Source organism: Parasteatoda tepidariorum, chromosome 6, assembly GCF_982258835.1.
Source record: "Parasteatoda tepidariorum strain Cologne lab strain chromosome 6, Ptep-v5.0, whole genome shotgun sequence".
NCBI lineage: Eukaryota > Metazoa > Arthropoda > Arachnida > Araneae > Theridiidae > Parasteatoda > Parasteatoda tepidariorum.
The window spans coordinates 40,137,666-40,200,121 of NC_141760.1; the positions used below are offsets into that span (position 1 = coordinate 40,137,666).

A 62,456-nucleotide genomic window follows, 5' to 3' on the forward strand; every position below is an offset into this window, starting at 1 on the left:
AACTTTGCAATGATTGTGTTAAAATTAACGTAATTTTTTTTACTCTTATTGTACACATTTTAACCTTCATTTCATCATGTTACAAGCACAAAACATTTTTTTTTAAATTAGCACTCACATAATCATATGTTTGCAAATTATTTTCAAAATTATCCATAACTTGCTGCACTCAAAAGTTGAAAAAAAATCATCAAAATTTGATGATCCAAATATAGTTTTCGTTGCATGTAGGATTTTTAAGAAATATTTGTTTCACATATTTTTTGACGCTTTGAAAAAAAAATCCAAAATAAAATTCAAAATATGAATATTTCATCAAATTCAATATGTGAGGAAACAAAATTCAATACATAATGAAATAAAATTTTATTTATTTCATCTATTTCATCAAAATATGACCTGAAATAAATTAAATTTTAGTACATTACTCAAAACCAGTCAACTCAATTGAAAAGTTTCTACGAGCAACTAGAACTACATTTACTGTAAACATTGTGTCAAAATTTGAAGTAAATCGGTTAAACTAGTTAGAGATACAGCAAGCAAAAGAAACATAGTTTTCGAGTAAACTGCGTTTAAAGTTTTGTGATAAATTATCCATATAAATATATAAAATATGCAACTAACTATAAAGCATTAATATCGTGTTTATAAAATGCTTTTTCTCCATTTTCCGCAATCTCAAGTGCTAGTCTAGCGTTTTTTCCTGTGGATCTACCCTCATATGACGCCTCATATATTCTTAGATAAAAAGCCGAAATTCTGCGTTCATCTTCATTTCGAGCATATTCTTTGGTTTACATTTATTTCAATTTTGACAAAAACTGTCAATAACCTTTTTCAATCTGCTTTAAATTTATTACAACTAAATAAGCTTCAATTTCGCTTATTTATACTGAAAATACCATCAATTATTTTTCTTTCATTATTTAAATAAATAAATTCAATACAATAATTAAAATGATAATATTTTGCTACAATGTTTTAATAATCCGTTAATCAACTGAGTACACAACTTCACTTGTGCAAACATATCACATCGGGCTAGATTTATAATGTAACTCTCACATTTTTGCAAAAATAGATTCCATATTTTAGTACAATAATCTTAAAAGGATGAACTATCGAAAAAATGAAGATAAAAGGAATTTTTTTTTTGAAAATTTTACGGTGTTGTTCACCCTTAATTTCTAAAAAAACAAATTATCTCATGATGCTTTTACACGTAATGAGGATTCTTGAATAAATCGAAATTCTAAACAAATTCAAATCTAAATATCTTAGAAAATAATAATTGTTAGAATACTTTATGAGAATAGGAAATTGCACTATATATGAAAATTTTATTCAAGCGGTCGCAAGTGAGTGCAGATTTTTCAAACATTTGAAATTATGATTTACAAGTTTCTGTTGAAGTTGAGTAGATTACTTAACAATTGGAAGCTGGCCCAGAGAACCTGTCACAGTGCTTCCTATATAATCAATGGAGAATGAAATCAGCGCTCGTTGGGCCACTCACTGAGGGAGCGAGAGGAAAAGAAAATGCATTCGGGAGGCGAATACTGATGCAAACGTGAGGGAATTTGCCTCACGTTTGCCACTCGCTCTCTCAAAATACAACCCATTAAATTCTATAAAAGAGCATTAGAAAATAGTAGCTCGAGAAAAGCACTTAAAGAAAAAACAAAAATAAAAATACTTGAAATATGAATAGAAAAAAATTTTTGGTGACGCATTCATTTCACCTCAAGCGCAATATTTACAGTAGGCTCGCAATATCAATAGCAAACTATGTAGATCAATTTTACATTCAGTGGGGTTTTACCATGTCACTTTATAGCCTTTATTCTTCGCAGTTCTAAACATTAAAAATCGATTTATCGTAAGTTTCTAATCAATGCTTCTGCAATTTTGAGTTAAGTGCTTAAATAAACATTCTTTAAAAGGTAGCTCATAATCATTAAATATTAAATTTATATTCAAAAAACGCATTTCAATTGAAAGTTAATGTCCAGCTTAGGTATCGTGCAATTTTGCAATTCTATGACAATGATAAGGTTAATGAAAATAAATTTCGATTTCTAATGTATTTTAAGGGATTTTACAATTTTAAAAAAAATTATAAACAAACAATTTATTACAAATAATACATTTAGATACAATGTTCTTTATTTAAGTCGAAATCAATGAAAACGGACGGTTTTTCGGAAAATAAAATAAATTTATAAGCATTCATTTGCAAATAAAGCACAGTTTCAAAAGTTATAGAAACTAAATTTCACCGAATACATTAAACACTGAAAAGAACTAGTAGAATTTATTAGCAACTTCAAATAAAAAACACTATTTTGTGACGCATATATCATGCAGCCGATTGGAAACTCTTGAAAATATGGGATATCTAAAGGCATTTAAACTGAAACAACGTTAGAAAAAAGTATTTTTAACATACTTTATGAAAATGGCAAATTTTTTGCAATTATTGCAAGAAACTTTGAAATTATATTCAAAGCGATCACAGGTGAGTGTCATTGCTGTATCTAAAATGTTACAATCAAATAAGAAAACGCTAAAAATTTTATGGACGTCCATTTTATTAGTTGGAGTTATAGTTTCCTCATATCAAATTTGTCTTTTTACTAAATCATTTTTCAATTTTCCAGTTCTTATAGTTTTAAGACACGAAAACAAAAAAATAGATAAATTCCCAGCAATTACTATTTGCAACTTGAATCCAATGAAAAATATTTACGACATGTGTATAAGAAATGGAATTGTTACAGGTCGTTGCAGTCATATTTCACTAGTGGGTGCCAGGATAAATGCTGGCATGTTTGAGTTCTTAATGCCTTTAAGTAGAACTTTAACTTCGTGCTCATCTGCTTTAAATAATACATTCAATCAAATACAGCAGGATGCAAGGGAATTTCTGAACATTTATGCCAAAACAGATGCAGAAATACGAAAAGCCTACGGTAGTCAAGTAGAGGATTTCATAAAGTTTTGTTCTTATAAAGGGAGTCCTTGCCCTTTATTCGACTTTACATTAAATCAAAACTTGCAATTTGGAAACTGCTATACATTTCAAACCCATACGCATAGACATAATGCAATAAAAAATGCTTCATTATTTAGAGATACTGACAGTTTAGAAATCATCATGAATTTAGAAACTAACTTTTACATTCCATTCATTTCTATGAGTGTTGGAGCTTTGATTAGGGTTCAAGATATTCATGGAAATGACATGGAAGAAAAAGGTTATTTAGTTAGCCCTGGGTTTGAGACAATTATAAAGATCAAGCCAACTGAAACCAAACGCCTACCAGCTCCATATCGAGATAAATGCTTGGATTATCGGTCGCAGCTATTAAACCCCAGTGACTGTATATTAATTTGCCTACAAAAAATCAACCTGGAAAAATGTGGTTGCACTGATCCAACAGTTCCTGTTCATGAATCAGATGCTTTAATGTGTAATATGACAGACATTAAAGACATTTGTTGCTTGAGTGATGTTATCGACAATCTTCTCATCCATCACTCAAGCTGCAATTGCGGTGTACCCTGCTTTTCAACAAATTACAATGAACAAGTGTCGCAATCTTCTTGGCCTTCCAGAATACATTTTGAGAATTATATCAAGTTTAAACTCAAACTAACGGGAGAAGAAATCAGTTTAAAAACTTTTAAAAGTAATTATGCGTACCTGAAAATTCAGTTGGAAAATTCAAAAGAAATAATCGAACAAAAGCCACTGTATAATATTTCGGAATTTTTCAGCAATTTAGGGGGAAGCCTTGGACTATACTTGGGAATATCGTGTATAACGGTATTTGAATTCATAGAAATTTTAATTTTTATAATGAATAGAAAATATTTCTCGTAAAAAGAATTATTCTATGCAATATTTAACAATCGGAAAGACACGAACAAATGTCTAATAGATTAGCAAACTATAATAAAATATCTCTTTTTTTTAATTTTTGGATATTTATTTCATTTCTAAAGAACAAAAGTAAAGATAAATGATCTAAAAGAAAGACTAACTTTTTTAACTGTTTCTTATTTCAATAAGACGATCAACTGATGAATATAATAGTTGCAAAGTTTATTAACAGTGACGAAAAAAAAAGAAATGTTTAAAATAACGTAGTACTTTTTTCATTAAAATTTTTCAGGCAACATAGAGTATATTTTGGTCAATTTAGCTAATGAATATCAATGAAACTTGATATATATCATAAAATGACCAAGGTAAAAAGAAATCTGCAATAATAAATTAGTTCATCATCATTTTCAAAGTCTATTTCGATATAACCCTTTTCCAAAATTCATTCAAACACCAGTATTCTTGCAGCGCAACTGACAAATTAGTGTTGTTTTGATAAAACTGCTTTGTCAGAAATGCTTATTCTTCCTACTTGACATGAAACAAAATGATTTCATGTTTTATAAAGATCACTGCTTACTTTTTAAACCACTTAACATTCCATAAGGTTCTTTTTTCAGGCATGAAAAGCTATATTTATTGGTCAAAATAAGAAGTATTATTAATTCAGTTTTCCTTTCCCATGTTCCATAAACCGTATATACCAAGTTTTATTGACATTCACCAACTACAAAAACTTTGCTTCATATAAGCAGGGCAAAGACAGAACAGGGTCTAACGGGGCAAATTTAATTATAATCACCTTGTATGTTTGAAATTCCTATGTAATAAAGCGTGTTAAAAATAATCAGAAGTTGTTCTTGTAATTGAAGATTTGTGAAGAACATCTTGTAATTGAACATCATTGTAATTGAACTATATTTGACAATTGAAATAAAAGAATAATTTCCTCAACTGTTGTGTTTTTATTTCAAAACATATTCGTAGTTAGACAAGATCTATAAACATTGTCCTCAATTCTTCGATACATGTTTTAAATTATAACTAATAATTACTATATACTATCTAATGAAAATTATAATCAACATTGTCTCATTTGTTTATCTATTTGAAACATAAATCAATCTTCTATTAAAAAAATTGTGAAGTCAAGAAATATTAAAATTTAAAAAGAATTAAAAAATAAAGTATTAAATATCACAAAAGTGATAATCATGAGAATACTGCTCAATCATTGATTAACCTTTTTTTAATATATTTATGCATGTCAAAGCAGCTTCGACAGTTATGAGTTTTAAGGATGCAATAAAAGAATTTCAAGTAAAACATTATATTGGGGGTACACAAAAACCCCTTTACCCTTTGTACTTACTTGTTTTTATTCGTCGACAAGGCAATATTAGTTAGGCAATAATCGTTTCTTTCAGTTAATTTATAATTTAAATAATATTTCTTCCACGCCATGAAACTGAGTAAATTGCTAATAAATATTCATGAATACATTTTATCAAGAAAGGAATGATATTATTTTCTTGCAACTATATTAAAAATAATTTATCTCTATGAATACAATTATATTTCATATATTTTAGTTAAAGTAATTAAATATTAATAAATGTCTACTTTCTGCAATCGATTGTTGAGCGTAGAAAGACAATATTTTAATTTTAATAAAATATATAAAAATAGCATTTTAGCAATTCACTTAAATAAAAATACAGCTTATGCAATTACTAACTACTACTTAAACAACTGTCATAAATCATTATACAAGATGTATCTCAAGTAATAAAATATGTAAATTGGTAATTTTGCGAAACATTAAAGGGATAATTGTGATGTAGTTAATTTAGTTTTCCAGTAATCTACGAATACTATTAAAATATTACTTAGTCCTTTAACCCAAGCTCAGTAACATTGAAGTACTAATTCAATTTTTTCAATTCAAAAAATGGTATCTTGGTATAGTTTGTCTGGAGCAATGAGAGAATTTTATTCTAAAAATTTGAAATGTAGCAGATTTGTTATTTCTCGAAAATTCGAGACAAAAGAGAAACGCTTGAAATCCTTGTGGATTCTTTTAACACTTATTGGAGTAATAGCTTCTTTTTATCAATTTACCTGTTTTGCTAAATCCTTTTTTCGGTATCCAACTGTTATCATTTTAAAGCAGGAATACAAAGAAATAAAAGGATTACCTTCAGCTACTCTATGTAATTTAAACAGAATGAAAAGTACTTATGATTTTTGTTTAATGTTCAATAAGCCTTTAGAGGAATGTCTTAAAGACGTAGCTGAAATTTTAAAAGGAACAAAGAAACATCCAACAACCTTGTTTTTGCCTGAAAGAAGAGGCATGCTTTCTTGCAAATCGAAAATTAAAAGTTCTTTTGATAAAAATAACGAAGAATCTATTGGTTTCCTAATAAAGTATACGAAACTGGAAAAACGAGCTAGGAAAATATACGGTACACAGGCAAAAGATTTCATCGTATCCTGCGCATTTAATGGAAAGATTTGTTCTATTGATGATTTCAAATTATTTCAAGACCTAAAATACGGCAACTGCTTTACGTTTAATCCTTCTTTATATGAAATCGCACTTCCCCGGAATGTATCGATGATTAAGAATAAAAATTATTTAGAAATTATTTTAAACTTGGAAACAGGCTTTTACACCAAAAAATTGTCTAACACTGTTGGAGCTATGGTCACAATTCATGACTCTTCCGAAGCTCCAAATATGGAAGAAAAGGGAGCTTATTTAACTCCAGGATATGAAACAATTATAAATGTTAATGTCAAGCAAATGAAACGTTTGCCATCACCTTATAAAGATGATTGCATGAATTACAGAACGCAATCATTAAGTCACAATGACTGCATATTTTCTTGCATTCAGAGATTTAATCAAGAAAATTGTGGCTGTGTTGATCCAACAGTACCGAAAATAAATCTAACTGATTTCGTTGCATGTGACTTAACAAATAGTTCCCAAATATGTTGCTTGGATAATGTTCTTGACAATCTCTCCAGCAAAAAACTTAACTGCAACTGTCGCCTACCTTGTCTGTCAAATACATACAGCGAACAAATATCGAAATCTATTTGGCCTTCTAAGAAATATTTCAGCAAATATCTGAAATTTGATCTCAATTTAACAGAAGAAAAAAAGGACTTTAGTTTTGTCATAAAAAATTTCGTTTTCTTGAAAATTCATTTTGAAACTTTTGAAAGTATTTTTGAGAAGAAACCACTATATCACTCAACTGAACTTTTTAGCAGTTTAGGGGGTATTCTTGGACTTTATTTGGGAATATCTTTTATGAATGTTTTTGAGTTCATGGAATTTTTAGTCGGAATTTTGAAAAACATTCTTCTTCGTAAATCAAAATAATTAAATGTAGCCTTGTTTGATGCTTGGAAAAAGGTCTCTTATCTTTTTTTAACTGTAAATCAATGATTTATTCAAAGCATTGAAAGATACGAACAACTGTTAGAGTTTAATTTTGACCGCAATATGGTGAAAATGTATTTTTCTGCAAATGTAAAGAGTTAAATACTTTAGTTGTGTATTTCATTAAATCCTATTTTTAAAACTTGCCTAAAAACTCTTCCTTTTATTGGTATTTTGGTTTTTAATTAATTATTTAAAAGGTGCAAGAATTTTAATAACCTTTCAATCAGACGCTGTTTTTTATCTATATGGGACTAAAATGAGCAATAAAATCTTATGGAAAACAAGATGAATGATTCATGGTTAGTGTGCGCAGAAAGTGACAAAACTGTGTGCTATACGCTGAGATTATTTTAAAGTATGAATTTCTGGAAATCAACTTATTAAAAACTTACTTCCATGAAAGAGAAATTGTCCTGAAATTTTTCCAAGGAGTTGTACTCTAAGTTCGGTTCGAAATTGCAGAATTACTGGTTTTAGCATTAAAAGCAAAAAATCACCTGCATGAATTAATATCAGTATAAAAAAAGAGCAGATATCTTAAGTCTTGGAAAGAAAATTATCTTATTCAATTTTTTAATATTATTTATTTACTTTTTCTGGCAAACTGTAAATTTTATTTATTTTGCAAGAATTTTGTAGGAAATGAAAAAAAAATATTCATTTAAAATATATAATCACTTAAAACTTATTTTTGTTTTGTAAATGTGCATTGCAACGCTTATTCCCCTTCCTTTTCTCTTTTTATTAGTATATTTACGATTAGTGCATATTCATTTTAATATGTTTTAAAACTTAAAAAATCGCATTAAAATAAAAATACTCAATTAAAAGTAAAAAGAAAAAAAGAAAAATTAAAGATTGCATTTTTTTTCTTGGAAATTTTTGCTACATGCATAATTAGTCTAGTATAATTTTAATACACTTTCCATAAGGGCAAGTATTTATTCTTCAAATCAAAATTTCATTTCATATTTTTGCAAATTTTAAATACAGTAAAAACTACATATATCGAGAGGCATAGTGCGAGAAGTCCGATTTTGTGATACCTTCCAGTGGCGTACGCAAGGGAGGGGTTTAGAGGTTTAAACTCCCCCCCTTGAGCTCAGACAAAATGGTAAAATTGAAAATTTTAGTAGAAATTATGCAGGCTATTATTTTTTAAGACTATATACTTTTATTTGCCTTATGCCTACTTTTTTTTCTCACGGTATTTCTCAGAACACTGAAAAAACATTTACTATAATAGGGTTGTACTTTTGAAACCAAATTCCCCTGATACTGTTACGCACTGGTTTCTTTCCGTCCTGCCAGTCGCGATAGTTTTCGAGACTGGCTTTCATTCGTGAAGTCTTTACGCGATGATTCTGGAATTTTACACGTTCTGTCGTGTTTGAGACAATTCGAGAATTTTGGAGTTGCGGTGAAAATTTATATAAAAGAGGGAACGGAGAACAGTGGAGTTAGTCAGACTAAGAGTTATCTCTGCAGTTTGTCTTTCGGACCTCGTTGCTAAATCTGATTTGTTTTGTCTAAACAAAAAGTTCATTCAATCGCCGAACCCGTCGTCGTTGTTATTTCGACTAGTGAAGAAATCAGTAACAATGCTATTGAAGATACTGAGCTCGTTGAAGTTATTCATTCCAGATCGAAGCCTTAAGATCGTAGCATAGCGGATATTTCTGTGCCAATATATATATTTGCTGTTCTTGGATCTTTAGGATGTCAAAACGGAAGAATTTAACGATTTTTAATTTTTTTGAGAAAAAATGACGACCTGAAATTAGTGAGGTGACAGCATCTAGTACCAACATAAGTTTTTCTGTTGAACAGAAATGTGACACTTCCGTTGAAGAAAGCGTTTCTAGCACATCAAAATCTGATGAATGTGAAAGTGGCCCTCAAAGTGTTACTTCCCACCCATATAACATTGGACTTTTTTCAGAAGATATTACATGCGAGAAGATATTACATTATGTTCTTAAACTTAAAAAATCAATTTAAAATTTAACTAAACAATGTTGTCTAAATAAAAAGTCAAATTATCTAGCTGTCTAAATTAGGGACATAATAGTGCTTTATTACATACTCGAATTTCTTTTAGTAGTTTCAGAAAATCATGAACACCCCCCTTGAAAAAATTCTGCGTACGCCACTGATACCTTCAAAACACTAATATTTGAGATACAAAAATTCTTCGTTTATGACAAGTTAAAAAATAAATAAATATTAGCTTTCCGCTATTTGCGAACTCAACGTCCTATAGGGGGCATTGTTATTTGAGACGAATGACTGCTAGCAGACCAACACGATCATGAGTTGCACTACAGATTTTTTCAGTACAGCGTGGTAACGTTCCTTCTTTATTGTGACTTATTAATTTTAAAAAATAAAAATATTTGATATTCTTTTTATTTGCTGCTAAAAAAAATGGCGTCCTACACTGCCATTGGTTCTGATAGAACTAAATGAAAAGGTAATAAATTAAAGCCTGAAAATACACTACCAACTAGTAGGAATATTCAAACGTTGCGACTAGCGGCAAAAATTCATTTGAGGAAAATGCTTTTTTCTGTAATTAAAATTAACAAAGTTATACGAAGTAGAACAAAATGGAAGACGTGTTTATTTATGTCTGATATTAATATTGAACATCACTTCACCTTTATTAGTTTTTAAAGGAAGCCGAAATAGTTTTAATGTTTTTACTCTCACCTAAGTCGCGAAATTTTTGTTCTTTCATCAGTGGCGTACGCAGAATTTTTTCAAGGGATTTTTCAGAATTTTTTTTTTTTTAATTTTCAGAAATTACTAAAAGAAATTCGAGTATGTAATAAAGCACTATTATTTCCCTAATTTAGACGGCTAGACAATTTTGACTTTTTAATTCGACAACATTGTTTAGTTAAATTTCGTTTTTATTTTTTAAGGTGAAGAATATAATTTTTTTTATAATAAGAGGTAAAATATTTTATTTTTTAAAAAAAGTAGGAACAAATCAAGCCAGAAAAAACTACTCATACTGTAACAGCTACCTAAATAATAACCGTATAAATGTGAATATTCCATAGAAAACCAATGAATTTAACCAAAAAATAACTTACCAACAAATAGGGAATTAAACCAGTATACAAACACGCTAAACATTTATTGATTTATACAGAAATATTTGTAAACGACGGGGTTTTTTTGCAAGTTCGTTTAAAATGTCTTCTACAGCTGGGGTAAATTTTCTATGAATGCTTAAAAGCGCCAATCCATTCATTCTATTATTTCCCGTTGAGTTGCGTAAATAAGTCTTCAAACGGCGTAAAGTCGAAAAGGATCTTCGTTTGCACTCGTTGAAACAGGTAGAACGACCAATATTTCTAAGAGTTTGAAAATGTTTGGTGTTATATCTTTATTGCACATTCCAAGAGCATCCGCCGCAGTTTTTGGAACACTACCTCAGTCTTCACTAATCCTTTTTAATCTTTTATACCAGAGTTTTAGTTCAGACTTAAGGCTTTCTTTACAGGTATCCAAATCTCCAGCGTAAAATTCCACTAATGCTTCAAAAGCCTTTATGTTTGAAGGTTGGAAAATGAAAGGATCGGCAGGTAGAAGACACTGAAATCCTTTCAAAATATCACGATGCGATACAAATCTTAAGTTTAATTGTGTTATAAAATTTTCTATAAATGGAATAAAAACACTAACTCTGAAATATGTTTCCGGTGTCGATGAGGGAAAATTATCGCGATTTTTCTGTCTTCCTGTTATTCTAGGGATTTGCATGGAAGTGGAAGATCCAATGCTTGTTAGCATAAGAGAAGAAGAGCTGAATATTTCAGAGAATGTTTCAGTGGCATTTTCACGCATTAATTTTAGATCTTTAATGACATCTTCTGCAAGACTCACTGTCTCTATCAAATCTATGCTTGTTTTTTGTAGGTATCTACAGAGATGGATTGTTATGGTGAAAACTTTGTAAGTGCACAAAATAGATATTACGAACTGGCAATTAGATACTGTGCACAGTAAAGAATTAGCCTGGGTAGCTGATTCCTTATCCTTCCATTCTGATATTTTTTGTAGTGTTTCGGCGATAGGCTCGAAAAGTTCCACCACAGCGGTTACTGAGTCGTATCTTTCCATCCAACGGGTTGCACATAGCTGTTTAATTTTCTCCCTCTTAGAGCTGGTTTCCATCTCCTCTATTGCTGAAGATAGGACATACTGTCTTTTTGGCGTATTTAAAAAGTCGTATAATGTTTTAATTGTCCCTAAGCGATTTCTAATGCCAGTTATTTCGCATGCATTTGATACAGCCAAATTGAGGCTATGAGCAGAGCAATGTACGAAGAGTGCTGATGGGACAATACTTCCTACGTGCGCTTGTGCACCATTAATTTTTCCACTCATTGATGCATCACCATCGTACCCCTGTCCACGTAACTTTCTTATATCAATTTTCATAGACTGTAATTGGTCTAATATTGTTGTTGCTATTGCTTTTCCGGTTAAGTCATGCACCGGAATGAATTGCAAAAACTGTTCGGTGATGTTAAAATTTTCTTTATCGACATATCGAACGCATAACGATAAATGCTCTATACCTGCAATATCAGTTGTTTCATCTGCAAGAATGGAAAAGCAAGTTGCATCATTAATCTTGCTGACTAGTTTTTGCAGGATTAAAATATTGCAAACCTCAATAACTTCGTTCTGAAATCGAGGGCTGGTATACTGAGCATTTTTTCTGCTTGACTCTAAAATGTTCTTAAGAGTCGAAACGTTCTTACTCCGGAAACGAAGCAATATCCGAAAATTTCCGTCGTTCTCTTCGCCTGGTTGTTCAGCAATTATTCCCGAATCCTTATGTCCTCTTAGAGCGAGACCTTGATTTCCACAAAATAGGATGGTTTCAATGATTGGAGTAATGTTTTTTCTATTTTCTAATTTTCTTCTGCTTGCTGCACTGTCAACATGTTCATCCACAGGTTTAATCTTTCCAAGTAAAATATCGTTTAATGTCCTAGCAGTTTCGATCAATTTTTTGTGATAAAAACATTTCTCGTGTTCAGAAAATCTCTCTACAGCATTTTTCCAGTTGTCAAATTTGACATTGCACAGTTGGCCTAAAGGTTGCTTTCCAGAACAGGCACCACTTGGGGCGAAAAGTACACAAAATTTGCAAAAAGCACCACCCTTAAGCTCTGAATATGCAAGCCATTTCCAGCGATAAAGCCATTTGTACTGAAATTTCAATTTTCTTTTTCCTTTTTTAGGAAAAACAAATGCTGAATTGGGTTCCCAAGCATTTTTAAGTATATCCAGTTTTTATCCTCGCATGTATTATCTTCTGAAAAAAGTCCAATGTCATATGGGTGGGAAGTAACACTTTGAGGGCCGCTTTCACATTCATCAGATTCTGTTACGCTAGAAACGTTTTCTTCAACGGAAGTATCACATTTCTGTTCAACAGAAAAACTTACATTGGTACTAGATGCTGTCACCTCACTAATTTCAGGTCGTCATTTTTTCTCAAAGTAATTAAAAATTGTTAAATTCTTGCGTTTAGACATCCTAAAGATCCAAGAACAGCAAAAATATATACATATATATTGGCACAGAAATATCCGCTAAGCTACGATCTCAAAGTTTCGAGCTGGAATGAATAACTTCAACGAGCACAGTGTCTCCAAAACAAAACAGATTTAGAAACAAGCTCCGAAGGACAAGCGGCAGAGATAACTCCTAGTCTGACTAACTAACTCCACTGTACTCCGTTCCCCCTTTCATATAATTTTTTTAACCGCATCTACAAAATTCTCGAATTGTCTCAAAGACGACAGAACGTCTAGGATTCCAGACCTCGCGAATGCCAGCCAGTCTCGAAAACTATCGCGACTGGCAGGACAGAAAGGAACCAGCGATCGGGACTCGCCCGTAACAGTATCACGTGAATTTGGTTTCAAAAGTACAACCCTAATATAGTAAATGTTTTTTCAGTATTCTGAGAAATACCGAGAGAAAAAAAAGTAGACATAAGGCAATAATAATAAAAAATAATAGCCAGCATAATTTCTACTGAAATTTTTATTTCTGTCTGTATTATTTCGTAAATTCACTTTGTCTGAGATCAAGGGGGGTGTTTAAACCCCTAAACCCCCCCCCCCTTGCGTACGCCCCTGTCTTTCATATATGCACTTCTTTGACTTGACCCTCTATTTAGCAAGAATTTAATAGCATACATTTAGGCTGATGATTGCAGGTGAATATCCAGCATATTTCATATGATTTAAAATCAAATCTTACATCCTACTCATCACCAACCATGAGAAGTCATTGGTCATACACCTTTAAAAACAAAATCTGCAAGTAAAATTAAAAATCTAATTTGAGCAAGAAATATAGTATTGAAATGTTTAAAATCAATTTTGCCTATTTTTTGAAAGTTTAAAGTGTGTAAAATAACATAATGAAACAGCGGCTCACCACCTGATAGCTAAGCTCACCTATGCCCGGAACTGCTTTTGTAGTTTTTTCTAGATTGTTTTAGGTTGCATCTGGATTGTTTGGTACCATCTAGAATACATTTTGAGAATTATCTCAAGTTTAAACTCAAACTAACGAGAGCAGAAAACAATTTAAAGACTTTTAAAAGTAATTATGCATATTTAAAAATTCCGTTGAAAAATTCAAAAAAAAATAATAGAAAAAAAGCCACTGTATGATATTTCTGAATTTTTCAGCAGTTTATGATGAAGTCTTGGACTATACTAAGGAATATTGTTTAGAACGGTAATTGAATTCATATAAATTTTAATTTTTATAATAAAGAGGAAATATTTCTGATAAAAAATTATACTATACAATATTTAACTTTCGGCAAGACACGAATAAATATTTAATTGATTAGCAAATTAAAATAAAATGTCTCCTTTTTTTAATTTTTGGATATTTATTTTCATTTCTCAAGAACAAAAATAGAGATAGTTGATCCAAATGAATGACTAACTTTATCAATTGTTGTTTATTTGAATAATACGATTGCAGCTTATTGATAAATATAATAATTTTAAAGGGTATTAACAGTTACGAAAAAAAATGAAACTTTTAAAGTAACGCACAGTGTTTCAATAATTAAGAGTTTTCCGAGCAACATAGAGTATGTTTTGGTCAATTCAGTTAATGAATGTCGATAAAACTTGATATATAAGTTAAAAGAAACAAGGAAAAATGAATCTGCTAGAAAAATTAGTTCAAATTTTAACCACCAGGTTAAAAATGGTGCATATAAAGATATTCTCGCAAAGAAAATGTTTAAATTGTGCTATAGCCTGTTCCACCGAAAATAAACAAAAGTTGACATGGCTTGTAACCGTAAAATATTCAGGATAAAATTGCGGTAAAAAGTACTGGTACACTGGGTTCTTCATTAGTAAATTTCATTTTAAGATAAAATCCGTTTGTCCGTAAATTTAATTTCTGACAAATTAGTGCTGTTTTGATAAAACTGCTTTGTCAGAAATGCTTATTCCTCCTTCTTGATATGAAGTAGAATGATTTTACGTCTTATGAAGATGACTGCTTACTTTCTAAACCCCTCAACATCCCATAAGGTTCTTTTCTCAGGCATGAAAAGCTCTATTTATTGGTCAAAATGCGAACTATTATTAATTCAGTTTTCCTTCCCCATGTTCCATATACCATATATACCAAGTTCTATTTACATCCATCAACCGAAAGAACTTCATTTCATATAAGCAGGGCAAAGACAAAACAGGGTCTAACAGGGCAAATTTAATTATAATCACCTTGTATGTTTGAAATTTCAATGTAATAAAACGTGTTAAAAGTAATCAGAAGTAGCATTTGTAAGCAAAGATTTGCAAAGAACATCTTTGTAATTAAACTATATTTCATAAATGAAATAAAAGAATAATTTCCGCAATTGTTGTGTTTTTATTTCGAAATATATTCGTAGTTAGTCAAGATCCAAAAACATTGTCTTCAATTCTTCGACACATGTTTTAAATTATTACTAATAATTACAGTAAACTATCTGAATGAAAATTATAATCAACATTATCTCATTTAATTATCTATTTAAAACATAAATAGATCTTCTATAAGAAAAAGATTTCAATTTTATTAATTAATTCAAAAAATATAAAAATTTAAAAAGAATTCAAAAATAAAGTATTAAATATTACAAAAGTGATAATCATGAGAATACTGCTCAATCATTGATTGACCACTTTTTAATATACTTATACATGTCAAAGCAGCTTCGACAGTTATGAGTTTTACGGATGCAATAAAAGATTTTCAAGTAAAACATTGTATAGGGGGTACACAAAAACCCCTTTACCCTTTGTACTTACTTGTTTTTATTCGTCGACAAGGCAATATTAGTTAGGCAATAATCGTTTCTTTCAGTTAATTTATAATTTTAATAATATTTCTTCCATGCCATGAAACTGGGTAAATTGCTAATAAATATTCATGAATACATTTTATCAAGGAAGAAATGATATTATTTTACTTGCAACCATATTAAAAACAATTTATCTCTATGAATTCAATTATATTCCATACATTATAGAGAAAATAATTAAATATTAATAAGTGTCTACTTTCTGCAATCAAGTGCTGAGCGTAGAAACGCAATATTTTAATCTTAATAAAATATATAAAAACAGCCATTTTGGATATTCAAGTAAACAAAAATTACAAATTACAGCTTATGCACTTACTAACAGCTGCTTTAAACAGCTGTCATAAATCATTATACACGATATATATTTCAAGTAATTAATATGCAATATTCAAGTAGTAATATTCAAGTAGTAATATGCAAATTGGTAATTTTACGAAACATTAAAAAGAGAGTTGTGATGTAGTTATTTTAGTTTTAAGTAATCGACGAATACTATTAAAATATTGCTAAGTCCTTTAAACCAAGCTTAGTAATATTCAAGTACTAATTCAAATTTTTAAATTCAAAAATTGGTATTTTGGTATCGTTTGTCCCGAGAAATGAGAGAATTTTATACCAAACATTCGAAATTTAACAATTTTCTTATTTCTCGAATATTGAAGACAAAAGAGAAACGCTTGAAATCTTTGTGGATTCTTTTAACACTAATTGGAGTAATAGCTTCTTTTTATCAATTCGCGTGTTTTGCTAAATGCTTTTTTCGGTATCCAACTGTTGTCATTTTGAAGCAGGAATACAAAGAAATAAAAAGATTACCTTCAGCTACTTTATGTAATTTAAACAGAATGAAAAGTACTTACGATTTTTGTTTAATGTTCTATATGCCTTTAGAGAAATGTCTTCAATACGTAGCCGAAATTTTAAAAGGAACATACGAATTTCCATTAACCATGTTTTTGCTTTTGCCTCAAAGAAGAGACATGCTTTCTTGTAAATCTGAAATTAAAAGTTCTTTTGATAAAAACAAAGAAGAATCTATTGGTTTTCTAATAAAGTATACGAAACTGGAAAAGCGAGCTAGGAGAATGTATGGTACACAAGCAAAAGATTTCATCGTATCTTGTACATTTAATGGAAAGATTTGCTCTATTGATGATTTCAAATTATTTCAAGACCTAAAATACGGCAACTGCTTTACATTTAATCCTTCTTTATACGAAACCGCACTTCCCTGAAATGTATCAATAATTCAGAATAAAAATTATTTAGAAATTATTTTAAACTTGGAAACAGACTTTTACATCAAAAAATTGTCTAACACTGTTGGAGCTATGGTCACAGTTCATGACTCTTCTGAAGCTCCAAATATGGAAGAAAAAGGAGCTTATTTAACTCCAGGATATGAAACAATTATAAATGTTAATGTCAAGCAAATGAAACGTTTGCCATCACCTTATAAAGATGATTGCATGGATTACAGAACGCAATCATTAAGTCACAATGACTGCATATTTTCTTGCATTCAGAGGTTTAATCAAGAAAATTGCGGTTGTGTTGATCCAACAGAACGGAAAGTAAATCAAACTGATTTCGCTGCATGTGACTTAACAAATAGTTCCCAAATATGTTGCTTGGATAATGTTCTTGACAATCTCTCCAGCAAAAAACTTAACTGCAACTGTCGCATACCTTGTCTGTCAAATACATACAGCGAACAAATATCGAAATCTATTTGGCCTTCTAAGGAATATTTCAGCAAATATCTGAAATTTAATCTCAATTCAACAGAAAAAGAAAAAGACTTTAGTTTTGTCAGAAAGAATTTCGTTTTCTTGAAAATTCATTTTGAAACTTTTGAAAGTATTTTTGAGAAGAAACCACTATATCACTCAACTGAACTTTTTAGTAGTTTGGGGGGTATCCTTGGACTCTATTTGGGAATATCTTTTATGAATGTGTTCAAATTCATGGAATTTTTAGTCGGAATTTTGAAAAACATTCTTCTCCGTAAATCAAACTAATAAACTTCCATGAAAGTGAAATTGTCCTGAAATGTTTCCAAGGAGTCCACTTGTTCTCTAAGTTAGGTTCAAAATTGCAGAACTACTGGTTTTAGCAATAAAAGCAAAAAAATCACCTGTATGAATTAATATCAGTATTAAAAAAGAGCAACTATCTTAAGTCTTGGGAAAAAAATTATCTTATTAAATTTTTCATAATTATTTATTTACTTTTTTTGGCAAATTGTAAATTTATCGATCTTCTTAAATTTATCTTCACTAATCCATATATATATATATATATATATATATATATATATATATATATATATATATATATATATATATATATATATATATATATATATATATATATATATATATATATATATATATATATATATATATATATATATATATATATATATATATATATATATATATATATATAGGTACACTTACGTACCTATACAGGTACGTCATTAGAGGTACACTTACTGCACAGCGGTACGTCGACGACATCCTAAGACCTGTTTTGCTACCGTTCCTTTTACAGCGCCCTGGGCTGGTTTTTCAGCAGGACAATGGCAGACCACATACGGCACGTGTTGCTATGAACTGTCTGCAAGCTTGTCAAACTCTTCCTTGGCCTGCCAGATCACCAGATCTCTCTCCCGTCTAGCATGTCTGGAATATGATGGGAAGGCGATTGCATCTAGCACGGAATGTTGATGACCTCGTTCGACAATTGGATCGAATTTGGCAGGAAATATCGCAAGAGACCATCCGAGAGCTTCATCGGTCTATGCCACGCCGTGTGGCAGCTTGTATCCAGGCTAGAGGCGGGTCAACACCTTATTGAACTTGTTACTGTAACTCTGCAATAAATTATTCAATTGTTCTGAAATTTTAATCATTTACTATTCTGTACATTTTCCTCCTATCCACCAATTTTTGTTTCAGTCGGACAACTCCTTCTTTATGCGTTGATTTTTTTGTTATAGAGTGTATTTAATAAGAAGTACAATTTTTAAAACCAGAATTTCCGATAAACTGTTATCATATGCAAAACGTTAGAAGAAAAAGAAATTTATGAAATATGAAATCACCACCTCAAACTGGAAAACTATGAGTTCCCTCCGCCATACGAAATAAAACAATTTTCTTCCGTCACTTCCTCTAAGAATGCATGAATGGAGATATCATCAAAAGAAGAGCAAGATTACGAAACAAAAAATCTTAAGAAATAAAAAAAATTTACACTTCTCTTTGCAACAAAGGATATACATGGACACTGTTTATGCTGATTCGTGGTGAATATAAACAATATACATTATACATTTTTTTGTCTACTTAGTTTAAAGCTATTTTTGTTCTTCTTTTTTAACAAAGTACTGATGATGTTTTTACTTTCTCTATTTTTGTTCCACAAAGCATAAATTGATGAAAATAGTTAGCACAGACAACTTCAATTGGTGAAATGTTGAAAGCAGAAGTTCTTTATGAAATAGCCGTAGATTAGCTCCACCGAGCGTTTGTCTTTCTCGGGGATCAGACATATGGAATCTAACGTAGGTGAATTGTACTTCACATGAGATAGCGCATTTTAAGCTCCAACGAGCGGATTTTTTTGCCGGTGCGAGTTCTAACATTATTTATTTCGTATGGAAAGATTGCAGACATATAACGTCATTGTAAATAATGAAGAAATTATTAAATGTATTAAATGGCTAGCTCTTTATCGAGTTATTGGTAAAAAATGTTAACCCCAAGATAGCTACTTAAAAACGCAAAGTCGATTCAGAGTGCCATGTGTTCAATGATGAATGGACTTCGAAACATTTTTTACAGTTGTGAAAGATAAACTAATGTCTTATCTGCAATGAAGCTGTAGAAGTTTTTGAGGAATATAACATGAGCCGACATTTTACAGCCAAGCGCAAGAATGCCATCTACAAAGCAATGTCTAAATGTGAAAGAAGACAATATGCAGAAAGTTTTCATAAAGAATTATCAGGCCGATAAAAAATTTTCAAGAAGATATAGATAGTCCAAGAAGCAGCTGCGCATGAAAGTTACAGCATACAATACTGCTAAAAAAATTTCTCGGTAATGGGGAGTTTTTTAAGCAATGTATGCTCCAAGTTTGTGACGTCTTATGTCCAAACATGAAAAATAATTTTGTGGCTGTAAGCTTATCGACATCACAATTAGAGTCAAAAATTGCGCAATTTAAATTTCGCTCAATAGCTATGGATGAAAGCACTGATAAAATAGATACTGCTCAATTCACAAGATGTGTTGATGAAAATTTTGAAATTATCAAGGAACTGGCACGCATGAATTCTTTAAAGGGAACTGCCACGGGATACATGCATTGCGTACTTTTAAAAAACTGATTGTCAAAGCTTATCTCAATTTTTTCCTATTAATTGGATTCATATTATTATACTTTATATTATTGATTCTTGTCGACAATACATTATTTAAAGTTATCGAAACACGTTTTAAAAGGGTAAAGTATTAGTAAAATAGGTCCTTTCAAATTCCTAATTCAGTGTTGTCATACAGAATTATCTATGCTTGTCTTGCTTATATACTATTATTTTTTATTACTAAAAATATATTAGGTTTATTTGAAAAATAAAATAAGAAAGCATTAAAAAGAAATGAACTAAACATTTGCGCTAGGGCACTTAATTTATGGAACTTTCGGCCTTACACTATTTCCAAAATCAATTTTAATAAATCAATTTCGTTCTAACAAATTGAATTAGTATAGAAAATAAAAAAAAGCTGAATAGAAATCGAATAGAAGCTGAATAAAAACTTGGAACGAAATATAATAAAAATAAATTACGAATTCAGAGCAAGACAGTATCGATATAAATACGATTTCTTTCAAAAGTAATATGCAAAATGATAATAAAATAGAACATATAATAAAATTTATGAAATAAAAAAGAAACAATTTCATCCTTGAATTTGAAGTTTTAATACATATGCATATTTCTGAGAGCGTAAAATATTGGGTACTTCGCTGAAAAACTTTGTTATTTTAAAGTACGGTATAACGTTACATTAAAAATTGCAAAATCTATTTCTTTCTGGGTCATTTTCAGAAGGAAATGTTCGAGAAATTCTTCAGGCTCATTTATAACGATTGGATATAAAAAGAATTTCCCAACGGAAGTTAAGTCGAACAAAACGAAATTGGTTTTTTAATCCTTGAAACAATGGTATTTATTCGTTAGGTGGGTATCGACTCTACGACAAAATGATCTCCAGTTCTTTTAAATTTCATTTCTAAAGTTAATATTAACTTTGTTAACTATCTTTATCCTGATAATAACAACTATAATGACCCTCAAGCAGCATATATAAATATATATATATATAAGGTAGGAACTAACTATGATAAACTATTTCTGAAGCCACTGGACGGAATAGTTTGGATATATGACCTTGTATACTGGATTAGTTGAATATATTTTTTAAGTTATTTCATAATAATTTGTAGCCTCTTAAAATTAATTTTGTTATTTTAATTGTCCAATATAATAAACAGTTTAATGTTTAATTTATTTTTTCATTTATTTTTATTATTATTATTTTTGTATTATTATTATTTTGGTATAAATGGAATGGGCTCTGGTTCATGAAGAGCCACCCCAAATGAATGCAAGTGATACGTGTAGTTTTTGAAATTATGTAAGGATGTATGAATGAAGGATAAAGTCTATAAACGGCTTTCTATCCATATGTGCAGGCTCTGACTTTTAAATAAGTCACCGTATGAAAGATGGAAAATTATGTAATACTGTAAAATTATGTAATGATGTATGAATGAAGGATAAAGTCTATAAGCGACTTTCTATCCATTTGTACAGGCTCTGACTTTTAAATAAGTCACCCTATGAATGATGGAATGAAAATGAATGATTTTTTTCCTTTTTAGTCAGCTAATTAAATTAATCCATTAAACAATTTTTTTTAATATATATATATATATATATATATATATATATATATATATATATATATATATATATATATATATATATATATATATATATATATATATATATATATATATATATATATATATATATATATATATATATATATACCCTCCGAACGAAATTAAAAAAATCAGTTAAGTATTAGAAGGTTAAATTAATGGAAAAGTGGTACTAGTTTGATTGAAAAGTCACCGAACTATTTATATTATCATCATGCCAAGTGATGCGAAATACAGTTCTATTCTGATGGGATGAACTAAAAAAACGTGTTTTGCTTATTATAATAACGTACAGTCATTGGTTGGAGCAAATAATAAATAAAAAATTAAACTTTAATAATTGAAAAGCTTAGTAGAAAAACTACGTACGTGACATTTTCAGAGAGGATGTAATCAGGGTAAGAAGAAGAAAAATGGTCTCTGAACTATTTTAAAATCGATATATTAAAAAGCGCGACTAATAATCAATTGCCTCATTTTATTTAGCACTGCCTAATTTGAAAATAAAAATCATGCAAGCATGCTAAAATTTAATGTGGGTTAGTTATGTTAAGATTAAAGTGAAAGCAAAAACAATTCTGTTGCATTATACGTATCCATATTGTTATGTTATTTAAACTGATTTTTAAATACCCCATAAATAGTCATTTACCTGATTCTTCCACTAAACTCTTCAATTATGTCGGTATTTGTCTTTCAGTTTTGTGCACGACTTTGAAGTGTGGTTCAGTTTAATTGATTCCCGTACGAAGAACGAGTGTTCAGCTAGTTTTTTTTCAAGAAAATGATAGATTATTTTATTATGACTCATTTCATTCAGTTTGTATTAGAAAAAATAGGTGATAAAGATAAAAATGGTCGAATAAATTACAGAAAATTGATGTCGGGTTTTTGAGGTACTGAAGTTTGACAAACTTATTCTGAGACACTATTAACGGATAAGTAAGAAAACACGAAACATCTATAAAAAAAATTGTAGCGCAGATTAATTAGTGAATTTTGGAAAAAATCAAGCACCCTTTGTTTTTAGTTTTCAGTTTGACAAAAATAAAGCTTTCTGGTTTTCGATTCATTCAAAATTTTCGGGGATTTTCAAAAGCTTTATATTATATTAGTTGTTAACTGATCACAACTTCAGGCTATAAAACAAAAATACCTAAAGATAAAAATGAACAATGTTCCTGGAGACAATTTTGCAACCTGATATTGAAAGAAATTTTTATTGATGAAGCTTTAATTAAAGATATTACAATGAAAGCCTTTTATGATTTAGAGATTTAATTTATAATTTTCAAATAATATATATTGTGAAACCTAAAATTAAAAATAAAATTTCTCTTGTTTGTATTGATTTACATAACTGCATAATTTACAAAAATGAACTTCATTGAAAAATGTGTTGAGGAAATAATTTTTTTTTCATAAATGTTCTTAAAAGACAGAGTAAGTTTATGCATAATACTGAATTTTGAATATAATAGTTGTATAAGCCTACTAATCAAAATGTAATCATATTTAAATTGCACATACTACATATTTAAATTGTAATCATTTAAAAAAACAGATAATAACCTATTATTTTTGGAACAGTGGTCTAAATTATATGAAAAAAATTCTACTTGCTAATGCCTTCATAAAAAAGCGTTTAATAATTATTATGCAATTGCAACTAAAATATAAAGCAACAGTTCATTGGAATTTAAGCTCACTTAGTTTCCTTTATAAAGTAGAATAGAGAAGGATATTATCTTCCTAGCATAGAAATAATGAACGATTCCTGTTAACTTAAAATGCAACACGATGCACTTCTTAAATTAGAAAAAGGGTTTGCTTGTTAAAATAAATAGAACGAATTTTCACGATTTAAGCAAAGTTTAACTTACAAATTAGGATTCATGCTTGCAAGTAAAAGCTTTTAACAATAAATACGCGCAAAGGACTTTATTTGTATAAAAGGTTTGTACACGGTATCAATCAAGAGTAACTAGCTACAACTTGTCCTATTCGTGGAGAAAACCTTTACTCGAATCCATCTAGATGCATTTTATGTGCATATATGTAAAAATAGAAATTTGTCTTCGTGTCCCATATGCTCCTCTATACCATTTATCCGATAGGGATGAAATTCGGCAAGCTGATAATTTGAAGCACGAAGAACCATCACATGAGAATCACATCACATATAACTACTCCAAACATGAAGAATTTATATGTGTAAAACTAATTATCTCATAGGATTAGCATTACACATTGCTGCTATTTAAACTTCTGACTATTCTTCTCTTTTTATATTATTTTAAAGGAAACATTGGTGACTATTGCTAACTTTTTACTCTATTTAATCAAACACGAGTTATTCTGAAAGATTGTAGCAAGATTTTAAAAATTTTAAAAGCAAATTTAAGCTGTTTTGGATCATGTTAATGAATTAATAACCTAATAAAGCTCGGAAAATGAATTATCTTATTTTTTGAAGTAATATACTAATATTCTAAACAAAATGAAAAATATATTAGCTTAAATAAGTGCTGATACAAATATTTATGTTATATGTGTCATACAAAAACAATTTGTGATGAGCAGTATTTATTTCATACCAATCTTTCCGTTTGGAAACGATTCCTGGAATATTTGCATTGCATAAAGATAAGAGTGTCTTCTATTTATAAGAAATCAATAGGGAATTCAATCTGGAAATATCTAAAAATCGAAAGTGTTCGCAAAGTAATCCAATTTTTGCCAGACTCACCTTCCATGTGACATTTCTTTTAGATATATTTAAATCTAATTTGAATAAAAAAACAGGCCTGTTCAGTCAAATTCCTCTTTCGATGCAAAACAATATGTTATAAATCTTTAGCATCTGTTCTTCTTATTGAATGGATGCTGTTTACTATAGTATCGTATTTCCTGCCTTTTGAAATTCAAAGTATTTGATTTGCATGCAATGCATAAAACTAAAATTAAAAGCGCCATATTTCGAGTATCCAAGTACGCTTTGCATCAGGAGAAATGGGAGCAGCTGAAATGTTGTAAAACACGAGAAGACAAAACAAGAGGTAGTGTACGGATAGAACGTAAGGAAAAATAGGAGATAAACAACTTTTTTTTATGTATAAATGCTTTACTGTGAGACAGTGATAAACGACAAAAGTAAAATATTGATTGTGAAAAAGTTTGATTTTGAGAATAAAATTATACGGAACTTCCGGTAAAGAGCAATTTATTTTGAAATCAAAAACTTAGAAGCAAAAGACAATTATGAAACAATCTAAAGATATGCTTATTGCAAAATTATTACTTTTCACTCTAATTTAGAGATTAATAATTTTGCTTTATATTTGATTTAATAACCAGCGTTAAACAGTCGTCTCAATTCTAAGTTTACGACTATCAATGCTCAACTTCATTACAAATAATTTTGAACCAAATCCGGAAGAAAGGGAAACTCCTGGATCAAGCATTGAGACAAACTAGACTTCATGGGGTACTTTTTGATGGAACTAATTCGCATTAGCGTTACAAGGAGTAGAAAACCACGAAAATCTCCTACAATTAGACCAATGGCAGGGGGATTCTAAAACCTATGATCCGTCTGCCACTGAAGATATTTTGTCACCACTGTGGTCGGTGCGAGACGGGAGTAGAATTCGAATCAACTAATCAACGCTAAGATCGAATCTGGGTTAATTTGCTGGGAGGCAAGCGCTCTATCCCTTTGTGCAAACCACAGTGGGTCTAGAAATCTTATTACTGACTTCCTATATACTGCGTTTTGATAAGGAGGTTGTCGTACCGGTTCAAATAATGTATACAATTGAACAACTTTGGTTTCTGCCACTGGAATATCACATGTTAGCTTACGATCCTTCGACAACAAGATGCATTTTCAAGAATGATCTCTATGTTCCTAAAGGCATAGCAACTTATAGGTGTAAATATCTTCGTTTGCAGCTAGGTGTTGTTGTTCACAAGAGCATTGGAGGAAACAGACCCGCATTAGTACGGCTATTTGAGCTGTCATCATCCGCAGAAGAACACGCAACATTTTATAACAAATTTAAAACCAAACTTTCGGGGAGACATAATTAACTAAAATAATTAATTACTCTTTAACAACACTCCCTAAAAAATAGGTCCAACAAGATTTTAAAAGAATGTGTTGAGAGTGAGAATGTGTTCCCTCTTAAAGGAAGTTACGAGACCTGTACAAAACGCTCTTGATTAACTCATAAAAAAAAAGAGCAAACTTTATACTTTGAAAATTATAAATATTTTTTATGTGTATTTTAATTTTAAAAAAATTTTAACGAATATTTCATGATTTGATGAAGATAAAATGCGGTTTTCAAAACACTTCCTAGTTTCCCCAGGTAATCAAACTGGTTTCCATGCATTTCGTTATCCTTTCTACTTGTAATGTGACTGATTACGATACCATACTGCCCGACCCCTTAGGTGAATACTTTTTTGTTTGCACTTTTACAGTATATTATGAGCGGACATTATAGAACACTATTTTTTTAATTAATATTTCCTTATTAATTGGTTGCTACCATAAAGAAATATTAACTTTATTTTCGTAAATAAACGCCTAATTCTCAATGAATTACTGAATCAATCTTTTACAATTTTCCACATTTACGCAGACTTACCGAATCAAAAAATTTGAAAACAAAGGTGAACGGTCATTTCAAAAGGCTTAATTGTCAAACACGAACACGATTCAAATCATCATTACCAGATTTCCTCTTTAAGCTTTTGCTTTTTCAACACGCGACTAAAACACGAACTCTCCAAAGAAAAAAGGGAAAATAATTATTTGACATTTTTATAGAGACGCTTAATGAATCATTGCCTCTTGGTAAGATTAAACACGCAATGTTGTAAATGTGATTTCTATGCCATTTTTGTCAGATTCTTCTCATATAATGTTTGTAAAACAGTATCAAAAATAAAGGGATTATAATTCCATATCGTTCAGTAACGAAACAAAGTGTTTCAAGTCATTCCAAAAAACCTAAGTGCATTGTAACTATTGTTCATGAAAATAGATTCAATTGATGTTGAATTTTAAAAGCATCTATGTGTCATAGTTCAACACAAAATTAAATTGGTATTGCTTATAGTAATCAAGAGTGAGTGAACAATTTTACACAATTAGCTCAGCGATTAGTTAAGAATATGTTAATGAAGTGTGGAGATGAATTTAAATAAAAATGACCAACATTAAATAATCTTTAGACATGAGTATTGTATGGCAACCGAACTGGTGAATCAATTCTCGTAAAATTTAAATGTGTGTTTAAAAAATATCTAATCAATTTGAAAAATTATAAAAATGTGATAGACCTGACAAGTGTTAAGAATTTTACGATGTAATTATGATTTTAACTTTTTATATCTTATCAAGGCATAAATTGAACTTTTATGCCTTGAACTATATTTTGTTCGTTATTTTTACGGTAATAAAATACAGATTTTGGAATAATCATTTTAAGAAACACTGGTTCAGTCAAGAGATTGCTTTGATAAATATTACCAACACAACCCAAAGTCAAACATTAACTTTCTTAATTGATGACTAATCAAATTTAAATTTATTTAAATATTGATAGAAGTGATGTAAATCGTTTCATTATTAACATAATATCACATATCTTTTCACTATTCTATCATCATCATATCTTCATTTTTTTTCATCTTCTTTTTAAGACCTTCATTCTTGTCATCCATCCAACCAGCATTCAAGAACCTAAGCCAAGGCTCATTTATTGGAAAAAGGTATTAAGCACGTAATCTTAATAAAATTTTCAGAAATTTTTTACAAACGTTTGATTTAGTAATAAATGTAAAATTTATAAGAAAAAGATCGGTGTGCTTGCTTTGTGAGGCTAACACTAATTATCAAACGACATTCAGTTAGCTAAAGAATTTGCTTTTTTTTCGGGGGGGGGGGTGGCGAGACAGCAAAATTTGACCTTTATATGACCTTCTGACCTATATATTATCTCGGGTGGAATCTGGCTCTAAACCATGTTATGTATCTCGAGCTTGGATGAGGTTGGATTAAAATTCAGCAAACTTTGGTCTGAACTCACCTCTACCTACCGACTGGTCCGACCAGCCTCACCCATCTCTTTTTCAGTTATTCCTGCACCGACTTAATAAGAAGCAACCTCTTCGACGTTATTCTTCTAATGCTCAAACGAAGGCAAAATTAAGAATTCAATCATTGTTTATTCTTAGCCTATGGCAAGTAAAATCATTTTTATCCCTTTGTCATTATAATTATAATTATTAGAAATGATCATGAATCTGCCTGTGTAATAAAATATCTAAAATGCAATACAAGATTTGAAAAAATATTTTGTCTAATCTTTATTCTTTTGTTGACAGATTTTATAATTATATCAATAAGAAATAGCAATAATAAATCTGCCAGTGAAGCAAAAATAGTGAAAATGCTACGTAGGATTATAAAATGTTTTGTTATCTTCTCATATTTATCATTTCATAAATAGATTTTATCATTTCTTAATAATATAATTATAATGATGAATCCGCTCTTGAAACAAAATAGTAAACATGCAACGTAAGATTACAAAATATTTTGATCATATTTACTTACTATACATACATTTCTCAGACTTATTTAGTTTTCTGGTGAAAAAATATATTTTTTTCCTTCCAGTTAAAAAATTTAAAGTTTCATATTGATATACTACTTTAGAAAATTGTTCACTACGATTAAATTTTGACTAAAAAAGATATGAGGTTTCTATGATTCAAATTATTTATTTAATAATGTCAAAATGCGAATTTAATTATTATGCACTTGTTGTATAAACGAATAGCCACAATCAATGTCATTCAATTTAAAATTATATCATTCAATAAAAAATTTGCGAATGAGTACAAAAAGCAGTAAATCTCAACAATTATTTAAATTAGAATATACATTCCATCCTTTAATAACGATTTTTAAAAACATATAAATAAATAAATAACATTTGGAAATAGCATTAACATTAAATCAATGAGCACATTTCTTAAGTTTTTGGATAGGCTTTTTTCAATAAACTTTTTTTCCAATAAATATTTGGTCCTCTATTATACACTGAATACTTATAACTCCAAGAGGTGACAGGTTTCATCCAACTCGAACCATATTCAGCTGATATTACATCTTCTGGTTCACATGGTGTGTTAACTTTTTGACCCAAAAGTTCAGCGGAACATAAACTAAAAGCTGGGTGATGATATCTGTAACCAATAATAATAAAATTACAGTTGTTTAATACGTAAAGAACAGAATCAAAGAAGATTGCCGATAGGTACCCAAATTTCTTTTTAAAAGGTACACATTACGTAAACCCTTATTTTTAGCAATCAGGCAACAACCTATATTTGATCTGGTAAAGCATATTGGTAAAGCTGTAATGTTTCGAAAAACATAAATGACAACATTACGTTCTAGCCGTCTATACTTTCGAGACAAGCTAACACCAATTATACCCATTGTTCTAAGCTGGGTGGGTTGCAAAATGTCACCATGGATATAACCTTTGACCTTCACAATGAGAGGTCAAATTTTTATTTAAAAAAGGTCGATTTCCAACCAATGTTGCCACTTTTTGATAGTTTAACTTCGATTAAAAAAATATCTTACATGCTAGATGGTTGTAAGATGTCCACAAGATAAATTAATCTCGAACTGCAAATTTTAGATTTTAAGAGGTAAGTAATCAATATAGGAAATTATACTACAATTTGCAATACAGGGTAAGTCGAAATGAATACTTTAACTATATAGGAGCACTATGCAAAAGTGCAAAAAATGCGAAATAATGCAATTAAAAGTGTATATACAGGCAGAGTAAATATAAGCAAATTTTGATAGTACTCCTCAGGAATGTTCGATTAGCACTCCTTTTAGTGCTAATCGAACATTCCTGAACATACATCAAATTTGAATGCCGATGTTAGAGACGGCAGCTGTGGAAGTCAAACACTCTGGATCTTTTAAGAAAACGCACACGAAAGAAATCACGTGGAATGCGACCTAGAGATGGCGGTGGCCAAAGCAAGAGTATTATCTTGAGTAGAAACGTGACCAATTCACCATTGTAAACATTTAGAGAGTTGTTCCTCTGCAAATTTTGTTTTCGCGGAAACACTGCAGACAATTTGACTTCCAAAGTCGCATATTAGTGAACATGCAAACGGTACTTATATCACTTCTACCTCTATGTACCTTTATAATAACTAAATTTATTACATATTGGGTATTGCAGCTATGAAATAGTGGCATTCATTTTGACTTCCGTAATATTTACTGAAATGCGATAAATAATTGTCTTCCCAGATAGTATATATTTTAATTGTTTTTTAGATAGAATAATTGTTTTTTTAGAAAAGAAGTCTCTTTTATTTAGATTATGGGATCAAATAAATTGTATAAATATTCCTAAATGGCAATTAAGTAAAATACATATTTAAATGTTGATTTAAATAACTGTATTGAACAGTTTATTTTAATAATTAAATTTTTAAATAAAATGAACTCTTATTTTTTGAAAGATAAAATTGTTGGACTGTCTTAAAGTTAATTTTAATTTTTTTTTCCTGAATTGTATACCACCGTGCATGTTCCACGTTTTAATTTTTTTTTAAATATTATTATTTTAGTAGGTTGACAAATATAGGTAGGCTATTATAGTGGGTTAAAATTGCAGTTACAAAGTACGTCAGTTGCCAAGCATTTTTCAACAGGATTTGAAAATAACTTCTGTAACTGAAATTATATTCTCCTTAGCCAAGATTAGTTATTATCTGCCTATAGCCATTAGTCTGTAAGTTGTAAGTCTATATGTTAAGTTATTCAAAAGTTATTTTGATTTCAAGCCGGAAAAAAGTTTGACAAGTTTTCCTACTTGGCTCATCAATTTTCAAATAATATACAAAACTAAAAAAAATTAAAATTAATTTTCTGCATAAGTGCTGTGAATAAGTGCAATTACTGCATAGATGCAGTCTTTTACTCCTTGTCATATGACTTAATTTTTGAAATTTTTAATCATTTATTGAATGATTATGGCGCGATTCTACCAAAAGAAGCTCTGAGGGAATAAATATTCAAAATTATAGTAAAATTAAAAATGAAAAATTTTTGAATATAGAAAATATATTCAAACTATTAAAAATTCTTTAGTTAAATTTTAACAGAAGCTGGAACACGCTGAACTTTAAACACAGGTTCTACACATTCATAAGTTATATTAGTTTTATTTCCTAAAAATTCAGAGAATATTGAAGACCAATAAAATAGTTTTTAGCATTATATTTAGCTATTTTATTCCATTATCTTTGCTTGATGTATATACACATTTAATTTGGACTTTTTTTTACTGAATAAAAATTTATTAGTCGAGATAATCTAATTTCTCAGTTACACACGTAACATAATTTTTAATTTCTTTCTTTAAACACTTCAGTAAATTTTGCAATTTTTTGTTCTATAATTCATATTTCATTTGTTTATATCATTGCAAGCAAGATATTCAACAGAAGAAATTCCAGAATTAAAGCTGTAAATAGTTATTATTTAAAATTCAAATCAAGGTGGCACACATAAAAAAAAGTTATTTGCGTTAGAATTACTTTTACATTTTATTTCGAATGTAACTTTATTTTCTACAATTTACAGTTTTTATTTTTAACAGTAAATTTTTTTTTACAATTAAATAATAAAAACTGAAGTTTTAATCGTAACTTTAACTGACATTCAAAATATTTTCCATTTAACGAAATGGTCTCACTATAACGGTTTTTTAAAGATGTTATTCCTCCGAATTTTCTCATTTTTCGGAATTTTTTAAATCTTTTCATTTCTGTCATTTTATAAAAAAAGGTTGGAATTTCTGTGCAACTAATTTCCTCGGCCACGGACTTGTTTTTGTTATTACTGGCATTTTAGTGAAATGACTCCCTCTAAACATTTTTTTATAAATAAGTAAAATCCATTTTTAATTACAAGACATGATCTTTACGAAAAATATTTTCTTAACCTGTAGTGTTGTTGGAAATCACAACAGTACATATTATTACAATAGTACGTAATTTACTTTATAAATTGTTAGCTAACAAAATATGTAGAATCTGTCTACAACGAAGATTTATTGCAGCGAATTTCTTTCCATAACGGAAATTTTAATCGAAACGTTAAACATTCAAAATATTCCCCATGTTACGAAATGGTTGTCTTCCTTTAAAGATCATTCCAAAAGATTTAACTTTCCCATTTTCGTTATTTTTGGAATTTTTTAAATATATATATTTTTAATTTCCGTCATTTTTAAAAAAAAATTAAAATAAAAAGTTGTAATTCATGTGCAACCGATTTGCTTTTCCATAGGCGTGTTTTTACAACCACTTACATTATTAATTTCAGTGTATAGTTCCATTGAAACCCTCTTTCATAATGCTTATTGCCTCATTTTCAATTGAGAGCCAAAAATATGCATTTAAGAACTTATCACATAAACCAGTTTGAGATCACAGCTGCCACTTTTTCATTAGTTTCTTATAAGCGTATGAAATAATGTCTGCGAAATAGCAATTATGACTGAGATACTTAGAACATTCACTATAGCCGAGTGAGCACGCTATCCTTAATTCATTATAACGAGGTTATATGAAAATATTTTAAACTTTCAAAGAGTGTTGTAAATTAGATCAATAATTTAATTTTTGCAATGTATTGTAAATAATTTCTAGCAAATTATACTTACTTAAAATAGTAACCATAATACGGGCTATGACCGGCATACCAAGTACCATTTTCCTGTTCATAAATAAAAAATAAATCCACAGATAATCCATGGCATCTGAATTTAAGCTCCATTGCTTCTTCAACCTGAAAAAAGAAAGATAAAATAAAATTTTAAGAAAAGTTTATAGTATTTAAACTTCTTTTTATCTTTATTATTTATCTTTTTGGTCAATTCAACACAAAAAAAGTTTTACGAATTTTAGATTAATTAATAATACATTTATTGATTAATAATATAATGATTAATAATATATTTATTAATAATATATTTATTAATTAATAATATATTTATCAATTAATAATATATTTATTAATTAATAAGATATTTATTAATTAATAAGATATTTATTAATTAATACTATGTTTCATTGTTATATTTGGCATTTATAATTTTGAGCCTATTTTGATAAAAGAAAAATACGCAGCTATGAGGGTTAGCATACTTTTCACAGAAACTATGAAAACAAGTTTATTCTACATTTCGTCATAAGAGGATAAGAAAGATATTGCTCCAAGCAACATTCTTACTAATTTCGTTAATTCCAGAATTTAAATCTGTTTGAACGAAATATATTATTGCTAAAGCTAAAGCGAGAAACTACAATTACCATTTAAGCGTATTCCATTAATTTGTTGATAACGGTATAAGGGATAAGTATATGTGTTAGAAACTCCATTTACTATTATACTGTAAATGAACTAAATCATATAACGTGAATAATTTATTTTAAGCAATTATTTAATAATTTTAAGCAAATAAGAATGTAAAAATAAACTACATCGAAATACACCTAAACTATACCCTAAAATATAAATAGGATAAAATTTGCAATCGATAAATGACAAATACATTTTCAAACAATTTCGAGTAGAACTGAAACGTTAACTTGTTTGAAATAACTGTCCTTGTAACTATTTAACTTTGATTCCTGGATCTAGGAGACATTCCATTTTCTCCCTAAACTTGTGAAATTTCAATTGTAGAGGGAATTTCTACGTCCTTGAAACTTTTAAGGCTAGCATTAAGAGAAATTGATCTGCATTTATTTTTTAGAAAGTTGTGACAAAACGTGTGAATGTACATTAGAATTACTATACAATCTACATTTTTTTTTCATGCACTCTTTTTTCCTTAAAACTTTCTAGCCTAGTAGACTATCAAAGCTGCAAAAATCAGTATCCCTAAAAGTTTGTATATATTTATAATAAGTTATTTAAATTTGATTTTAGTATGAAATCCTCTTGAAAATGAAGTAAAACAACGTGAAAATCAAATTATGTCTGATAAGAAGTTCATGTGTTCAAGCTCCTAAAGGTCAGAAAATTATAAATAATTTATAAATCCATTCAAATTTTCCTTTTAAAGGGGATCAAAAAGAAAAAAAAATCCTTAATTTTTGGTCAGAAATCAGTAGAAAAAGTGTTTATTGCCTAGAAAGATAGAAATATTTTCTGTTAATTATAAACAATCTCCGAGCAATCACAGAGCACTATTTTTTTTATTATCTGAACTTGGCTGCTTAGCAATAGAGTAAAATTATGGATTGCTCTCTTGAACTTCTCTATGGCTATTTTAATTACTCATTTGCAGCGGCGACTTTACTTGGCTGTTTTTGGGGAAATATAGCGCCAAATATAGCTTCATTGCCCCCCCCGCCCCCCAGTTTATGATCCAATCTTTCGAAATTTCCTCTCCTCTGCCCCCCAATTTTTAGGATCAGGAATCCAAATTTATAAAAAATATATTTTTATTCAGAAAAAGAAGGTTTTTTTGTCTTATTTCATAACTTAATTAATAGTTAGAACTAATTAATTAGCATATTTGAAATCACCTCCACGAACGATTAAGATTGAACGTGAAAATCCGATCATTAGAACAAAAGTTATTCACGATGATATCCTTTTTCTTTTGCGTACTGTACATACTTGATGCGATTTTTTTATAAGAAATTGAATCCCTAATTTGCTTACAGTGAATCAAATGTGATCCTTTTTAAGGAGAAAATTAGGAAATTATAAGGAACAAATAAGCATACGTAATTAATAAGAAATTATATATAATTTAAATAATCTTACCAAGCCTAATTTCTCGTTTAAATGCAAATGTTCATTTTTCTTAAAGTATTTTATTATTTCACGTGCATCTTCATCATCCATTGCCCAAGTGGCAAAATCAGCATCTGAAGTATATGGTATAACATCACACTGACGGTGCAAGCCTGTAAAATATCAAACATTCATTTGAGGCCAATATCAAATCATATCAAATTCAAATATCATATCAAATTAATTCACCTTGCATCACGATTAAAAAAATTAAATTTGTTTTATCCAAAAATCAAATCAGATCAGGATAGTTCATCTTGCATTATATTTAAATAGGAAGTTTCGAAAATTTATTCAAACCAAAATGAAAAGGAAGCCTGTGAAATATTCATTCGTTTGCAAACAATACCAAATCATATCAATCGCCAATATCGTATCATATTTATATGAATTTTTCTTCATTTATTTGCACCAAAAATATCAGATCAAAATAATTCACCATATTAAAATGGGAAACTTCAAACATGAATGAAGATAAAGCCCGTGACATATCAAGCATATATTTGAACCTAATGTTAAATCATATCCAATATCCAATAATATCATATCAAATTAATTCACTTTTCATCATATTTAAATAAAAAAATTAAGCATTTATTTGCACCAAAAATTAAATCCTATCAGATCAAATTAATCCACCTTGCACCATATTTAAATAGTAAAATTACAAACATCGCTTAGTAACAAAGATCAAATCGGATCATACATTTAAGATCAAATAAAAATGAACTTAATGATTCACATATACTTAATTATAAGAAAACTTTAAAATATTTAACAAGAAATAAGTAATGCCACACATTTTCAAAACTGATTTTTTTTCATTCATCACTGTGTTTTCTCATTTGAAAAAAAGCTAAGAAAAATTTTCAAATTTAAATGGATATCTTCTACTTGACAGTTTTCATTATTTTCTTCGAATAGGAAACTAAACTGTGTCGTATATTATTCTAGTTTGGCATAATGAGTTTCGAAAATTTTCACTGCAAGAACTTATAAAAATAGAAGCATTACATAAAGCTAAAACTACTGTTATTTTATGCATCATTCATAATATTTATTCATACAGATATTTACATTATACATGATATATAATTTTAGCAATACAAAAATTAACATATATATACTCTAGTATCAGATCTTTGGAGATGATAAATGTTAATATGCATGCCGTTGTTAACACTGTATATTTCTGCTATGAAACATAATTATTTGTTTTTCGGGGGGGGGGGAGAAGAAAGTGTTATTTATTTTATCTTTTCATAGGCTATAGAAAATGTAGAATTAATTAAATGCTATACATATGCTATACTTTTCTATTTTGTATGCTAAAAATAATTTTCAGCATACAAAATAGAAAAGTAATTGGCTGTAAAGTTTAGGTCTTTCTTTTCTGTGACCTTTCCCTTATTTTAACAAAACTTTGAGCTAAAAAAAATTCGAAGATTAATAGAGCACATGAGGAAAAGTGGTTTAATATCATACTTTCTACTCAAATGAAACTAGGGCAGGCCATAAATCAAACTTTTTTTTTCGATAATGGCCCCTTTTTTACCTTCATCACAACGTGTCACACTTAGCCATACCCCTTTTCCCCTTGTCACACTCATATCACGCTATTTTAAATATACATATATAGTTTGAGAAAAAACACAAGTTTAAGATCATATTTCAAATTTGATTTTTAAGCGTTAACTATGCATTACGACATTTATGAACATAACGATAAAGAGTGATAGATGTGTGCTTATTTTAATAGAAAAATATTTAATTTGTTGATTTTAAATGGTGGTACAATTTAGCCAAAATGTGTGTCACTTCTTACTAACTCCTCCCTTCAATTGTCACAAATTAACGTTACCCTTCCAAGCGTTAAAACAGTAATGGAAATCCCCAAATAACAAGTTGAATGTTACGTCTGTACATAACAGTTGTAGAAACTATGACCGGTGATTTCAAGTATCATTTAAATAAAACATGGTAGGAGTTTTAAAATAATTTACGTGGACAACAGATGGCATTGCTAATCGAGGAAACAAACATTATTTTAAGATAGCCATCATCTGTAGTAAGAACATACAATCTTAGTACAAAATTAGCAAACCCCCTAGCAGAGCCGTGGTAGCTTGGGGGTAGAGCATTCGCCTTCCAATATTCCGGGTTCGAATCCTAGCGATGGCTGATCAATACGAATTCCGCTCCAGGCTCGCATCGACCACAGGGCTGACGTAAAATATCCTCAGTAGTAGACGGAACATGGTTTAGATTTGCCTTGTCATCAGGATAACCGTGGGAGGCTTTCGTGGTTCTCATCTCCGTGTAACGCAAGTACTGATTAGATCCATCAAAAAGTCCTCCACGAAGTTAAATTTCAATGCTTGATCCTTTGTCTTTTGGATTGGGTTCAAAATTATAAGGATACTGTGGTGAATATTGGTAGTCGTAGACTCAAAATTGGGTCAGCTGTTGGACGACGGTTATAAAAAAATTTGAAGGTTATGAATCCAAGTCCACTGAAAAATATATATGCTTATTCAGATTAAATATGTTTTTTTTTCTTGTTTTCGTTACTTAGAATATTATCTACCCAAAGTAATTAGCATATCTAAGATTATTTCCTCAAATCATTATGATTAATTATTAGTCAATTTGCCAGTTTGTGAATCTCCAGCACTATCTTCATAAATCCAAATACCTCAACGTAGTCAGGCAGAAGATATTATTATAATAATTCACCATAATTCATACAAAAATTGAACATAAAACTATCACCATTTTTTGCAAGTATGAAATCCTAAAGAAATTATGCACAAAAACTTTGCGTTACTTAAATTCAAGTTGAATTTTATACCCAAATAAAATTGAATAAATCCCTGTAGTCAAGCAGCAGAAAAAATTTTTACTTTTGTTCCTTGCGGTGCTCTCTCAACACAGCTTCTTTTAATTTCTTTTAGAAAAAAGTTTAGAGATGTTTTAAAAGACAATTTTTACCCTTTTGTTTGATGGCTTTTTAAAAATAAAGGCTTAGATAGGAAAAAAATCTGATCTGCAGGTGCTGTAATAATCTGCAGCGCTCGCTACAGATTAGTACATTAAGCTTCTGCTACCGGATTTATTAGTACGTGATAATCCGATTACTAAATCAAAAGTTATTAAAGTGTTCCCTTTTTTATTTTGCGTACTGTACAAACAAGATAGCTAAGTTATGTTGCTTAATCCCGCAATGGCAGCTCATAAAATTTTATTTGAACAAAGTTATGATGCACTTTTTCATTCATTTAGAGATATTTTCATGTTCTTTCATAATATTGAATCATTATTGCTTTATGGATTTTAAGTGTAAGTTCGCTATATTTTTTTTAATATTTTCTCTTTTTCATGCTTTTAATTCATCATTGCTGATTTCTTTCTGTGGAAATGAAGTTTTAAATTATGTAATATCATGCATTAGAAACATTACTTAGCTATACTATTATCTTTAGTTTAGTAATTCTCCTTTATATTAAAATTATTTTACATTTGATACTTCAACAAGATGGTCTTTTTTTTTTCATTATAAAAATTATATGAATTTTTTAATTCGTTTAGATTCCTAATAGTTAATACTAAATGTATTGAATATTTGAGTAAAATACTTAAATAAAAGGAGTCGTGGTGGCTCAGTGGATAAGGCACTGAACTGTCATTGTGAAGAACTAGAGGACGTCATGCCTCGGCAGAAAATTTTCGTCGCAAATTCTCTTTTTCCTTCAATACAAATTTAAATTTTATTATTTCCTATGAGCTGCACAATCAGTCTTCCCGATGAGCAGACCTAGTTCGTTCTCCAGAAGTGGTATCCACTCTTTCAGGACCACCACAATGGGTGAGGTACCGTTGGGCATGTTAATTTGGACGTCTAGTTTCTGCCACACTAGATGGCAGCACCGAGACAATGAAATCAATTAAAAATTTGAAAGAAGGAAAAAGTCAGTTCAGGCAAAACCTAGAGTTTGTCATTAAGTTTCAATTGTTGAAAAAAAATACTTCAAAATGTTAAAATGCAAACAAATTTTTAGATAAGAACTTCCCCGTTGCATGATCCTAAGTTATCATCTCATAATTTATTTTCATTTGTATATTTTAAAATTTTCTTTTCAGGATTTGACACTTTCATGGCTTACTCTAGGTTTGTCTGAACTCACTTTTTTTACACTTTATTTTATTTTATAACCGTCGTTGAACAGCCGACCCAATTTCATGGGTTTACGACTACTTACGTTCAACTCCGTAGCCTTGTAATTTTGAACCAATCCAGAAAACAAGGAAACTCCTGGATCAGTACCCCCAGAGGTATTGATTTGTTGTGGGAACATGGAGGACTTTGAGACTCGACAGATTTAACGTGCATCAGTCACCATTTACTACACGGGGAGTCTTCGGCCGGCGAGTATCGAACCCACGACCTCTTGGATATGGGCCCAGCGCCCTACCGACCTGGCTATCCCGGCCCTTTACACTTTATTGTCGTTTATTTACGTCGCACTAGAGCTGCACAAAGGGCTATTAACGGCGGTCTGGGAAACATCCCTGAGGATGATCCGAAGACACGCCATCATAATTTTGATTCTCTGCAGAGGGGATGGCACCCCAGCTTCGGTAGCTGGACAACCTGCACGCAAAATCGAGCACTTTACGGTAGAACAGATTAACGAGGACCAATACTGCACACCCTCGGTCCCTACGTAGACTAATCCAAGTGATCACCCACCCGCACACTGACCGCAGTCAGTGATGCTTGACTTCGGTGATCTCTGCTGGGAATCGCGCCTTAAAGATCAGTCCACTGCGGGACAAGTTATGAGTTAGAGATACTCCTTTTAAAAGTCGTGTGAATAAAAAGAGTAGCTTTGCTGCTTGTCATATAGTTACTAACGCGAATAAGCAGAGAATGTGACGCCATTTTTTATTACTAGGAGTATAGTGATAATTTTTTTGAAATAAATTTTCTGTAAGTGCATATACGTTGTAAGTTTACTTGCACATGCTAAATTCATTTTTAACATTCTTAGAACTAAAATCAGAGCAAATCATCATTATACGCTTTGAAAATGACTGAGTAACTACCAATTTATATATATTCTACCCGCTGGACATTTATCCAACCCACATCATGGTTGTGATTCTGAGAAACAGATCTGCTGGGAACCGTGTCTTAACGATCAGCCCACTGCGGGACTTTTTACACTTTGAATTTTTAAATTCATAGTAAAGGAAAACTAGAATTTTGCAACAAACATTTTCTTCCGTAGTATGGCGTCCTCTTAAAGCCCACCCAGCCTCAGATCGATGAGTACCAGTTTGTATGAGAATCGTGCCATTGGTCACGAAATTGTGGTGCCTTAACCTCTATGACCCCCTGACTCACAACAGGCTGTTGTGGAAATGCTTTATTTTATTTTTTCCTTAAATTAAAGAGTAATTTATTGTAAAAAAAAACAGTGAATCTTACCTAATAGAGTTCCGGACCACACCCAAAACCGTATGAGCATTGGATCAAGTTTTTGTTTCATCTCTTCTATTGTAATTAAAAGGCGCTGATTAAACTCCTGTTGAGATAAACTGGAATAATCGTGAACGGTTGAAAGATTAGAAGCATGGTGATTCTTGAATGAATTGACGATAGTTTCATTGCATTCCAGAAATTTCGATGTTTCTATCTGGTATAGGAAGCTAGCTGGATTTGTTGGAATGCTTAGACTCTTCAAACTTTGAGCTTTAATACCAAGCGACACGGCAGTGAAACTAAAATCAAAAGGTTCCAACTAATTCCGAATTATAACTTTACATCATAAGAGTAAAAAATTATTGAAATAAGTCATACACATTTAGTTCTGAATATAAAAGACATTACGCAATCAGTGTAATGAATAAATATCAGACCATTGAGGGTCGTAGTCGAAGAAAATTTTGCGGGAGTTGGAAAAACTTAACTCTACTCCATCTCCCAATTGGTTAAATTTTATTCTTTGTGAGTTAAAAGATAAGTTTTTTATTCTACGTATACAAATGTATGACAAATTGTGTATGACAAATATTTATAATTTTGTTAGTAAACTTTTTACGCAAATAAACATTTTCATAGTTATTTAAATTATAACTTATAACAAATTTTATCAATTACATTTTTAAACCTATTTTTAACCCATGTGTAACCGAAATATTGAGGGGAAATAAAGAAAATGATTGAAACTATTGTAAAATTGATATCAATAAATGAAATTTTATTAATTATCTTTTAATTTAGAAATTCTAAATAGAAATTTATTTAGCTAAATCGCTAACACTGCTAAAAGGAATTTAATGAATTTAATGCATCATTTGAGTTTTTATGAATATTCACTATACAATTTCTTTATCTTTAGAACTTAATGTATATGAGAGTGTGTGTTTGAGACTTTGTTATCTAGATTTTTCTGATGATGGTTTTTAACAATTACAATATTTTGCACGAATACATTTTTTGAAATTTATTTCTTCAGTTATTGTACTATAGTACATAATATATTAAAATGTTCTTTATAAGGATATTTTAATGAATTTATATTCACAACCAAGCTAAATATTTCTAAATGAAAGCTAGTTGCAAATCAATAGCTTCCTACCTTTAATTTTCAAGTGAAAGCTTATAGAAAGAAATTTATACAGTTTAAATTACAATATTTCAGCAACTTTTTCACATTTTCAAAGACCGTGCGCGAGCAATGTTATTAGAGGTAGCAGTCATACGAAATTTTAAAGAGTAAAAAGGGTATTAAAATAGTCAAAACTCAGTTTATTTGAATAGAGCTGAAAGATATTTACCGTCGGTTAGGAAGTGTTTTTAAACTTCCTCCACCAGCTGTTTTTGACTATTTAAATCCCTTGGAGGAAATAGACCATTGATAAAATAAACCGTAATAACCCGATAGCAGAAATCCTCCAGCAATTAAGCAGACGCTGCGGAATTTCAGAGCATCTCTGCAGACTATTTTTCATCTCAGGTTCAGAAAAAAAAAGTCTGTAAATTATTGCAAGGAGTAACCAAAAAATCGGCTTTAATTCCTAATCCTAACTCAATTACTAATCATTTCAGGACCCTAACAAAATTTGTTTCGCCAATCTACAAATGCATTAGAAAATGATAACTTTCAAAATTTTGAAATAATTTGTTTTCATTTACTGGAATTTTGAAGGAAAAAAAATTAAATGACAATAAATAAATTCATAATTTCTGAAAACTATAGTTGTTAGTTTTTAGACTGTATGGGGAGACTTATAGAATAATTTTAACCGATTCCATTTAAAAGTGATAAAAAATTTCCTTTATTATATACATATATAATTATTTATTCTTTTAAAAGTGATAAAAAATTTCAGTATAAATGACAAATTTTTAAAAACATCTTTTGTGTACAGTTCTTTCTTACCTAATATGTGCTAATTATGCAGTACACATGCTTTAAACCTAATTTTAACTATAATAGTCCCTGTTTAAATGCGGAAAGACAAATTTGAATTTATGAAAATTGTGCTGCATATTGAATAAGTGAATTTTGAAACCGGGCATACTAAGAGCGATGATTACACAAAACCTTGTTTAATTACTTTTCAAAAGCAGCATCAGCGTCCACAAATAAAAGAGATTCTATTGTTGGCGTTCTGGAATCTGCTTTAGAGAGCAAAGCAGCATGCCACATGAAATTCTCTCTTTGATGAAACACGACCAAATGTAAAATCCATTTATCTTTCTGTAAGAAGACGTGGCCGGTGAACATACTGCTGTTTAGAAATTTCTCGGGTTTCATCCAGCTTAAAATTGGAGATTCAACAATTTCTATTTGAAAACCAATTTTCTCCAATCTACTTTGCACATCTTCCTAAAAACGAAATTGATAGTTATTTTGAGTACAATTTGTAAATTTTGCACTGAAAATTTCAAATAAATTGAGTTATTCATTATTTTTAAAAAAAACTATCATTTTATCTTGCATCTCTTTTGAAGTCTTATCTTACTAACTTTTTATTTTTATAAAAATTTTTAAAATATTTTCTTATAAGCAGTGCTTCGGAGAAAAAATTTATATTTAAAAAGAGAGACAAAAACATTCTTTCATCTTCACTCATTTTCCTAAAATTATTTCCAAAACCTTAATTGAAATATTTTGAAATGCGGTGATGGATCGATGAAACTGTTTACTTTTTTCAAATCTATTTCTTTAATATATTTAATAGTTTCTTTTTCGTACAATTAGCTTTAAAAAATTCGCAACAAGAAAAATAACGTGACTTGGTAGAGTGTTATAATTACCTTTATGTTTTTTTAAAATTGTGGATTAAAGAACAAGTTCTTATTCTGTTAGTTTGAAAAGTTCTCTATATATTTTTTCAGAATTCTGCTAACTGAAAATGAGAAGAGGCTGACTTGTTATTATCTTGCTTTAAAATTTAATTTCAAAATCCCATTGAATAAAACTTGAATAATATATTTATTCCGGGAAATCCTCAAAAATCTCACTTCAACAATAAATCACCTAACGTGTCTCTAGGTAGGAACTGTGATGAAATGGATTATAACCTTTGAGTAAATTTCAACTGATGTTGTTCAAAGAAGTAATAAACTTAGTGTTTTTGAAACTTTTTCTCTATTAAAATAAAAAAAAATAGTTAGGAGCCTCAAACTTGATTGAAAACTTTAATTTCAAACTGTGTATAAGAGAGAGGGTTTAAACTTAGACCTAGAGGGTTGCAACTTATGCAAAATGGAATTTTTATTTTGCCAAAAAATACTGTGGCACGCTTAGGTAAAAAAAATTCAAAGTGAAGAAAATCGATCCGAGGTACAACATGATGTTATAATTTCGATCATTAGATATTACCCCTTGGACAATTCGCTATAGCAACACTTGAGTACGCACTCTAACGGGAGCCCGAAAACATCAGGCATTTATTTATTAAGTTTTCATTTAGTTCCATCAGAATCATTGGCAGAGGCAGACGCCATTTTCTAAGCAGCAAATAAGAAGCAAAATTTCCCTAAGGAAAAGGCCGAAGAACTTGAAAAAACTCTTCAGAACATTGGTAAATCTTTCAGAAACGGAACAAACCAAACATTTGAAAAAAAATTCCTCAATAATTTTTAACTTCTATTATCAACAAACTTACAACTGATAACTTCCGATTTCGGGATCGCATACTGCGGTAAAATACGCTGCGGGTTGGCGAGCGCCAGCGAGCAGGGGACGAAGCCTCCTAGTGTTATCTAAAAGTAATGAAGGGATAATCTATGTATATATTATTTGAAAATAAAATTTTCAGACGAAGAACATTTCATTTGGAATTCTCCGGATTTATTAAGCAGGTGAGTGATATGATTTTTATTATAAAAAATTTGCTTGCAAATAATTTTTTTCTTATTTGATGATAGTTCTCTACAAAATGGTTATTTGCGTCTGATTAAGAACTATAAGAATAAAGAAAAGAAACTATATGAAAGTTTTTTATTTCAATATTAAGAATTTTCAAAATCGTTTTTTATCCTAAGAATTCTTTACTTTACGTTTCTTAGTTTATAATTTTTGATAAAAAATTTTGTCTAAATACTTTTTTTGAAAAATTAAATGGTATAACATTATGTGCTTATGTAAACTTCTTGCACATTCTATTGAAGTAATATGATTCAGAAAAGTATGGAATAAAAACTCGGCACTTACGTATTAATGATACCGCAGCTACAGATTTGGCGGTTTTTAAGTGCCGCCAATCTACACCTAAAAGTTTTGCGACAAATCGTAAAATAAAACACTTTATTTAAAATCGAAACACTTTCAAAATTCAAAACACTTTATTTAAAATCAAAGTAATCGATCGGATTTCGGTGGAGAATGGGCTGATATAGAGTTTAACAGATTCAAAACTCTATTTTCTTTCGCCTGACGCTGTCGCCATATGAACTCTAATAAATAAGATTCCAAATGAAATAACATTTCAAAAACGTACGTTTACCAAGATAAAGTTTCATGTTATGGGAATTGGTACATTTTCGTTTTCTTGGTAAAATATTTTGCTCCTGAAAAAATAAAATTGCATCTTGTTCTGTTTTTGTCAAATCCCAAAGAAGCATTTTCGCAGCACTAAAAAATGGCGTGAAAAATCATCAAACAAGACAGCAAGGAATCCAAAAGATAAGTTACATATTGATTTACATATTGAGTTACATTTTGTTTTAAGTTAAATATTGAAATTCATATCGAGATCTTGCAATTATAAAATTTTATTGTGTGGTATGTCATTTTGAAGTAATGAAGGGATAATCAGTGTATATATTGTTTGAGAATAAAGTTTTCAAATGAAGAACATATCATTTTGGAATTCTCCGGATTTATAAAGCAGGTAAGTGTTGTAATTTATAAAATAAAAAATTTTACTTGTAAATAATTTTTTTTTCTTATTTGATGATAATTTTCTATAGAATGGTTTTCTACGTTCGATTATGAATAAAAAAAACAAAAACAAGAAACATGAAAGTTAGTTTAAAACATAATAAGTTCTTAAATAAGTTTAAAACAGGCTCTTTCTAAGGCTAAAATAAGCTCCATTTTAAACTTATGTTTCAAAAAATATATCGTAATTAACTTTTAACTTTATATTAAACGACACCCTGGTTGCCATTAATATGTTGTATAATTTTTTTTCCATTTTTGTATATTCAGTTTTATCTGTTTTTCTTAATTTCTTGGTCTAAATTTATTATTATTAAAAGTCTTATGACTACCATTATAGACACAACACAAAACCAGCTTTTTACTGAAATTGCATTAAAAAATAAAAACTTGAAGTTTAAAGTAAATGCTTTGAGATAACAATGTATCTTGGCTTCACAAATTTCATCGGAAACTAATCTAGATATGATTTCTTCATAGATTAATCTTTTAATTAAATGTAATAATTTTTGGTTTTATTTTTTAAAAAACTATATGAACACGATATGAAAAGGAAATATTTTCACAAAAAATATTTATGAAATATTAATGTAGACAATAATATGTTGTCGTACCTGACCTTTTCTAGAATAGCAACATCTTTTTGCAAAATTCCTAAGGTCAACAGATGATCTGATGACCTATTTGCTATCGTGAACTTTCTCTTCAAAAGCAGGCTTTTTAATGAGGGTGATAAAACACAAAACAACAATGAAGGTTCTATTATGATAGGTTCTATATCTAACTCATAAGAAAACTCAGCGAACTGCAGAAGTATATTTATCACAGGAGACTTTGAAATCTGAAAATAATAAATTTTTAGTGCTTTATCATAAGCTAGAATTATGTAATAACAAACATAACATTAAAGTACAATGCAGTCCCTGTATAAATAAATATACAAATTAAAATACACATTCTTATTGTATAATTAGAGAAACAAATGGGGCCGGGATAGTTTGGTTGAAAGGACGTTGGGCCCATGTCCAAGTGGACGTGAGTTTGATCCCCACTGGCAGAAGACAGTGTTCTAATGGACCCACCGGCCGTGTTGTAAATGGAGACTGGAGCACATTATATCTATATAGTCACAAAGTCCTCCACGTTCTCATAGCAAATCATACCGCAGAGGGTAGTGAATTTACTGAATTAGGGCTTAATCGCTCTCTAGTTCAGGTTAAAATCACGATCTGAGGATGCATGACTGGGCTCGCCCTATAAACGGGCTGTGACGTATATGTGTGGCATAAGTCAAATTCTCAGCCATGTATGACGACAGTATTAAACATGAAAAAGCGCACCACCTTTGCCTTAATAGCATATGGCAACAGCAACAGAGAAACTAATTTCAGTAATCTATATACAGTAAAAATTTATTAGCATTGTAGAATATCAAAAAAATTTTAAAAATATTTTCGTTACATTCGATGAAAATATTCAGTTTTCGTTGCGTTTTTTTTATTCCATGTCGTTACGTAGAAGGTGTTCCATATTAACCACCCTTAAAATATTTTGTTTTTAAATTACTTCTTCGAAAAGTTTCAATTTGACTGGTTAAATTTATATTTATCGAGGAACAGTAAAAATTTATCAGCATCTTAGAACGTCAAAATGTTTACAAATATTTCCGTTAATTCAGTTGAAAATATTCAATTTTTGATACGTTTTCATTAATTACATACAAGGTGTTCCGTAATAAGAACCATTTAATTTTTTTTAATTGCTTACCAAAAACTGAAGTAAAAAAATTCTCTTATTAAGAATATGTTACTCGATAAATATATTATCATAATATTTATCGAGAAGAAAGCAAAAGTACTATCAAAATCTAACGAATCATTATTGAAGACGGTAGAACTTAGCTCAACGTTTGTATGATTTCCAAAAAAAGAGACTGCAGTGAAAAGTATTTTTTTAGAAATATCTTCAAGTTGACAACTGCTCCAGCAGATAATTCAACTGGTTATTAGGTTTATAATTCGTCTGCATCGGGGATGGGGGGGGCAATGATTCGTTTAATGGCGATATCGTTTTTACTTTTTAATTATTTAAATAATAGTATATGACTCCGATTTTAAATATATTGATTTCCCTTCTAACAAAGATACTCAAAACATATTTTTAAAGAAAAGGATCATTACAAGACATCCTGCATTTTATACCAATTTAATGACCTACTCATAATACCGCTATAAGAAAAATAAATTTTTGAAACTATAAAACAGGATTCTAATCTAGAAAAAAGTGTCGTTTTTATGTGTGAATCGAGTTTTAATTGTAATCCAAAACGTTAGCAGAAAAATAATTACTTTTTTCTTTTGAGAAAATTCTTAGAAAAACACATCATCTCCTGCTGTAGAACACATTTAGTTATCATAGTAACTTTTATAACAATAAATTCCATGTTGGACACACCTATCATTAAAGCTGCGCTAAAAATAAATTTTTGGGTGGAGCTAGATTCTTAATTATCATCAAACTCTTAAATACAAAAAGAGAATACAAATAAGAAATTTCTTATGTCAAGAGACGGAATATTATTTTTTGGGATAGTCGGCGATTTCTTTAACAGTTTTCGCAAATTTTTAATAAATCTTCAAAAAAATAAAGAATTGAATTTTTAATAAATCTTGTTTTTGAATAAAAATAGGTATGTTTAAAGCAACTACTGAGAATCATTGCAGTAAAATACACACTTAAAAAATATATTTGAAAGCTATTCTGACAACATTTAGATTTAACTTTCTTCTTTGTCAGCGTTAATTTTTGAGATTAATTTTAATTCATTTTTAATAAAAAATTAATTTTCGACTTATGTATATAACGAATTTATTCTAATTATACATAAAAAGGGGTGTGGTGGCTCGGGGGATAGAGCATTCGCTTCCCAATGTGGCAACCCAGATTCGAATCCCAGCGTTGGCTGGTTGATACAAATTCTGCTCGCGGTTGGCACTGACCACAGTGTTGGATAAAACAACCTTGGAGGAAGACGAATCCCCTTGCTATCGGGCTAACCATGGGGCGTTCTAGTGTTTTCCTCCCCATGTAACCCTATTGCGGGCTAGTTCCATCAAAAAGTCCTCCACGAAGGCAAATTTCTCTCAATACTTGATTCAGGAGTTCCTTTGTCTTCTGGATTAGGTTTAAAATTACAAGACTGAGGAATCGAACATTGACAGTCGTAAACACAGAGCTGGATCGGCTGTTCAACGCCGATTATAAAAATGATAAAATAAAAGTGTATAAAATAGTTATAAGGATAACACAAATAGTAATATTGATACTAAATATATTATATCGATAGTAACTTTCTTTTTAAATTAAATATTTAATCTAATTAAACAGCAAATTTTAACTGAAAAATTAGATTTTAGCATTTAAATTGAATTTAAAAAATTAAAACACCAATAATCAACACTCATAAATCATAACACTTTTTTATATTATGTAATATAACCTACTTAAATACTCAGAGAAATTTCCTGAATTTTAAATTCTCCATTTAATCCATTCAATAAACCATTTTGGGTTTCTTCATTCTTATCATATTCCTTTGCATAGTATTGGAAAATATAAGTTCCTTAACCAGAAGATTCCCGGTCCCTGAGAATTAAATAGTTCAATTTAATATCTACCTTGATTATATTAAACTACTTTCTGCCTCCGGTGACCAGCTGGTTCGTCTTTTTAAATAAGTAAAATTTCAAGTATTTTAAGATTTAAAATCGTACATTCGAAAATCAGGAAAATGTGTACCCGTGAACTCTTACTGGTCAAGTGAGAGTAGTTTTAACTTTTGCCTCTTACATGTTTGCTTTTTTCGTGCTTTGGCATTTAGTGGAAGTTCTCAAATAACACGAAAATGGGTATCACGTTGTTCAAATATTCCGTACAACATATGCTAGCATTTTACGTAAAAACGATATGCTAATCAGATCATGGCGCTTTTGATGGATTATAAAGCAAATAACTTAGGTAAATCAAACTGAGCACTTATTTGATACAGTGAATCATCCTTTTTTCAGCTGTCAAAACATTCTATAGCGAGCCAATGAATTTTATTTGAAAGATTTTTTTTTTGTGTGTGAAAACGAATTAGCGTTGAATGTTGGAAATTTCTTATGGTGAAATTATGCACAGACCTAAAACAGCAAACAATGCATTTTAAAGCAAATAATAAACAAAGAAAAAGTAGTTTAGTTTAATAGCGTTGTTGGAGAACTAAAAATAGCATAACCAAGTGAATAAGTATTTACGTTAAAAAGTTAAAATTAGTCCTTACATCGATATGATACGTTTAATTGGTAGTTAAAATGATTGATATGATACGTTTAATTGGTAGTTAAAATGATTGATGTGATACGCTTAACTGGTAGTTAAAATGATTGATGTGATACGCTTAATTGGTAGTTAAAATGATTGATATGATACATTTAATTGGTAGTTAAAATGATTAATATGATACGTTTAATTGGTAGTTAAAATTATTGATATGATACGTTAACCTTTGATTGCCAACCAGTTTTATTTAACTTTTTTAAGTCTAGACGAAAAGTTCTCTTATTTGCTATTAAAAACTTTTCTTTTCTTAAAACCAAGCTTTTGATACTTCAAGAATAAAAGCCTTAAATGTGAATACAGAAACATACGCTTAATATCATCTATACTCCGTTGTAAGTTGTGAGAAGACCATTGCGATGAGGGATTTAAGTAATCATCGGCGACTGTATTTTGTTATAAAGTTATACTAATATGCTTTCAAAATAATTTGAAAGCATTTGAAGTTAATTAATTCTTGCTATCTTACGATATTTATCACAGACTTATTGAAAAAAAGGCTATAGTTTCGAAGACTTACAGGAATCCTAGACTTTGCGACATATTTTGATAAATAAGGAGAACATTCGAATCAAATGAAATGAGAGATAATTTTCACATTGCCGACCAGGTGACCGAGTGGTTAGCGTGCCTGACTCAGGGCTAAAGAGAATACAAGGGCTAGTTCACTCCGCTCTTAGAGCTGAAGCTACGATTTCCCTCCTCATGACGTCACTGTGTCCACAGATCTCGGAAGATCGCAAGCAAAGATATTATGATAACTTTGCATCTTTCTCTTTGTAAAAATAAGTTAGACTTTTTCTGGTTATTAGCCTTCAAACTTTACGTAATTAACACATTATTTCCTTTCATAAACATAGTTCAAAAAAAACTTTCTTGGTTATTATATTAAAAAAAATACCATTTTAAACTTATAAATATGTTTTGCTAGTTGGTGAAAATGACACGATAAATACTTTATTTTAAAAAGTTCCGTTTTAACTTTAACTATTAAGAAAAATGAAGGCATATATCGACACTTTTTTTATCTACATATTCTTTTATAAAGAGAAGCTAAGTTAAATTTAGAATCCCAGATTTTAAAATATGTCGTTAATAGCAATTTGTTCATACTTAATCATTCGGAAACATCAACCTTAAACGCTAATTACTGAAACAAAATAATAATTTAGGTTCATAATGACATTAGAAATTTTACAATTGTTTATAGACATTTAAATTTACGATGATATAATTTATAGATATTTAAATTGAAGAGAATATAATTTTTTAAAAAAATCATAAATATTTAGAATAACTACATTAAAAAATATGTTATGAAATTAGGAGAATTTCAACTATATACTATATATTTTATTTATACTTTTTACTTACATTTTAATTTTCTTTGACTTTATCCATTTTTTAATTCTTTTCACCTACCTTTCTTTATGAAGTAACGAGGCGGTTTCTATTTGGATAATGAATTTTTCTAAAAGTTCTTTACGACAGAATAAACGTATTGCTGTTTTATATTAACTGCGTCATTTCGGAATCCATTCTTTACATAGTTGTTCATTTACTTTAAGGAACACGCGAAAAATTATACTTTTTCCTTTTGTTTTTGTATCAGAATTTTTGCAAGTTGCAATCGCGCAAACTGGCATTTCGATAATAGTTTTAAATTCTTGTAAATTCACTGCAAAAACTGAGGAAAGTCATTATAGAAAATAACAAATGTCTTAGAATATCTCGCAAAAAGAAATGATCCAATATTAGTTAGAGCTAGTAAGGCCAAACGCTCCGTTCTTGAGGTAAAAGTGCGAGCTTTGCGCCAAAGTGACGTCACTAGAGTGACGTCGGAGGACGTCGTGACGTCGAGATAGTGACGTCGCGAGATACTTCAAAGGAGTGAACCAGCCCTTCTATTCTCTTTAGCCCTGGCCTGACTGCGGAGCCGATGGTCGCCGGTTCGAATCCTGCTCGTGGATGTTTCTTTCTCTCTGTGTTCTATGTCTTTTCTCCCTTGTGTGCATGATTGTGTGAATGTGACCCGCCCTATAAACGGGTTCGTGATTGTGTGACGTGGACGACACTGCACCACCGCCGTGGCTTCGCCACAGGTGCCCACTGGGTAATGAGAAGAGAGTAGCAGTTCTGGCATTCCTGAGATCAATGGGTCTACGTCCCAAGTGCCCCCGCCATAAAAAAAAAAATAATAATAAATAAAATTTACATTTGTTTTGTAGTAGAAAATAGTCTGTAAGAAGCTATATTTATTATTCTTTCATCAGTTTCCTTAAATTCGAATAAAAAGAGGTATATTTGTTACAACTTTTAGATATAATTTTTATTAATTCTTACTATTTTTTAATTAATTAAATAATTTTTGTTTCTCTAATTTCAGAAAGCAAGAAAAGAGGAAGCTGTGCAACATTGTTTCGAGAGTTGGCGATGTTGAAATAGGTTGAGGATGAGAGCTTTGCATCCATTTGGCGCATACTTAGATGCAAACAGGCTCTCTCCATAGGGTCAATGGTTTTTTACTAACTTGCAACCGGTATATCATCTGCTAGTGCCCAACTGTTCAGCATTAGAAATTTGGATAATTTTTATAAATTTAATGGCATTTTCTCCTTTAGAAGATAATAAAAAGTTGACAAATTTAAACAAAGTTTTAAAAAGATTTCATATTTCAAAAATAATAACTATTGTTAATATTTAGCAACACATTTTATTTACACCTGTAATATTTAAGATTACCTGTTATGTTTAAATATAAGTATTTCTTAAATTTTTGATAACTTATGTTAGCCTGAGTACTTGTTTTCATGACGCGTTTTTATTTTAGTATTTTACTTGACTATTTAAACTATGAATTTAGTGAGCTTTAAGTATTTCATTTTTTTCTAAGGATTTTGTTTTTTCTAAGTTTTAGAACATCTGCAATGATGCTGCTCCATGACAGCGCAATGTTCAAACTATAAAAACACATTTTTCAATAATTCGTGTAAAAAACGTTTAACGCAAAGGGATAAAAAAAATATATCAAAATGATCCAAAAAATTTTTAGCAATCTGTAACATAAACAGGCGTTCCAATCGGTGAAGTCGTTCAAATGATAATAGCAATTTTAAGTTTAATATGCAACAATGAGTTTCAACAATACAACTTCGTATTATCGATGTCGTATCCTAACTACACGATGCCAGAAAGGGGTAATTGCTTACAAACCATCCCTTGAAAATTTGCAAGTAGTGTAAATCGATGCTCCCTTTTTCGAGTTATTAGCGAGCATATATGCAGACTTTCATTTTATATAGAGAGAGATATTAAATATTTTTAATGTAACAATGACATAGAAATATAGCTCTTCAGCTAACTATTGTCTTTGTAAGTAGACTAGGTATTTCGAGGTGATGTGATTTCCTCTCTCCATTACCATGGTATCCACAAATCTCACTTTTTCCCCTACCCAGTATGTCATTATTATAGTATTATAATAACGTCTAGTTATGAGTTAGTTGTAGTTCATTTACGTCGCACTAGAGCTGCACAATGGGCTATTGGCGACGGTCTGGGAAACATCCCTGAGGCTGCCATCATAATTTTGATTCTCTGCAGAGGGGATGGCACCCCAGCTTCGGTAGCTAGACGACCTGCACGTGAAGTCGAGCACTTTACAGTAGAACAGTTTAACGAGGACCAATACCGCACACCCTCGGCCCCTACGCAGACTAATCCACGTGGTCACTCACCCGCACACTGACCGCAGCCAGTGATGCTTGACTTCGGTAATCTCTGCTGGGAATCGTGCCTTAAAGATCAGTCCACTGCGGGACAAGTTATGAGTTAGAGATACTCCTTTTAACCGCCGTGTGAATAAAAAGAGTAGCTTTGCTGCTTGTCATATAGTTACTATCGCGAATAAGCAGAGAATGTGACGCCATTTTTTATTACTAGGAGTATAGTGATAATTTTTTTGAAATAATTCTTCTGTAGTTGCATATATACGTTGTAAGTTTATTTGTGCATGCTAAATTCATTTTTAACATTCTTAGAACTAAAATCAAAGCAAATCATCATTATACGCTTTGAAAATGACTGAGTAACGACCAATTTATATATATTCTACCCGCTGGACATTTATCCAACCCACATCATGGTTGTGATTCTGAGAAACAGATGGGTGCAAAAAAAAGTTACGTTTTGAAAAAGTGGTGTGTATTCTGAATTGAAATTCAAAGCACTTCACAGTTCAACAAAAAAAACTTTAATTAGCTATTATTATTATCAAGAATCTTACCTCTTCATGTGAATATATTTCCTTTTTGTGATTAAAAGTTGATAAAGTTGAATTAGTTATAATTGAAGGTTTCGTGAAAAAGCATGTTTCCAATTCGAAATTCAACATATCTTCAGAAAACTCTGGTGGTGCAATTTTGGCATAATTTACATCACTTTTCTGTAATAACAAATTGTGATTCAATTAAACCTATTTGAAAATTCATAAATGATTTTCTATTAAATTATTCAAATCAAAGTCCTTGTCAAATTTTTATTACTGAATTGAAAGTAAAATCCGGTTTAAAACCAATCGAACTTTTTAATTTAATATATTTAAAATTAATTACAATGACTATGTTGTTTCTGATTGCAAAACCCATAAGACAATATTCAGTATGTCTGATCATTCCAATTTAAATATTTGCACGGGCATTTACTAACTTCCCCTTGAGACTGTCCCACCATGTTATAGTTAAGTTTTATAGTTTTCTCAATTAGAAGCGACATCTGCTGTCTAACTTAATAACTAAATTTCAAGTTGGTGAAAATAAATGTGATTTTCTTAGCAGAACTCAGCAAACCGAGTATTTCAATCTTCTTCCGTTTTAGTTCTATTTACTTTTCAAATTGAACACTTTAGAATACCTAAATATAGAAACCTATTTTAAATATAGATACATAGTATTAAAACATAGTATAGTTATTAATTATATTTCCTTATATTTAAATGCATTTCATTAATAATTTTATTACAATTATAAAACCTTAAACCAATTATAATGTCAAAAATACATTTTTTCTGTGCCTTAACTCTGCATTCTTGTCTCGTTATAAAAAAACATTTGTTAAAAAACTGATAAACTTTTACATTTTCAACAATAGAGTTTAATAGCTAATGTCCGGATTTTTATATCAATAATACTTTTATGCACATTTCACGTTTGTAGCCTCTTTTGCTTTCTTAAATTTCGAAGAGCAGATTTGAGAATATTTTTACTTTAAGCACTGAGATTTTTGGATATTTCGTATATTTAAGAGATTTTTTTTTTAAATCTGTGGAAGTACTAGTTCACTTTTTCACACATTTTAACTGAATTATACCAATCAAATAAAAAGAGGCAAGATTTGAATAAATTATAGTTGCATAGTTGTTAAATAAAGGCCTTGGAGAGAAACCACGACTTTCAAACAATAAGAAAGGTATCTCTTCTCAACAGGTGAAGCGACAAAATTTGAATATTCAAAAGCCAATGAGTAAACTTTCAATTAAATTGCCCCAATAGCACCTGCAGATGTTGAAAGAACTTTCATCCGGTATAAAAATTTACTTCCAGATAAAAGACGTCCTTTAACATTTGAAAATATCAAAAGGCATTTAATAATCAAATAATTCCGATTTCTTCTAATTTCGAAAAACTGTAGTTTTGAACCATTAAAGTGCGGAAATCAGTTATTCCACAAGTTATCTAGCTAATGTGCATATTAAATTGGCTGAAACCTAAAGGCAGAGTTTCCCAAATGGTGTTCCACGGAACCCTAGTATTCCGTGGAAAGGGTTCCGAGAGTTGAGACGTTTATAATCACGAATTTTAAAACCTGTCATTAAATTTATATTTATTTAATTAATTGACCATTATTCATTAATGCTTGTGAAGAAAAAGAAGTAAAAGTAAAAAATGTCGTTTCTGAAAACAATATATTGAATGAATAATGAAAAAGATATGCATTTATGAAATGTTGCATCAGTATTTCGCATCAAATAAAAATAACAATGAAGAAGTATGATTTTTTGATAACCATTCTCCACATTTATTTTCACCATTTTTTTTTTATTCCAACGAACGAAAATTTTAAGACTAGTACTCATAAAACACAATGAAAAAATTTTATACTTAATACATTCTTTAAATATTTTTAAAATAATTGATAAAATTCATGAAAATATTTTTCTTTCTTTCAAGTTCCTTGATTAATATATTCATAATTTCGAATGAAATTTATTTATCAAGTCTCGGGGTTCTTTCTGATGAAGATCGATCATTTAGAACCCTAAAAGAACAAATACGTAGTCGAACAAATTGGGAACCGCTGCTTTAAGGTATCTGTCTTATCCTACTGGCCTCGACACAATTTTTTTTTTAACGAAAAGGCTTAATTAAAATTTAAATTTTATGTTTATCAAGCGGTATTCCTAAAATTATAAACTCAAAGTAAATTTTAAAAAATTATAAAATATTTCTCAAAATAGGAGCAGATTTGAGCTGAAAAATTAAACATTCGTTATGCCACGCTAACAACTCTACAACAAACCTAATGCATAAATTTTAAAATATTAATTTCTAGGTCAATGATGTAATTACGTATATTTCGAACTAAAACCTTATAAAAATTTCAAAAAGACAATGAAATGGAATTGTTAAATATTGTTAAATATTTTTAAGAAAAATTCCAAATATTCTTACATAGCGCTTTGATAAAAATAACAAACTTAGACCTTGGCTTTCATTTCGAAATATCACTAACATTATACAAAATCTACATACCAAATTTCAAAGAAATCAATTATAAACTATTTTCTTATAACGTATTTAGGCGTAAAGAAATTTTCTTAAAATCAATGCTCTTCAGAAAATGCATCTAAAATGCAAAAAAATTCTAAAATACAAAAAAAATTTTATAACAAAAAATATGCCTTAAAAATATATTCATTCAAACTAAAAAGAAATTAAAATATTCAAAGCATAACAAAATAATTTTGTTTCGTTTTCGGGAGTTATTTTCCGGTTTCGGTTTCGTCTGGTTCTGTTTCGTTCAAAATTTTGAAATTTTCGTTCGGTTTCTCTCAAAATTTTAAAGCGTATTGGAAAGCTCAAGAGCTGAAATTCAAATATGGACAGAAATTTTCAAAATTTTCGTCAAAATTGCCAATTTTCACCCAGTCGGATACCTCAAAAGGAGAAAAAAAGTTTAATTTCTAAAATCTATGTATTCGGTACGCAAACGTAACCTTAATGGTAAATTTATATCCAATTATAATCCATTATTTATTTAACATATTCTCGCTCTTTTTTTTTAAATTATTTAATTGAAATACTTGACGTAACATTTTTTTAAAGAATATTTTTCCTACCAACAGCTTTTGAGCTTTAGTGATACACACATATATGTATTTATAAATCAGTGTAACGTGCGAAAAAATAATAAGCGAACTTTGGTCGTATCTTCACGTTCTAAGACTCAATCTTAATTTTTCGTGAAAGTAACCTCAAATTTGCTATTTAAATAGTACAGAGCCGCGATTGCTCAGAGGATAGAGCGTTCGATGAGGTGAACCGATTTCGAATCCCAGCCATAGCTGGTCGAGACGAATTCCACAGTGCTGACGTAAAATATCCTCAGTGGTAGACGGATCATGGGTTAGAGTCCCCTTGCCTTCAGTCTAACCGTGGGAGGTTCTCGTGTTTTTCCTCTCCATGTAACGCAAATGCGAGTTAGTTTCATCAAAAAGTCCTCCACAGAGGCAACTTTCTCCCAATACTTTATCCGGGAGTTCCCTTGTCTTCGGGATCGGGTTCAAAATTACAAGGCTACGGAGTTGAACATTAGTAATCGTAAACCCAAAAATTGGGTCTGCTGTTCAACGACGGTTATAAAATAAAATTAAATAATGCAGACGATGCAATACGAAATCATATACAAAAATGTACTTTCTCTGAATAAACGTACCTTTTTCATGATGGATAGGGATTTCTGGATATAATATATGGGGAAGCATCTATAGGCGGAATCAATTTCTCAGGAACTATTTGATCGATTTTGCTCTAAGTTTGTGTGTTACCATGTAAAATTACATTCCTTAAAATTCTGAAGGAAAACGCATATCTTACAATTCAAAATTCTTTCGACAATTATTAAATAAAATAATAAAAATAATAAATGTTTACTAAAAGTTATTTTTCGTGCGGAATTATCTTTGAATAAATGAATTTTAATAACTGTGTGCAGAAAGTTTCTCGAATCGCCTAAAATTTTCTAGAGATATGGGGATATGCTCTAAAAAGTAAAATTAACTTTAGTTGTCCAAACCATGGGGACTATATTTCTCAGATTACGGCTATCCTCTATCTTGAGGGAGTCCTGAGCCCATCGTAAAGAAAGTATGATTATTCAGAGAAAGTAGGTTTTTATATCTGGTTTCGTATCTTAAAATATATTCAGCACTAATTAATTAGAGCATTTGTTACCTCTTCGAACCATTATGATTGAGTCCTAATACGCAAAGATGTGATTATTATATCGAAAGTTATAATAATTTTTTAGCACTGCTCATGTACTAAAACACTTTTATTTTCATATTTAGTCTGTCATTTTTGCATTTATTATCAATTTCAATCTTTAATAAAAAGTACAACTTAATATCTCTTAATAAACATGTTTTAGTACAATATATGGGTAATATGAAATTATAATAATGTTTCAGATTAAAATTCTTTTTATATGGAATTTTTATTAGTATTATGAAAGCATTGGTAACTCATCGATAGCTATTTTTAAAGCACATTGAAAAGCATTTAGTAAGCATATGAAAACATTAGTAATAATTCTTTTTTAAAAGATGTAAAAACATCAATAATAATTATTTTTCAAAACATATAAAAATATCAATGATATTATCAAAAATATTCTTTACTTACTTCATTTTCAGGTGACGAACTATCCGAAAAGTATAATAAAGAAGTCACAAAAGTCAAACACAAAAGCAATAATCCAAAAAACAAATACTTTGCTATTGAGAGTTTCTTAGTCTTTCCAACCATTTTCCACAAACGATTTTTACGCTTCATAACATGATAGAATTTTCACGAACTTCATATAAAAAAATAATCCAAATTAAATTACAATATTTATTTATTTTTATTTCACTTTTTAAAATTTATTGTCTATTTAATATTTTGTAGGTGTAACAAATTGTAAATAATTCAAATTTCATAATTATTCGGAATTTCTTTTATTACTTGAAATTGCACTTAAAATATCATAGGAAATAAATGAAAGTTCGAAAAAAAATTGTTAAACGTACATCCACGTGAACTTTTGTCCAGATCAAATCACTAAATAACACTAAAGATTGTGGCTACTGTTCCCCCACGAGATATGCTTTTATCACCCTTAATTTTATCACCACAGCAATTTTCCATTAGTCAGATTGGCAACGCAACCTTGTGCTTAGCAACCACGCCCAGTCTAAGTTTGAGTTTCGTTAATAAGAAAATTCCCTGGACACCAGGTTTTTGTTCTTTCTATCAAAAAAAAAGGAAAAAAATTCTTCTTTTAAAATAATGCGGTCTCTTAACATTTCTTTTAATAGGAAATCGACCGAAAAACGAAAATAATTCTCTAAGAACACGTATGGAAAGTTTTACAAAGAAATGAATAAAACTATATATGAATAAAAAAGAAATTAAGTTTAAAATCGGAAATAGTCTGGTAAATAAAAACAATTTCTAAAATCAGATATAAAGACCTTTATTTTACTAAAAATTTTATGAAAAGTTATAATTAATAAAAGGTTAAGTTTAAAATTGCACATAATTCGGCAAGCAAAACTAATTTTTCAAAAATGAGTTTAACAAGTTTTACTAAAAAATAAAGAAAACTAATAGCTTGGAAAACTACACATGAATGAAATAAGCTTGTAAAACTGCTAGCAAGCTAGTTCGTAAAATTGCGTATGCATAAAAAAAAAACTTTAAAAGTCCGGCAAATGAAAGAAGCTTCTAAAACTATGCATGTTTGGTTTGACTTTATTAAAAAAATGGATGAAACTTCTTAAAAACTGAAATGCGTTTTTACTAAATACTTAAGTAGAATTGCAGTAAAGAAGAAAAGTAAATAAATAAGAGTGAAACGCTAAAAGAAAAAGAAAGAATAAATAAAAGATAAGGTCTTAAATATGTATTTAAATTGGAAAATATAGCACGGTAAACGAAAAGAATTTTATCAAAACACGTATTGCAAACCTATCTATATTTTAAAAATCTAATAACAAAACTAAAATACTAATTTATTAAAGTTGTTAAGTAACTGTAAAATAAATTTAAAAAAATATTTTACTAAAAATAAAGTACTTAATAAAGTATAAATTACTAAAGTAAAGAAAGCTAATGACAAAATATAAAAAACCAACCCTAAACAAAAAACATACCTCAGAGAGACCATGTTGGATTTCGAATCAGGCGCATCGATATTTTCTTGTATTTATTCAGGCATAATGTGTTGTCTACAGCCCTGACACTTAACGCTAATCTCCCAGTCACGTAAATAATATACAATGAGACAGATGTGAAATTTTAATATGGATTTTAGGCGGCAATCAAAAAAATCAATCGCAGGCCGTGAATTGGATAATAGTAAAGAACAATGCTTTAGTTAGCTCACAAAGTAGCCGTTTTTTGTAGAATGCAGAGCAGAGCAAAAGTAAAGATAAATCATAAATCACTTCCGCGTTAAAAATAATACAGTGGAGAGTTGATTTAGGAAGTTGAAGTTACAGGAAACAGAAATAATATCTTAAAAATGTTGAAAATTCGACAGTCTCTAAGAAAAGATGCACATTTGTTTTTATTTAACTGTCACATGCAGATTTTATTGGATAAGGCGATACAATGCAAAATTTATATTATTTAATCTTTTCTTTTAATTAAACAACGGAAATAATGACTTCATGACAAATTACTTTTATAGAAGTCGCACTAACTGCTAAAATAATATTTTTTAATGAAATTTTTTATGAAATGATTTTGATGAAAATAAGACAGATTTTGAAATATTTTGATTATGAATTTAGCTGTGCAGGTTTCCGTGTGTTTTTTACTAGACCTTTTGTCTACATTCTGAGGGGAAAAAACTGTGAAATAAAAATAAATTCCTAAATATTTTCCGTGCATATAATTTACAGCTGTTTCTCGAAAGCTCTGTCGTCACGCAAAATAATATTTTTTAACGAATAATTTGCTATTTTTATAACTGTAAGGAGTTTGTAGCTTGCGTTAGTTATTCATAACCTAAGTTTTGTAAATCTTTTACAAGCGTTTATGCTTATTATGAAAATGACGCAATGTATATGTAAAAGGCACAGAAATAAAAGGTGAAGTTTTGGGAAAAGAAAAAGCTTTTGTTATTTCCTTTTTGAAAATTTTTATAAATACTCTAACACTGAATTGTCAAACCTCGTAAGAATGTGATCATATTGAGAATTATTTATTGATTTTAATAATTATTTTCAGGATTTTTATTATTAATTATTATCTAGAATTAATAATAATTATCTAGAGTTAGTTTAAAACAGTTTATTGATTTGTTTCAAATGTTTAAGCTTGTTTGTTCTAAATTTCAGTGTCCCGCAGTGGACTGCTCGTTAAGACACGGTTCCCAGCAGATCACCGAAGTCAAGCATCACTGGTTACGGTGAGTGTGCGGGTGGGTCACCACTTGGATCAGTCCACGTAGGGACCGAGGGTGTGCGGTGTTGGTCCTCGTTAAACTGTGCTACCGTAAAGTGCTCGACTTCGCGTGCAGGTCGTTGGGCTACCGAAGCGGGGGTGCCATCCCCTCTGCAGAGGATCAAAATTATTATGGCATGTCTTCGGATCATCCTCAGGGATCTGTCTTCGGATCATCCTCAGGGATGTTTCCCAGACCGTCGCCAATAGCCCATCGTGCAGCTCTAGTGTGACGTAAATTAACTACTGCAACAATCTAAATTTCAGTCCACTCTTTACGGTCAGATGATGCAGATGTTGAGAATTACATCTTTGCTTCGAGTTTAAAGCAGTTAAATGGCGGATTTTATAATTTTTCCTAGCAAAGGAGTTTCGAAAAATACCCTGGGGCTCTACTGATGTAATGTTCTCACTTCTTCCACCATGGGATAGTCCCGCAGTGGACTGATCGTTAAGACACGGTTCCCAGCAGATCACCGAAGTCAAGCATCACTGGTTACGGTGAGTGTGCGGGTCGGTGACCACTTGGATCAGTCTACGTAGGGACCATGGGTGTGCGGTATCGGTCCTTGTTAAACTGTGCTACCGTAAAGTGCTCGACTTCGTGCGCAGGTCGTTGGGCTACCGAAGCGGGGGTGCCATCCCCTCTGCAGAGGATCAAAATTGTTATGGCATGTCTTCGGATCATCCTCAGGGATGTTTCCCAGACCGTCGCCAATAGCCCATTGCGCAGCTCTAGGGCGACGTAAGTGAACTACAACAACAACAACCATGGGATAAATGATGCCCTTGTCACTACAGCAGCTATGCTTTATAAACGGATTAATCTATAATTATCAAATTTAATATATATTTTTAGTACCTTTGGATAAAATGAAACCATAAATATTTATCTATTTATTGTTTTATTGAATTTACATACATTTTCAGGCTTGTGTGCTCAATTTAGGCTTATAAACCTTTGTCAAATAGAATTACAGATAGTACAATACAGAGAAGGGCTGCACGAAGATACATCCAGGGAAATGGCGGTATTCGAACCCGCTACCTCCACGCTTTGCATAGCGTTTAACAAGCGATACCGCTTGCCCAGTTAGGCCCTAAATATTT

At 30.1% G+C, this 62,456-nt stretch overlaps 1 protein-coding gene across 4 annotated transcripts; it reads right to left on the reverse strand.

Annotated features, from left to right (window-relative positions):
- Nucleotides 1-28,742: 28,742 nt before the first annotated feature.
- On the reverse strand, nucleotides 28,743-60,440 carry LOC107436203 (ribitol-5-phosphate transferase FKTN). Of its 4 annotated transcripts, none has more exons than XM_043045360.3 (9): nucleotides 60,050-60,440; nucleotides 58,539-58,710; nucleotides 53,864-54,022; nucleotides 45,818-46,039; nucleotides 42,365-42,636; nucleotides 40,230-40,522; nucleotides 34,709-34,851; nucleotides 32,592-32,716; nucleotides 28,743-29,064 (listed from the first exon to the last, which is right to left on the reverse strand). In XM_043045360.3, the coding sequence occupies exons 2-9, from the start codon at nucleotides 58,686-58,688 to the stop codon at nucleotides 28,851-28,853; spliced, it is 1,578 nt and encodes a 525-aa protein (XP_042901294.2). In that variant the 5' UTR covers nucleotides 58,689-58,710; nucleotides 60,050-60,440; the 3' UTR covers nucleotides 28,743-28,850. The 4 variants fall into 4 exon arrangements, with proteins under 4 accessions (XP_042901294.2, XP_042901295.2, XP_042901296.2 ...); XM_043045361.3 differs by lacking the exon at nucleotides 60,050-60,440 and adding an exon at nucleotides 58,925-59,013; XM_043045362.3 differs by lacking the exon at nucleotides 58,539-58,710 and having other exon boundaries at nucleotides 60,050-60,326.
- Nucleotides 60,441-62,456: the final 2,016 nt, after the last annotated feature.

What these genes read in the sequence shown, in the direction of transcription:
- LOC107436203 (XM_043045360.3), bottom strand. Translation starts at nt 58,688, where the DNA reads ATGAAGCGTAAAAATCGTTTGTGGAAAATGGTTGGAAAGACTAAGAAA. An exon ending in GTTCGTCACCTGAAAATGAA is followed by an intron (nt 54,023 to 58,538) that starts GTAAGTAAAGAA and finishes TTGTTATTACAG; the next exon opens with AAAAGTGATGTAAATTATGC. An exon ending in GTGGTCCGGAACTCTATTAG is followed by an intron (nt 34,852 to 40,229) that starts GTAAGATTCACT and finishes GATATTTTACAG; the next exon opens with GCTTGCACCGTCAGTGTGAT.